The sequence below is a fragment of the Lontra canadensis genome, unplaced genomic scaffold, assembly GCF_010015895.1.
Source record: "Lontra canadensis isolate GAN:19392208 unplaced genomic scaffold, GSC_riverotter_1.0 scaffold132, whole genome shotgun sequence".
Taxonomy (NCBI): Eukaryota; Metazoa; Chordata; class Mammalia; order Carnivora; family Mustelidae; genus Lontra; species Lontra canadensis.
This window is the reverse complement of record NW_022631126.1, coordinates 1,269,302-1,337,857: the sequence shown is the minus strand read 5'-3', so window position 1 is coordinate 1,337,857 and position 68,556 is coordinate 1,269,302. Positions and strand designations below refer to the sequence as shown.

General features: G+C 50.3%; 4 protein-coding genes across 7 annotated transcripts; 1 reads left to right on the top strand and 3 right to left on the bottom strand.

Annotated features, from left to right (window-relative positions):
* Nucleotides 1–2,327: 2,327 nt before the first annotated feature.
* ZG16 (zymogen granule protein 16) lies at nt 2,328–4,974 on the bottom strand. Its single transcript, XM_032842669.1, has 4 exons — nt 4,967–4,974; nt 3,690–3,751; nt 3,366–3,498; nt 2,328–2,643 (listed from the first exon to the last, which is right to left on the bottom strand). Exons 2-4 carry the CDS (start codon nt 3,742–3,744, stop codon nt 2,328–2,330), a joined length of 504 nt encoding a protein of 167 aa, XP_032698560.1. The 5' UTR covers nt 3,745–3,751; nt 4,967–4,974.
* An 18,528-nt stretch (nt 4,975–23,502) lies between these two features.
* On the top strand, nt 23,503–25,608 carry CUNH16orf54 (chromosome unknown C16orf54 homolog). Of its 2 annotated transcripts, XM_032842652.1 has the most exons (3): nt 23,503–23,628; nt 24,124–24,407; nt 25,021–25,608. In XM_032842652.1, exons 2-3 carry the CDS (start codon nt 24,124–24,126, stop codon nt 25,436–25,438), a joined length of 702 nt encoding a protein of 233 aa, XP_032698543.1. In that variant the 5' UTR covers nt 23,503–23,628; the 3' UTR covers nt 25,439–25,608. The 2 variants fall into 2 exon arrangements, with proteins under 2 accessions (XP_032698543.1, XP_032698544.1); XM_032842653.1 differs by lacking the exon at nt 25,021–25,608 and having other exon boundaries at nt 23,524–23,629; nt 24,124–25,007.
* A 10,933-nt stretch (nt 25,609–36,541) lies between these two features.
* QPRT (quinolinate phosphoribosyltransferase) lies at nt 36,542–51,743 on the bottom strand. Of its 3 annotated transcripts, none has more exons than XM_032842650.1 (4): nt 51,575–51,743; nt 37,678–38,213; nt 36,891–37,022; nt 36,542–36,815 (listed from the first exon to the last, which is right to left on the bottom strand). In XM_032842650.1, the coding sequence occupies exons 1-4, from the start codon at nt 51,585–51,587 to the stop codon at nt 36,600–36,602; spliced, it is 897 nt and encodes a 298-aa protein (XP_032698541.1). In that variant the 5' UTR covers nt 51,588–51,743; the 3' UTR covers nt 36,542–36,599. The 3 variants fall into 3 exon arrangements, with proteins under 3 accessions (XP_032698541.1, XP_032698539.1, XP_032698540.1); XM_032842648.1 differs by lacking the exon at nt 51,575–51,743 and adding an exon at nt 45,429–45,501; XM_032842649.1 differs by lacking the exon at nt 51,575–51,743 and adding an exon at nt 45,429–45,501 and having other exon boundaries at nt 36,542–36,812.
* A 6,158-nt stretch (nt 51,744–57,901) lies between these two features.
* SPN (sialophorin) lies at nt 57,902–60,587 on the bottom strand. Its single transcript, XM_032842666.1, has 4 exons — nt 60,499–60,587; nt 59,493–60,129; nt 59,367–59,438; nt 57,902–59,312 (listed from the first exon to the last, which is right to left on the bottom strand). The coding sequence occupies exons 1-4, from the start codon at nt 60,517–60,519 to the stop codon at nt 58,735–58,737; spliced, it is 1,308 nt and encodes a 435-aa protein (XP_032698557.1). The 5' UTR covers nt 60,520–60,587; the 3' UTR covers nt 57,902–58,734.
* Nucleotides 60,588–68,556: the final 7,969 nt, after the last annotated feature.

The window sequence follows — 68,556 nt, the reverse complement described above, 5'->3', positions numbered from 1 at the left end:
ACTTGTACCAGAAAAAAAATGACTTTCTTATAAATCTTATCAATCCCTTGGGCGAAATTTTGGCTAAATGGCTTCCTGAAGCCCATGAAATAAACAATAGTTTTAGCGTGACGTTCATGGCTCCAGCCTCTCCATGACATTTCATCTTTACCCAGTTGTACTTTGCATTTTAGCTGTGCTAAACCACTTTTCATTTTTGTATGTTCATATTTCTGCATAACCTGGAGCCTGCGCCCAGGACTGGGCCCCTGTACACATGTGCACACACGTACACACACACACAGACACACACACACCCTCCCATCACCAAGTCTTCCCCTCAACTAGAGGAAGAGAACCCAACTTTCAGTGGTCTTTGTATTCCAAAGCACCGAGCAGAGAATATTTGATAAATGATTAGCTCAGTTCAGCAATTTTCAGACTTTATAAGAAAAATTTTCTTGAAATCAAATCTGGTACAAAAGCCTAATATAACTAGGCAAAAGCCAAGAATCCCACTACTCCATCCCCTTCTGCTGTTTCTGCCTCTTAGATGAGAGTGTGGTCCAACCCCCCCACCCCCCCAATCCACCCCCACCCGCCTCGGGTGAAAGGGCTGGTTTAAAGCCCATCCTGAAATTGACCAGATAGCTGCTGTCAGACTTGGCCACACACAGGAACAAAGTACTGACATGCTAGGACTTGGATGAACCTTGCAGATATACCCAGTGGGAGAAGCCAGACACAGAAGGCCACGGTATTGTATGATTCCTTCTACTCGAAATGTCGGGAATAGGCAAATCCATAGAGACAGAAAGTAGATGAGTGGTTCCAAGGGGCTGGGACAGAGGAATGGGGAGTGACTGCTTAACAGGGATGAGGTTTCTTTCTGAGCTGATGACAGTATCCTGGAATTCGAGATGATGGTTGTACCATCTGAATGTACTAAAAACCACTGAAATGACACACTTTAAAAGGGTGGATCTTAGGTGCTTTATATCTCAGAAAAAAAAATTACAGTGACATAATTATTCTATTCTGTGGAATTGTTTGAGAGAAAGAAAGAAATTGTTATAAAAACAAGCTAGATATGAGTTTGCTTCTGTAATGTTAACATTTCTTTTCTTTTCTTTTTTTTTTAAATAACATTTTTTTCGAAAATTACATGTAGGGATGTCTGGGTGACTCAGGCAGTGAAGCCGCTGCCTTCAGCTCAGGTCATGATCCCAGGGTCCTGGGATCGAGTCTCACATCAGCCTCCTTGCTCCACGGGGAGCCTGCTTTTCCCTCTGCCTGCCGTTCCTCCTGCTTGTCCTCTCTCTCTTTCTCTCTTTCTCTCCGACAAATAAATAAACAAAATCTTTAAAAAAATAAAACTAAAATTACGTGGACATACTTGTTATCTTTGTCTGACTGGAAAGAAATGATCCCCCTGAGGTCAATCAATCTTTTGGGAGCACTGAGTGACTTCCCCCACCCCCAACCACCACCACTGAAAGACAAAACAAAAAACTGTTCACAATCTTAGGACTGGCAACTAGAGTCCGAAGAATTCTCTTCAAAGTAACAAATATCCTCTCTGTATCTATGTAGCCAACAGCAACCCTCCTGTCCCTGGAAAGCCACGATGGAAATCCACCCCTCTGGTCATGCCCTTTCTTGAGGATAGTATTGGCTGAATACAAGGCGTCGGGGAGGTGATGGCTTCTTAGGGAAGGAAGCCCAATTCTTCACGAGCTAAGCTAAGCAAGGACACCGGTGCTGCTGGGCACAGGTGAGAGGCAGCTAAGCAGGAGTAACGTAGGCCAAGCTTCAGGACTCACGTGGATTCTGGGAAAGAACAAAGGAAAATGGCCCAGGCCACAGACAGCAAGTGAGTCAAGGTCAAGGGCCTTTTGGTGGAAAGGCATTATCTCAAGGGGAGAGGAGGGCTAGAGAGTGGAACATCTGGGACTTGGGCGATAAGCCACAGCTAGTCCTTACCCTCAGCCACAGAACCCCAGTTTGGGTAAACAGTCCCAGAAGCTATCCTTGAAAAAAAAGAGTTGGTACAAGCCCGAGTCTTATCTCCTCTTGATAACTTACGAAGAAAAGCCCAAGACTCTTAAACCTCTCTCTCTCTCTCTCCCTCCCACTCTTCCCCAGAGTGACATCCCACAGACAGCCAGAAACAAGACCCGCACCTCCAGAGCCCAAGCCAGGAGGCTGATCCCGGCTGCACACACCCACAGACACAAGCGGTAGCTATGTCCTTTTATTTTTTTTTTATGGAACCATGTGGATGAGGTTAATGGTAAAGACGTTCTCCCACCCCCACTGCAGTGCCCGGCCTGGGACGAGCCCGGGGTTCAGCAACTGCTACAGTCACTGGGGTAGGCGTCCCAGTGCAAGCCAATGGCATTGATGAGGGAACCCGAGCGGCCACTGATAAACCGGAGTACAGTGTTGGGGTACAGGGGGACGGCATTGAAACTCGTGCCTGTGTCCTTCCCAAAAGGCAGGTAACGGCCCTTGTCAGTCACGAAGACCAGCTTCCTCAGGTAGTACTTGTACTTGCCAGACACCTGGATCACTGACTCCCCAGGGTGCAGGAAGATCTCCTCCATGTCTCCCTGGGTGCCCCCCACGTAGTCGCTCCACACCTTGCCGTAGCGGACCTGGAGACTAGGGGCCGGGCGGGGAGGGAAGGAAGACAGACACTGAGCGGGGTGACCAGGATTCAGGACCTCTTGGCGTACGCTCCAAGACCCGCAAACCGGGGACAGGGGTGACAAGTCTCCTCCCAGTCCCACAGCATGTGAGGGATGAGGGAGCCCTTGAGATCATACGGGGAACTTCAACTCATTTTGCCAAAACACACACAGGCTCAGAAAGGAAAAGTAACTTAGCCAGGGTCAGCCAGACCAGACCAGTGCTGGAGCTTGATTTTGGGAACTCTAGATTCCCGCTGTGCCAACCACCACACCCCCACACCCCCCTGCCACCCCATGCAAAAGGAGAAGGAATATTCTGGAAGCCTCTCATGAGGGCAGAGACTTTGTTGTCCCAGGATGTAGTCCAGGCTCAGAAGATACACCTTTTGGGGGAGAAGCATCAGCAAAGAGGGAGGATGCCTGAGGGGACTTACGCCTCCGGCGGGGGTTGGGGGGCGCCAAACCAGCCAGCTTCTAGGCCCCCCGAGCAGCCATGCTAGATGGTTTGCCCAAGGTCACGTGTGCTGGGGGCTGGAGGGCTGGTTGTGGCAGCGCTGGCCTCAGATCTCTTTCACATACCATATTATCCCTGGGACTTTTTGACTGGAACAGACGTGACCCCAAGTGACTGAGAACTTTCCAGTTCAGCAAGATCAAAGGATCCTCAAACCAGAGAAACGCAAAGAATCTTACCCTACGATGTAGTATCTGTTGACCCGGACACGGATGGCAGTGATGGGGCCTTCCAGCTGGTAGCCAGAATGAGAGAATCGCTCTCCTCCACCGCCTCCATACTCTCCATTGTAGGAGGAGGCCCTAGCCTGAACTAGAGGGGACAGTAGGAGTCGGAGGAAGAAACCGCAGGAGCTGAGTTTCTCCCCACCACCCCAGTACCTCCCACAACTCAGTGCCCACCACCCCAAGCCAGCCTCTGAATTTCAGCCTTGGCCACCAGCATTGCAGAAGACTGCCTTCCCATGACGCTAGTGCTGGGCTCCTGGCTTCTTTCTCACTTACTGGCATTGGCCGAGGCTGATGCACAGAGAAGGGCCAGAAGAGTGATGGCCAACATTCTGGGGCTGAAGTGGAAAGAAAGCAGAAAGTCAAGTCTTAGCCTTTTTCCTTTGGACATCATCTAGCCCAGCATCCCTGACCTCCAGCTGAGACTCAACCTTCTTTATCCTTCAACTCAGACCTAACTGACCTAGTCTTGGGCTTGGAAAGTATTGTCCCTAATCTCCAGTCCTGCTTCTGGAAGACTATCTACTGTGTCCTTAACCCCTCGGTCCTCCCTGGTCTGGAGGTAACCAATTCCCTTCTTCTATCCCAGATCAGAAGATCAATCCTAACCCTCTATCTGGGCCAAGCTGTGTTAAGTCCTGTTCCCTCCCAGCACGAAGCAGGAAGAGAGTTTGCAAAGAAGTGGAGACCGTCTCCAGATCATAGGGATGGTTGAGTTTTCCAACCAAGAGTCTGAGCATGACCAACTGAAATCTGCCTGTGATGGACTGGCCTGGCTCGGGGGACATCCAGGGCAGAGGTAAAATTCTTAGCTTCGCGCTGGTCTCAGATCAGAAGGAAAGGAGCATTTTAGAGCTGTGTCTGTGTCACCTGGGGAGCAGAGGTGATGAGAGACAAGACTGTGCCACCATGAGCATCAGAGTAGTTCAGGCAGAGGTGGACACACTGAGAGATTGCAGGGGGAGTTTGGACCGGCTCAAGATGATAGATTTCAGGGGCACCTGGCTGGCTCAGTGGGTTAAGCCTCTGCCTTTGGCTCAGGTCATGATCCCAGGGTCCTGGGATCGAGCCCCACTTCGGGCTCTCTGCTCAGCAGGGAGCCTGCTTCCCTCTCTCTCTCTCCCTGCCTCTCTGCCTACTTGTGATCTATGTCTGTCAAATAAATAAAATCTTAAAAAAGAAAAAAAAGATAATAGATTTCAGATGCCTGCTCCATGTATTATCATTCTTTCCCCACTAACACAAATCTGGCCACATCAATGCTCCCGAGCACCCCAGGCATCCCCAGTCCTTCCACAGAGACCCAGATATCTTAGCATCCCATTCAGCCGCAGACGTCCCAGACTAGTTGACAACACAGGTGTCCGGGCAGGTTCCTGCCCAGCTCAGCTTGAATTCCCCCAAACTCAACCCAGCCTTCCCTGTCACCCCTTAGCTCAGGCCTCTGTCACCCCTCACCTGGCTGTTTCAAGTGCAAAGTAACCCCCTGACACTTTCAAATCTTTTATACCAGGTCCAAGCCCTCCCCCTGCTGTTTACCATGTGAACCTCACCTCCTGAGCAAATATGGTCAATCTGTTAGGGTTGAGTTGTCAGGCAGAGTCCTGAATTTCTTATCCAGTCTCTCCCCAGCATGGGTTATAGGTCACAGGGTGGTTCCTTCCGGGCCAAGGCCCAGATCTCAGGACTCGAAGAATGAACTTGAGAAAACTTCACCAACCGAAGGGGTGGCAGCTTTGGGTGGAAGAAGTTACTGATCACTCCTGGGTGTGGTCTGAGTCTCTCCCTCCCCTCTTTGGGTGTCTGCAGGTGCGCTCACCTGCAAGCTGTCATCTTTCAGGATAAACACTGTCCTCTCAGGGCATTTGAAACATAGATCCTCCTGGAAAGGGATTATAGTCCCAATGTCCTGTACTTAGGAGTGCCTACTATCTTCCAGACAACTTTTTCTCTGTCTTCCCTGTTACTTCATATATATATATATATCCCCAAACATAAAGAAAAATGAAAAGAATTACACAGTGAACACCCGTATACCCCCATGTCAATTCTGCCATAGTTAATATTTTGCTGTACTTGCTCCCCACCCCCCCACCCCCGCCCATCTATCTATCCTCAACCTGCCAGATGGTTACAAACCTTTTCTGAGAAGGTAACATGGTGTTGCAGGTGAACACTGAACACCTGTAGATCCCCCTCCTGGGGACAGACAGTCCGGCCAGAGGGCCAAGTGGGAAGCTAAGGAAGTAGACGGGTCCTCCTTTGGGGGCAGTTCTGGGCTCAGGACCTTAGGACTTCCAGGAGCCACAGCTGAATCTTTTGCAGGTTACAGCCCACACAGGACAGTCCTCTCCGGTCCTGTCCCCAGTGCCCCACGTGCCAGCCCCAAGGTCTGAAACCTCCCCGGGGCTGATGTCATAGATGTCTTCTCTTCGGACGCCCTTCCGTTCCCTCTAAGACCCTAGGATGGACTCCTGGGTCCTACTTGGACTCGTCTAGGGCTGGCTCTTTGACCCTCTGAGTCAGCCGATCCTCCCGAGCAGATGGAAGGATGGAGCCCAGGGAGGGGCTGGAGTCATTAGCCTCAGTTATTAATGACTAGGAGCCGGACACACAGCACCCACCCATCTAGGAGTGTGGACTCCTCCCAAGAAAGCAAGGCAGCCCCACCTGAAGGAGCCGGAGATAGGACAGGGCTCCTCCCCCGGAGGTTCCGGAATAAGGAGGGCAGCCAAGGACGTGTCGTCTGACCTCTTTTCTCCAAGGTCAAAACAAGCCTGTCCTGCTGACCTAACTTCTCCTTCATTCCAGATATTTTGTTCTGTCTCTCATCCTCTCTGGTTTTCCTTTCTTTCCTGGTTCTCTCCTTGTCCTGATCTTTTTTTTTTTTTTTTTTTAAGATTTTATGTATTTATTTGACAGACAGAGATCACAAGTAGGCAGAGAGGCAGGCAGAGAGAGAGGGGGGAGGCAGGCTCTCCGCTGAGCAGAGAGCCCGATGCGGGGCTCGATGCAGGGCTCGATGTGGGGCTCGATGTGGGGCTCGATGCGGGGTTCGATGCCAGGACACTGGGATCATGACCTGAGCCGAAGGCAGAGGCTTTAACCCACTGAGCCACCCAGGCGCCCCATCCTTGTCTTGATCTTAACCTCCTCTCATCTCCCAGCTCTGAGGATTTTTCTTTAAAGTCCCTCTCTCGGAGCCTTTTTCCTGCTTCTTCTTTTCTTTGTCTCCTCACCACCACCCCAGTCTCTCTCTCTATTTCCTCTGTCTCTTCTCTCATTATTGTTTGTCTCTCTCCTCTTCCTTCTTAGGAGCATATCCCACAGGATGGAACCAAACACTGAATAGTAAAGATGGCAGCTCAGAGAGGTCTGAGGCCTTGGGAGAATGCCCTTGTCTTTCCATGCATGACACATCTGGGACCCCCAGGACAGAGGCTCCCATGCTTGTCATAGCTTCACTCTGTTGTACGGGCCCCGCCTATGAGGAGAGCCAGAGTCTCTCCCATGCCTGCAGTCTGGTCCCTAGGTTCCCCACAGCAGGCCCTCCAGCCTCTCTCCAGAGGGCAAGAGAGGCCTTTCTTCCCGTGGAAGGGGTCTCCAGGATCATCCTCTGTCGGTCCCAGAGACCAGATAGGTCCTTGTGCCCCTAGTGCGGGGACGTTCAGCAAATACTCTGATTCTGTGCCTGAAGAGCCCGGAGGAAGATGGCGGAGGCAGTGGGACACCAGGCCCCACCTCCGCTTCCACTTCATTAGCTCCTGTTTGAACTTTCCACATTGTACCTATGTGTCTGCTGGGGGCCTACCTTAGTCCTACAGGCAGTGCGGGTCACCCCGCCCCAGTCCTAGAGGGAGCGGGAGTCACCGGATGCCCATCCTACATTCCCCCCTCCACAGGCTGTAAAAGTCCAAAGCTTTCTGCTGTTGGGGCAGCTTGAATTCTCTCGCTCTGTCTTCCCTGCCCTCTTGGCAAAGCAACTGACTGAATACATTGAAGGAGCATCTGCGTGTTGGAGGCGCCCTTCCAGATGCTGGAGAGACAGCCGCTGGGGGAGTCCCCGAACCCACAGAAGCTTTCACCCCAGGGAGCATCAGACAACCAGCGCACTGATAGCACAGGACAGACAGTGAGAAAATACAGCAGGCTGCCTGGGTGGCTAGTGGGCTGAGCCTCTACCTTCCGCTCAGGTCATGATCTCAGGGTCCTGGGATCGAGCCTGGCATCGGCCTCTCCGCTCAGCAGGAGCCTGCTTCCCCCCTCTCTCTCTGCCTACCTCTCTACTTGTGATCTTTCTCTCTGTCAAATAAGTAAATAAAATCTTAAAAAAGAAAAAGAAAGAAAGAAATAAAAGAAAAGAGTGAGTGAGCCAGGAGCAGGGCTGCAGAAGCTGTTCCCTCTGCCCGGGAGGCCACCCTCCTCGGGTAATATTCCTAAAGACCTGACTGAAGCGATGGACAGAGGACAGATGTTCGGACAGAGGACAGATGTTCAGGTGAAGACTGGGCCTGGAGAAGGCACAGCTACCAATTCCCTGAGCACGGAGGTTGCGGGCTGTGTGCAGGTGGAGTAGAAAAGGCAGGGGTTGGTGGCAAAGGGAGGTTCTGGGAAGCCCCTGTGGTCAGGAGTTTGGATTCCTCCTGATGGTAAGGGGAGCTGTTGAGGGGTTTTGCCTTTATTCTTGTATTTTTAAAGATTTACTTATTTGTTTATTTGACAGAGAGAGACACACACATTAAGAGAGGGAACACAAGCAGGGGGAGTGGGAGAGGGAGAAGGAGGCTCCCTTGGAACAGGGAGCCCGATGCAGGGCTTGATCCCAGAACGATGGGATCAGGACCCCAGCCGAAGGTAGACGCTAAGACTGAGCCACCCAGGTGCCCCGGGTTTTGCCTTTTAAAAGTGGCGAGTGGAGGGGCACCTGGGTGGCTCAGTGGGTTAAAGCCTCTGCTTTCCGCTCTGGTCATGATCTCAGGGTCCTGGGATTGAGCCCCACATTGGGCTCTCTTCTCAGCAGGGAGCCTGCTTCTCCCTCTCTCTCTGCCAGCCTCTCTGTCTACTTGTGATCTCTCTCTCTCTGTCAAATAAATAAATAAATAAAATCTTTAAAAAATAAAATAAAATAAGAGTGGCGAGTAGAAGGGCGTCTGGGTGGTTCAGTCCGTTGAGCTGGGACTCTTGGTTTCGCTCACGTAGTGATCTCCCGCCGCGGGATGAGCCCACCTCAAGCTCCTCCCCCCCCCCCCCCCCCCGCATCTTCTTGTCCCTCTCCTTTCCCCTCAGTCCTACCCTGGCTGGGTCTTTCAAGAAAATAAACTATATATGTATGTATGTATATATATAAGGTTTAATGCTTTTATTTATTTATTTTAGAGGGAAAGCACAAGCAGGGGGGAGCAACAGCGGGAGAGGGAGAAGAGGACTCCCCGCTGAGCAGGGAGCCCCATGCTGGGATCGATCCCAGGGTGCTGGGATCATGACCTGAGCCGAAGGCAGACGCTTAACGGACTGAGCTACTAGCCAGGAGTCCCGATTTAAAAAAAAAAAAAAAGAAAGAAAGAAAGAAAGATTTTTTTTTTTTTCAATAAACATGTAAAAGTGGAGAATGGAGCTCGGTAGGGGTGGTGGGTGGTAAGAGTGCAGGTGGCGCCCACAGCAGTAGCAGCGGGTGCTCTCACAACCCCCCTCAACCCCAGCAAACCCCCCTCCCCGCCCCGCCCCCTCCTGCTTAGCGCCCTGAGAACTACTTCCTCTCCCAGACAAAGCGGCTTAAGTGCTGGTGCAAATTCAGACCCTGGGGCAGGAGATGGAGGGATGGAGGGGGGGGGGGGTGGCGGGGGGTGAGAATCCGCCCCCTCACTCAGATCACGGATTTTCCAAAATGTATTTCCAAGGAATGGCAAATCTGTTTCCCGTTGGGAAGACAAATTCTTTATCTCCTCCTGTAAGCCTTGGGTCTCCCAGCTGGCTTCATCTGAACAAAGGGTTTTACTACAAAAGCAAAACTAACTTTTCTTTCTCTGTTCATCCTTCACGGTCCCAGTGAGGAAACTAAAGTCTCGCGAGAGAAATGACCCCACTAAGTCGCAGAGGAGAGTTCCTCCGTTCCCCACCCTCCTGTCCCCAGTGCTCCACGTGCGACAGTGGCCCGCAGTCCTAGGAGAGCCACTGCTCTCCTAGCATCTTCTACCCTCAAGACGTTCAACCGTACCACCAACCCCCTCCGCCTGCACCCACCATCCCCCTGCACCCCTCACTAAGCTTTCAGTCACAGGTGTCCCCTCCCCAGCTCCTCCACTTCAAACAATTCCTTTCTTCGGCCTCCAGCTGTGCTTCCTGCAGCCCCAGCCCGGCTCTGATTACCCTGCGCTGTAATCTATCTGTTTACACGGAAGCCTCCGCCCGTAAACCTGGCGCCCATTCCCAGGTGGGGACCGTGTCTTCTCCACCTCTGAATTCCCCGCTCCTACTCCCCACCTGGCACAGCGCAGCGCCCCAGTAATGATGGTCAGATGCCGTGGCTGCTGGTGAGAATTCTATTAAATGCCCCTCCTTTGTCTTTTCATGTCTGTCTCTCTTTCTGGCAGAGTCGTATTTGGGTTTCTTATGTCTGAATCCTACGGTGAAATTCTGTATTTGGCAGAATACTGGACATAAAGATAGAATTTCAGGTTGAGGTCCTCCATCCAACACTCATTAGCTGGGTGAATGTAAAGCAGTCACTTTGTTGGGTGCCTGGGTAGCTCAGCTGGTTAAGTGTCTGCCTTCGCTCAGGTCATGATCCTGGAAGCCTGGAATCCTGGGATGGAGTCTGGCATTGGGCTCCCACATCCACGGGGAGTCTGCTTCTCCCTCTGACCTCCCCTCTCACGCTCTCCCTCACTGTCTCTCTCTGTCAAATAAATAAATAAAATCTTTTTTTTTTTAAGATTTTATTTATTTATTTGACAGAGAGAGATCACAAGTAGGCAGAGAGGCAGGCAGAGAGAGAGAGAGGAGGAAGCAGGCTCCCTGCCGAGCAGAGAGCCTGATGTGGGGCTCGATCCCAGGACCCTGGGATCATGACCTGAGCCGAAGGCAGAGACTTTAACCGGCTGAGCCACCCAGGTGCCCCAAATAAAATCTTTTTAAAAAAATTATTTATTTGACAGAGAGAGATAGCCAGAGAGGGAACACAAGCAGGGAAGTGAGAGAGGGAGAAGCAGGCACCCCACTGAGCAAGAAGCCCGACGCAGGGACTCCCGGACCATGACCTGAGCCCAAGGCAGGCGCTGAACCAGCTGAGCTACCCAGGTGTCCCGTGGCCTTTATTTTTATATCTCTTTCAGATAAAGTTGATGAGGGCAGCAGCCCTTGTCTTTCTTATCTGTAGTTAGCTTTATTTTATCGTTTAGCTTAGTCAGATCCTGGAGATTTTAATCAAGTGCATCATAAGACTTGAAGAAAGACATTTTTTTAAGTTTATTTTTTTAGTCATCACTACATCCTATACGGGGCTTGAACTCATGATCCTGAAATTAAGAATCAAATGCTCTTCCAACTGAGACAGGCAGGTGCACCTCAAAGAATTTTCTGTAAGTTGATTTGTACAACTCCAGTTAAAGTCACTTGGGGATCTGGTTTTAATTTCCTTTTACTGAGCTATGATTACATGGTAATTCTTTTTTTAATCTGTGTGTATGCATTTTGTTTTTTGTTTTTAAGATATTTTTAGGGGCTCCTGGGTGGCTCAGTGGGTTAACGTTTGCTTTCGCTCAGGTCATGATCTCAGATCTTAGGGTCCTGGGATGGAGCCCTGCATCCAGCTCTCTGCTCAGCAGGGAGCCTGCTTTCCCCCTCTCTGCCTACTGCTCTGCCTACTTGTGATCTCTCTCTATGTCAAACAAATAAATAACATGTTAAAAAAATTTTTTTTTTTAATTTTTAAGGGGTCTCTGGGTGTCTCAGTTAGTTGAATGCCCTACTCGGTTTCAGCTCAGGTAATGATCTCACGGTTATGGATTGAGCCCTAAGTCGGGCTCCACGCCAGGCATGGAGCCTGCTTGGTTTCCCTCTGTCCCTTTCCCTCTGCCCCTCCCATGTTCTCCCTCTCTCTTTTAAAAAAGAAAAAAAATAATAATTAAAAAAATCCAATGAATATTTTTTAAAAATTTTATCTTTAAGTACTGTCTACATCCAATGTGGGTTCGAACTTACAACCCTGAGATCAAGTCAAGCCAGCCAAGAGCTCTGAACCTCTGTGTTTTTGCCTTCAGCCTCCGTTCCTCTTACTGAATGGCTTGATCAATTGCCAACTCCTTGTGTTTCCTTTGTTTCCTATATTTGTTTAACTCCTCACCAAGAATAATCACCCTCCAGAACATGTAACAATATAACAATATCAAATATTTTTTTTAAAGATTTTATTTATTTATTTGACAGAGAGAGATCACAAGTAGACAGAGAGGCAGGCAGAGAGAGAGAGAAGCAGGCTCCCCGCTGAGCAGAGAGCCCGATGCGGGACTCGATCCCAGGACCCTGAGATCATGACCTGAGCCGAAGGCAGCGGCCCAACCCACTGAGCCACCCAGGCGCCCTAACAATATCAAATATTGATAGAACTGGAGCGCCTGGGTGGCTCAGTGGGTTGGGGCCTCTGCCGTCGGCTCGGGTCATGATCCCAGGGTCCTGGGATCGAGCCCCGCGTTGGGCTCTCTGCTCAGCGGGGAGCCTGCTTCACTTCCTCTCTCTGCCTGCCTCTCTGCCTGCTTGTGATCTCGTCTGTCAAGTAAATAAATAAAATCTTTAAAAAAAATATTGATACAACGATATCAGTGGGAATGAGGTGAGGTCATTCCACCAGGATGTGGTCATTCTTGCTGTGTCAGGAAGAATTCATCTGACAATATGAGTGGTTTTCATTTCCCTCATATATCACATGAGGCTCGGTCTTCTGCTCTAGCCCTTGATGTGTTCTGCAAACGCATGAAATTGGGCAGTACGGTGTGCCCCGGACAGGCTGGGACAGGCTCGACCACTCCGAAGCCTGGTGCCTAGGGCGAGTTATTTTACTTCTCTCTGCTTCTGTTTTCTCATCTGAAAAAACAAACACAGACAAAAAAAGACCGATGATAATCTTGCAGGGTTGCTGTGGTTCTGAAATGGTTCATGTAGGTAAAGTTCCAGAACACTGCCTGGTGCAAGCAGAATGCCAAGGAAGAGTGCTTCTGTTTCTCTCTCTGTCCTGTGCAAATAAGAAAATTGTAAAATTCTTAATTATTCTGCACGCGTGTCTGTCTGCCTGCCTGCCTTTCTTCTTTCTTTCTTCCTTCCTTTTTCTTTTCTTTCTCTTTATTTTTACCGCTCGTGATTTAGTTATAAACCTAAACCGTGTATTGCTAGCTTTCCATTCATACGCTTTAATCTTGTTCTTTTCTTTCGCTGATTCAATATTTCAATACACTGCAGGCAGACTAGAGCCCCAAAGCCCCCTGCTAGTCTGCCTGAGCCCAGACTCACTGATCTTACTGCATCCCAACTCGGGTCCTTTCCCATCAAGGTTATGAGAAGTCAAGTGTCTCCTCTACCATGATCGCATTTTCCTGTCCACTCAGCTGATAAAAGAATAAAGGCAGGGACACATGGGTGGCTCAGTTGGTTGAGTGTCTGCCTTCAGCTCAGGTCATGATCTCAGGGTCCTGGGATCGAGCCCCGAATCAGGCTCCCACTCAGTGGGGAGTCTGTTTCTCCCCCTCCTTCCTGCTCTTGCTCACGTGCTCACGCTCTCTCTTTCTCACTCTCTCTCTCTCAAAAAGAAGAAGAAGAAGAAGAAGAAGAAGGAGGAGGAGGAGGAGGAGGAGGAGGAGGAGGAGGAGGAGAAGAAAAAGAAGGGCAAAATGGTCAAGGCCAAGATAGCTTGAACTGAACATGATCGAAAGCATTTACTAAGGTGCTGGGGAAATGGAAATGAAGGGTCCTGCCCTGGAAGGTCTCCCTCCCTAGTGAGGGCCAAACCCAATCAAACCCAATCAAACCCGTCTTTGGAATGCCATGAATCACCACAGCCTGACATATAAGGATTCGTTCAGGCGCAGTGGAGGGGACAAGGATCCTGGTCTGCCGGAATGGCAGAGTGAAAGGAGAGAAGCAGGCTGAGGTCTGGTTCTACTCCTTTCCTTGGGCAAATTACTTAAAAGTCTCTGAATCTCAGTGTCTTTGTTAGAGAAGGAAGGATAAGAACCACTGCCGGGGTTATTTGAGAGGATGAAATGAGACATACAGGGGTGCCTGGCTGGTATCTCGGGGCTGTGACTTTGAGCCTCACACTGCGTGCAGAGATTACTTGAAAAGAAATGTTCTTAGTAAATTACTAGGCATGTAGAAGGTGCACAGGCCAGGAGCAGGGACATTGGAGGAGTGGAGACACTGAAACAAAGTAGGAGAAGGAGGGCAGGGGACAAAGTGGGACACAGCATCCTTCACCGTGGGAAGGAAGCATCTGGGCAGACCCGGCTCACAGGGACAGGAGGAAGCCAGTAAGAATCCCCAGGCAAGCCATGAACAGAGCCAAGAACGAGCATGGTGTTCATGATTGCTAATCCATCATTTTTGGGGGGGAGGATAAGGAGCCAAAGGGGCCAGCCGCAGTCTCAGAGGCTGAAAGTGAACCAGGAAGAGAGCTGGGGCTCCCTCCTGAAGGTGTCACCTTTCTGCACAAGAGAGAGAAAGCGGTTCTGCTGATGGCGAGAGAGTTGAGGCTTTGCCCCTAAGGCAAAGCTCCTTAGGGAAGCTGTGAGAGGTCTGGAAGAGCTCCTGGAGGTAAGGGAAAGAAAAAGCATCGCCCAGATCCACGTGACATCGTGGCTGAGGGGACCAGGTGGAGTTAGGGGTACGTTGAGGTGAGTTGTGTGATTGTGTCCCATGGGGCTCACCAGCCCTATAACAGGACCAAAGGAAAGTGGTTGTATGGGTCCAAGGCAGAAGATTTATGAAGAAGGTGGGGTGGAGGACAAGGCTGGCAAGTGCCAGAGACAGGGTGGTTGGAGCAATACACCAGAGTCAACGTTACAGGGGAAGTGGACTGAGATAAGGGAGGGACTCCAGGATGTGCGCTCCGAGAATGGAGTATCAGTAAGATGGACCAGCGGTGGAGTGGGGGAAAGCGGAGACTCAGAGCCTGGGGAATCTGATGGTCCCTGTAGAGCAACCCTGAGTGGTAACGAGATTTAAGGTGGGTCTCTGATGAGAAGGGACAGATCCTTCATGGTCTTTCAGAGATGAGAAGTGGTGCTGGATCGAGATGGAAAGGCACAGAACCGCCGAACGCCTGCTTTACAAGGTGCCTTATATAAACTACCTGCAATTACCCCCTAATAGCCTCTCAGGTTGGGAATTTTTGAAAAATGGAAACCAAATAGATGGTCTCATAGCTGTTGAGCCAGGAATCTCAGATTTAATCCCGGGGCTGACTGGTTCCAAGACCCAGATTTCCCCAGATCTCCCCAAAGAGGTGGCATTTGAGACCTTTGTAAATCATTTTTATCATTTTCTAAAATATTTTATTTATTTATTTGAGAGAGAGAAGGAGAGAGAGAGCATGAACAGGGGGAGGAGCAGAGGGAGAGGGAGAAGCAGGCTGGCTCCCCGCTCAGCGGGGAGCCCAATACGGGGCTCGATCCCAGGACCCAGAGATCATGAGCTGAGCCGAAGGCAGAGGCTTAATGGACTGAGCCACCCAGGTGTCCTCTCAAAAATTTTGAAGCAGGAAGGTGATAAGTTCAGAAATGTCTTTTTAAAAATGACCCTGGAGGGGGGTGCCTGGGTGGCTCAGTGGGTTAAGCCTCTGCCTTCGGTTCAGGTCATGATCCCAGGGTCCTGGGATCCAGCCCCGAATCTGGCTCTCTGCTCAGCAGGGAGCCTGCTTCCCCACCCCTCTCTCTCTGTTTCTCTGCCTACTTGTGATCTCTGTCAAGTAAATAAATAAAATCTTAAAAAAAAAAAAAAATAAAAGATGACCCTGGAAAAGATTAGGTTGGGGGAGAAACTGAGTAAGGGAAACCGCATCAGAAGGCTGTTGAGACAGATAGGACACGGACACTAAGGGGTGGCTGTGGGGGTGGAGAGGAGTGTCACATTTGCAGGTTATCTTACGTATAAAATCGCCCGGACCAGTTGACTGTTGAAGGGGGTGAGGAAGAGGAAAGATTTCAGGATAATGCAAACATTATCACAGGGCCGACCCTGATCACTCAGACAGCCATAAAGGAGACTAAACTCAGAGGGAGGAGATGGTAGATTTTTAAAAGCTTTATATTATGAAATATTACACAACCATAGAAAGGTAAAAAAAAAAAAAAGAGGAAATGTGCTGTATAATAATTATGAAGGCATTTTTTACTTATTACCTTTGAGTTACCTGTGGAATCTAGCTGGAAGATCTGTTCTAGAACAGAGTTCACAAGTGTAAGATTATGTAAATGAGCACTTTTTGGTCTCAAGTCACAGAAACACCACCCATACAAAGGGAAATGTATAATAAGGACCCAAGAACCCAAGGACAGGAGTGAAGCTGGGCGTTGGGAAAGAACTAGAACCAGGGACTCATAGCATCAGAAATGGTCTCTCCAATGCTCCCGTCTTCGGGCTGGTTCTTCCACTTCTCTGGTCCATGTGATGGGAGTGGGATCACAGAGAGTTCCTCACGTTTACATTTGATAGATGTAGTCACCCAGGCAGTCATTCCCTCTCGGCTCCGAAGTTCCAAGGAAGAGAACTGCCTTGTCCAGCGAGCGGGAAGTGTTGGCCCAGTAACTCATGGCTAGGCGCCAGGTGACATGGTATAACCACTCAGAAAAGGTGCTTCCTCTAATGGTCCCGCTCGTCGGAGAACCCAGCAAATGCCCACGACACGGCAGAAGTGGTTGGACGCCCCGCAAGGACAGAGAGGAGAGCAGTGGTTGTGAACCTGGGCTGCACGTTGGAATCACCTGGAAGGCCCTAAGAAGACTGCCTGGGCCCCGCCTCCTGGGAGGCTCTGATGGTCTCCGTCTGGGGTGTGGCTACACCGTCAAGCTTTTATTCTCCTCTCTCTCTCTTTTTCTTAAAAGATATTATTCATTTTTGTGAGAGAGAGTGAGAGTGCACAAGCAGTGGAAAGGGACAAGCAGACTCCCCGATGAGCAGGGCGCAGGATCCCAGGACCCTGGGATCATGACCCCTTCCGAAGGCAGGTGCTTAGCTGGCTGAGCCACCCAGAGCCCCTACAGCGTTGAGCTTAAAAAAAAAAAAGACCTTCCCAGGTGCTTCTGCTGTGCCCCCAAGCTTGTGAGGTTCTGCCTGCGCTGCTCCCCCCAGATCACCTGGAGCCTTCATTGGCCAGGTCCGGGCGGAGCCCTAGATCCCCAAGCCAAGGCACTCACTCCCAGGAGATGCTGCCCTCCCCCGCCCTCGGGTGGCTCTGGGCAGCGAGGTTCAAGTGCAGCGCGGCCCAACAGAGCTCTGTGTGGTGGCAGAACATTCCTCAGCCGCGCTGCCGGCTCCGGGGCCACCACTGGCTGCACACGCGCACTGAGTACCTGAAATGTACCTAGTGAGACTGAAGGACTGGAGTCCTTTATTTGAATTAAATTGAATTGCAAGAACCGCACTTGGCTGATGACTACTGTATAGGACAGAACAGGTGTCCTGGGTCTCAGCTGCAGGGGGAGGGCACATCCGAATGGCTTGTGACCTTTCCTCACCAACCTCAGTGCCACTGCGGCTGCGGCTGTTCTCACCCTCCCCAGCTCAGGCCCTAAAATGGTGGAAGAGTTCCGCGGTGGGGTGGGGGTGGGGACAGAGGGATGAAGAGTGTGTGCCGGAGAAGGAGAAGGCCCCGGGCGATTCTGGAGCAAGTCCTTACTCATCCCCCGAGAGCCATGCCAGAGAGCAGAGGCAGTGATACTGATTTTTCTTTTTTTTTCTTCTTTTTTTTTTTTTTAAGATTTTATTTATTTGACAGACAGAGATCACAAGTAGGCAGAGAGGCAGGCAGAGGGAGAATGGGGAGCAGGCTCCCCGCTGAGCAGAGAGCCCCACGCGGGGCTCCATCCCAGGCCCTGGGGATCACGACCTGAGCTGAAGGCAGAGGCTTTAACCCACTGAGCCATCCAGGCACCCCAATACTGATTTTTCTTATAAAGCTGTTTTTTTTTTTCTTTTTAAGATTTTATTTACTTATTTGAGAGAGTGATCGAGAGAGAGAGCATGAGCAAAGGGAGCAGCAGGCAGAGGGAGAGGGAGAAGCAGGCTCCCCGCAGGGCAAGAAACCTGATGCAGGGCTTGATCCCAGGACCCTGAGATCATGACCTGAGTTGAAGGCAGACGCTTAACCCACCAAGCCACCGAGGTACCCCAATAAATCTGTTTTAAAGAGGGCTCAGTGGGGAAAGCTTGTCTCTGTTGCACACTTGACCTGGTGTGAAAGTTGGGGGAGAGTCATCTGAGGAGTGGCTCACTTACAGGTGGGTGGCTGATGTTGGCTGTCATTTGGGACTGTAGCTGGGACTTGGAACAGGACACCTACATGTATCTTGCTTGGGCTTCCTCACACATGGCGATTGAGATAGCTAGATGATAGATGACAAATGATTGATCGATAGACAGATAGCAAGTCCAAGCCATGTGGGAGCTCTGTCCCTTTTTAAAATTATTTTTATTTTTATTTTTTTAAGTATATATATTTTAAAGATTTTATTTATTTATTTGACAGAGAGAGATCACAAGTAGGCAGAGAGGCAGGCAGAGAGCGGGGGAAGCAGCCTCCCCACCGAGTGGAGAGCCCGATTGTGAGGCTCGACCTTGGGACTCTGAGACCATGGCCCGAGCCGAAGACAGAGGCTGAACCCACTGAGCCACCTAGGTGCCCCTAAAATTATTTTTATTTTTTAATATTTTTTTCAAGTAATCTCCACACCCAACATATGGCTTGAATTCACAACTCTGAGATCAAGAGTCATATGTTCCACAAACTGAGCCAGCCAGGCACTGCCCCTCACCTTTTAAAACAATTTATTTATTTAATTTTTTAAAGTTTGTTTGTTTAAATAACCTCCACACCCATTGTGGGACTTGAACCCACAGCCCTGAGATAAAGGGTCACATGCTCCACAGACGGAACCAGCCAGGCACCCCTGTCTCTCTCTCTTTCTCTCTATTTTTAAAGATTTATTTATTCATTTTAGGCAGGGGGAGGGCAGAGAGAAAATCTTTTAAGCAGACTCCCTGCTGAGTGTGGAGCCAGAAGCGGAGACTGATCCCACAACCCACAAGATCACAACCTGAGCCAAAACCAAGACTCCAACGCTCAACCAACTAAGCCACTCACAGACCCCCTGTCCCTTTGTTTTTCAACCTAGGCTTGGGATGTGCTGTCAGTTCTACTCTCTTCCATTCATTAGAAGTCAGCCACTAAGGTCAGCCTCTGTTCAAGAGACCTGGAGTGGGGAGGGCACGGGGGAGGGTGGGGGGGGGTGGTGGAGGATATGACAAGGCCCCACCCTATGATAAAAGGAATGTCAAGGAATTTGCGGACATGTTTAAAACCACCACATGGGGCACCTTGGTGGCTTAGTAGGTTAAAGCCTCTGCCTTTGGCTCAGTTCGTGGTCTCAGGGTCCCACATTGGGCTCTCTGCTCAGCAGGGAGCCTGCTTCCTCCTCTCTCTCTGCCTGCCTCTCTGCCTACTTGGGATCTCTGTCTGTCAAATAGATAAATAGAATCTTAAAAAAAAAAAAAAAAAGTTTGAGGGGCGCCTGGGTGGCTCAGGGGGTTTAGCCTCTGCCTTTGGCTCAGGTTATGATCTCAGGGTCCCGGGATTGAGCCCAGAGTCATCGGGCTCTCTGCTCAGCGGGGAGCCTGCTTCCTCCTCTCTCTGCCTGCCTCTCTGCCTACTTGGGATCTCTCTGTGTCAAAAAAAAAAAAAAAAAAAAAGTTTTAAAACCACCACAACACTTAAGAGGGAAGAGCCCCTTGGACAGAATTCTGCACACGGCAGCCCACAAGCCCACCACCTAGTCTAGGAGAATTTAGTTTTCTCTCGCTGGTTCCAGGTACTATGAGGTTCCCCCCTGAACATCTACCCCCAGGAGCACCCCATCATCAACCCCAAAGATACCCCCCACCAAGGCTTGTTTCGTAGACTTCTGACCCAGAGACTTCTCTATTGCCCACACTCCTTGAGTAACTTCCTGATTTCTGGTTTCAGAAACTCTTGAGCAGTGGAATGGGAGGAACCTGAGGGTCAGGACATCTGGTGTTCTGATCCCCGCCATGCAGAAGGTTGTAAAAAAAAAAAATTGCAGGCTGGGGAACCTGGCTGGCTTAGTCAATGGAGCATGTGACTCTTGAACTCAGGGTTGTGAGTTTGAGCCCCATGTTGGGTGTAGAGATTACTTAAAAATAAAAAATCTTTTTTTTTTTAAATAAAATCTTAAAAAAAAAGAATGCAGGCTTATTCGGGAATGAGGCAATCACAAGCAATAATTTCCTTCTCTATGTTTCAATTTTCTATATTATTTTTATTACTTAGCGTTTTTATTTTAGTAAAATACATACAACATAAATTTTACCATTTTAATGATTTTTTTAAAAGATTTTATTTGTTTATTTGACACAGAGAGAGATCACAAGTAGGCAGAGAGAGAGGGAGAAGCAGGCTCCCCACAAAGCTTAGAGCCTGATGCGGGGCCTGATCCCAGGACCCTGAAATCATGATCTGAGCCGAAGGCCCAGGCTTAACCCACTGAGCCACCCAGGTACCTCCATTTTAACGATTTTTTTTTTAAGATTTTATTTATTTATTTATTTATTTATTTATTTATTTATTTATTTGACAGACAGAGATCACAAGTAGGCAGAGAGGCAGGCAGAGAGAGAGAGGAGGAAGCAGGCTCCCTGCCGAGCAGAGATCCCGATGTGGGGCTCGATCCCAGGGCCCTGAGACCATGACCTGAGCCAGAAGCAGAGGCTTTAACCCACTGAGCCACCCAAGCGCCCCCATTTTAATGATTTTTAAGTGTACAGGTTAGTACACGGCTGTGCAACCATCACCACCATCTATCTTGAGAATGTTTTCATCTTGTCAAACTGAGATTCTGTACCCACTAAACAACAGCTCCCCATTCCCCTTTTCACCCAGCCCCCGTTCCCCTTTCCCCCCAGCCCCCGACAACCGCCATTCTACTTTCTTTGTCCTCGTGACTTTGCTTGCTCTGCAGAACTCTGTACTAGTGGAATTCTATAGTACTTGTCCTTCTGTGACGGGCTTATTTCACTTAGCACACGGTTTTCTTTTCTTTTCTTTCTTCTTCTTCTTCTTTTTTTTTTTTTTTTTAAGATTTTATTTGTTAGAGAGAGTGAGTGAGCACGAGCAGGGGGAAAGGCAGGTGAAGGGAGAATCAGGCTCCCCGCCGAGCAAGGAGCCCAATGCGGGACTCGATCCCAGCCCTCTGGGATCACGAACTGAGCTGAAGGCAGACGCTTAACCAACTGAGCCACCCAGGTGCCCCCAGCATATGGTTTTCAAGGTTCACCCATGTTGTAGCAGGTGTCAGACTGTCCTTCCTTTTTAGGGCTGAATAATAGTCCACTGTGTCTATGCATACATAGGTATGCATATGGCATTCTGTTTATCCATTCCTCCGTTGATGGACATTTGAGATTTTCCCATCTGTTGGCTTCTGTGAATAACACTGCTAATCAACACTGGTGTGCAAATGCCTATTTGACTCTGTGCTTTCAGTTCTTCTGGATATACATAGAAGTGTAATTGCTGGATCACCGGGTAATTCTATTTTTAATTTTTTAAGGAACTAGTTAAAAAATATTAAGCTTTTTTTTTTTTTTTTTTTTTTTAAGTGATAGGAGAATTAAAACATACAGGGGCATCTGGATGACTCAGTCAGTTAAGCATCTGACTCTTGATCTCAGCTCAGGTCATGATCAGGGTCATGAGATCAAACCCCAAGTCAGCCTGCATGATGAGCATGGAGCCTGCTTGGGATTTCCTCTCTCTTTCTCTGCACCCGCCCCACCCCCGCCCCCACCTGCCCCTCCTGTGCGGAAGCATGCTCTCTCTCTCTCAAAAAAAAAAAAAAAAAATCCAATTTTGATTCCAGATCGTGTCCGATCTTCCTGGTTTTAATAATGTTATTCTTCTAGAGTCTTGTTTTTTTAGGAAAGACTAAAACAGAACATACATAATTTTCAGATTTTATATATGTATTTATTATTTAGATTTTTTTTAAACTTTTTTATTGTAAATACATGTAACAAAACTCATTATCTTACACTATTCTTTTAAAAGATTTTATTTATTTATTTATTTGACAGAGAGAGCACAAGCAGGGGGAGAGGCAAAGAGAGGGAGAGGGAGACTCCCCACAGAGAGCAAAGCTCGATGCGGGTCTCAATCCTAGGACCCTGGGATCATGACCCTGAGCTGAAGGCAGAGGCTTTACCGACTGAGCCACTCAGGATCCCCCTAATCTGTTTTTTTTTTTTTCTTTAAAGTTTATTTATGGGGCGCCTGGGTGGCTCAGTGGGTTAAAGCCTCTGCCTTCGGCTCAGGTCATGATCCCAGGGTCCTGGGATCGAGCCCCACGTCGGGCTCTCTGCTCAGCAGGGAGCCTGCTTCCTCCTCTCTCTTTGCCTGCCTCTCTGCCTACTTGTGATCTCTGTCTGTCAAATAAATAAATAAAACCTTTAAAAAAAAAATAAAGTTTATTTATATTTTTTAGTAATCTCCACACCCAAAGTACCAGGTGAACTCATGACCCTGAGATCAAGTCACATACCCTTCCAACAGAGCCAACCAGGCACCCTAATTTTCACCATTTTTAAGTGTCCAGTTCAGTGATATCAAGTTCAGGTTTATTTTAAGGCTTATGATCTCATCAAATTATAATCACATCAGATCAGGTTTCCCCATGTGTCTGGGGCCAGGAGCCTCTAGACTCTACTCCCACCTACTCCGTCCCACGCCACACTTTGTGCTCCTTCCCATCCTTTCCTCCAAGCCTCCAGGACTCAGCAAGGGGAGTCAGGGTGCCCTTGTGACCATCTGGTAAGACGCTTACGTTTCAGTGTACATTCATATTACATATTTTTTAGCCTTTCTCATTAGATGGCTGTCATTTTGCAAAAGAAAATATGAACTCTGAGTAAGAGTTGTGTTGTGTTCAGTTGCTTGCTGGACTGGGAATTTATAGCTGTGTTTCTCTGGTCCCTAACACATACATGGGTTGTGCGACTTTGGGCATGACACAGCCCTTATGTGGGGCCTGCTTGTCATCTGTCCGCCATCGAGTCAAACTAGACCATCTCTGAAGGGACCCAAGTGGCTGATGACACTCCCTCATGCCCCTCCCCCAGGCTCCCTGACCCCAGGAGAAAGGACCAGGGTGACAAATGTCCAGAGCCTTGGAGATAGGCCTCAGCCCGACTGTGGATTCTTCCCAGAGGCCTTACTCTGCTCATACCCACACCTCACCTCACAGATGTCTTCCAGCCAAAACTGAACCACATGGCCTGAAGACAAAGAGATGTATGTTCATGAGAAGGATGGGGAAGGCTGGAGGGGGGTGTGGGTTGGGTGGCGGGAGCAGGTTTTGTGGGGTCCTATGGGCAGGCAGGGGACAGGGCAACCCCATACGGGGGGAAGCCAGGAGCCTCGGGGCTCTGCAAACCGACCTCTTTCTCGGTCTCCGGGTGAATGTTCTGGGGCCTGGGGCCTGACTGTGGGGTGAGCCGGAGTTCAGTGCAACCAACCACTGCCCGTTCGGGCCCCACCTCTCTGCAGGAAGCGCCTCTCCACCACACTGACCACATCCCCCCATGTCGCCTAGGAAACCCCACTGGGCCTAGAGGAGTTGGGGCACTGTCGCCCAGCAACAGGTGGTGCCCTCCCTTCCGCCCTCATCTGAGGCCGCTGCGGCACCCTCCTCCACAGGGAGGAGAACTCTGAACAGAGAGACAGGAGCCCTGGGGCTGCCCCGGGGTGAGGCCCCTGTAGGTGTGGGGCCCGGCGGGCGAAGACAAGCAAGGGAGACAGAGTCGGTGGTGGCGACAACAGGTACAGTAGGGACGCCTGACGCCTAGCACAACAGCAAGCAAAGTGGAGCCTGGAGAGAGCAAGACCTGCTTCACGGGGAGAGTCGTGAGACTGCAGGAACATCCAAGGTGCCAGCCTACGGCGGGTGGTGCACACACACAGGATGGGAGCCGGCAGGGAGTGGCTGGGAGACTCTTAGCAGGGAGTTGGGGGGAGACTCTTATTTCCTTACCCACGACTTCCTCTGAGGCTCCAGCAAGACCTAGGGTGCAGGGGTGTGTGGGGGTGCTAGGTAGGAGGAAAAAACCCTTGGGGGCCCTTAGGTTTTTGTCTGAGGCACCCCTGGGTCAAAGAGGGAACCAGGGCTTCTGGAAGCGAGCTGGGTGGAGAGCCTGAGCAGGAGTGCTGGGCTCCCAGACACAGAGGGGCCCTGGCTCTCCAGCCTTCTGTCTCTCTCTTGCCCTTTTGGGTCCCCTTGGCTCCTCTATCTGCCTGGGTCTGTTTTCCAGGCCAGATACCGAGCCCCTTGGGACTCTGCCTCTGTCCTCACTGTGGTATGGACACTCACTGCCTCTCTCGCCCTCTAGGCTGTGCCCACCCGGTCTCATTGCCTTCCTCTCCCCACCCTTGTCTCTCCAGATGCCTTCCACTCCAGAGCAGCCCTTTGGGCACACGGGGGGCCTCCCTGTGCCAGAGATGGGTTCGTGGCCCCCACTGCTGTGCGGACCCTGCATCCCCATCATGCTGGCCCTGGCCTCCCTCGCCGCTCTCTTCCTCCTGACCACAGCCGTGTTGGCAGAACGCCTGTTCCGCCGCTCTCAGCACGCAGACCCCAGCAACCACGCGCCCACCCTGGTCTGGCGCCCCGGAGGAGAACTGTGGATCGAGCCCAGGGGCACCCCCCGAGAGCGTTCGGAGGACTGGTACGGCTCTGCGGTCCCCCTGCTGATGGACCGGGCCCCAGACCCTCCCACCCTGGGGGGCACCTTGGAGGCCCGGGCAACAGCCCCGCCTGCCCCTTTTGCCCTCCCCACCCCTTTAGCCCCCCTCTCCCCTCCCAGCTCCTTGGGACCCCACACCCCACCCAGCGCCCCAGCCCGCAGCACCTTCTGGGGACCCCAGGCCTTGGACGAGAGGCCCTGCGCCCCAGGCTTGGTGAGCTGGGCTGAGCCGGAACACAGGCCAGAGGCCACCGTGCACTTGGGGAGCCCCCAGGCCCAGAGGCAGCAACTAGGAAGCCCTGATCCTGAGTGGGGCCCCCAGCCTCGGGTCACCCTGGAGCAGATCTCCGCTTTCTGGAGGCGCGAAAGTCGGACCAGTGTGGGGTTCTGAATCCCCATGTCCTGGGGGTTGGCCTCCCAAAGACCCCTGAGGAAGGCCCTATCTCAGAGTCTCTCTGAGGCCTTAAGGACCTGAAGCTCTAGCTCAGGAACCCAAGCTGATACCCGGGGCCCCAGGAAGAATGCCCCCCAACGTGCTGCCGGCCTTTTACATCTGGATTTCAATTCCCTGGATCTGGGCCCCCACCCTGGACAGGCTCCGTGTGGACAGAACTGATGCTCCAGGGGAAGCTCAGAAGTGCTCCTTCTGGCTGCCTGGGGTTGCAGCCTGCTGCAAGCAGCGTGGAGAACTGGGGGTGGGGCAGACTCTGGGCCAGAAGCCACCAAAATCACGTTGCAGATTCAGATCTCAAGGTACCAAAGAGGCAGAAAATAGCATCATCACGAGGCTTCCACCTTCCTTCCTTGTGTACCTAAGATGCCGGGACCGGAGTGCAGGAGTCCCATGGATGCCAAAGAACAGGCTGAGTGTGGGTGATGAGGGTCTGTCCCGCCAGCAGGAGAGGACAGGAAGCCAGCCTCCTGGAGCCACAGATCACACCTCCCAGAAACACACACACAGAGGTCAAGACCAGGCAAAGGAACGTCTTATTACAGCTCAACTGTGGCTTTGACTCCCATCTTGCAACAGGGACTTGGTTAGCCAAACTGGAGAGGCCCTTCCTTCCTACAGCTGGGACTTTGCATCAGTGGCAATCAGCAGGCAGCCCTCCGACTCTGACCCCTCCAGGGTGAGGGAGGCCAGCGGAAAGGAACCCTGCCCGAGGACAGAGCAGCTCCTAGCTACCCTCCCTCCCAGCTGTGGCTACCCTCCCTCCCAGCTGTGGCTACCCTCCCTCCCAGCTCGCTGAATCAGTCCAGAGAGACAGATCTGCCCCAAGGCAGGCTTATTTAAAAGGCTCCACCCTGGAGAAATGGAGCCCAGAGATGTCCTTGGCCCTAAAGTCATCTCTCTGAGCTGACCTCCTCTCTGGGATCGGAGCCAGGAGCTGGAGAGAGGGGAAGGAGTTTCCATTCCCAAGGGGTCCGATTTCCCCAGCTTCAGTCATGGATGGTTGGGATTTTTGTCCAATCGCTTTACCACCTGTCCTATTATTTACTTTATGTTTTTCTTTAAGATGACTTACTATTTGCTTAATAAATTTATTTTGAAAGGAACCTTTTTGGTATCACTTCTGCAAATGGAAAACCAGTATCACTTGACATAAATAGAAGGTACAACATGAGAAGAAATAACAAGGTAAACCAAGATATTACAAGGTAAACAAAGATACTACTTAGACCTTGTTCCCTCCCTGCTGGAAGCATTCATTGACTCAAAGACCCGTACTTTGTTAAAAGGGAACCAAAGGATCAACAAGGGTTAGGAAAGTGTTAGACATTCTGTACCACCCTGCAACCTCCCCCACTCCCCACCCCCGCCCCCAAGTACTGAAACAAACTGAGAGTCCTACAAAGGAAGGAGCCATCCTGTGCTACTTAATGGCCAGGAAACAGCCCCCCCACCCCACACCCCACCCCCGCTCCCGGTTCACACCCAGGAAATGCTGCTGGACAGGGGCCAAGAGTCAGCTCTTCCTGCCTGCTCAGGAGAGGCTCAGAGCACTTGGGCTGGACCTCCCCTCGGTCCCCCTGGATGCTTAAAGGAAGGAAGTCGAAGTAACGGCAGGGCACTCTGAGCCAGGCCCTGGGGGCGGAGGAATCAGACCTAGCCCCTGCTCTCGAAGAGTTCAGTCCCTCCAGTGGCAGGGGTGGGGTTGAACGGGGGTGGCGTAAGACACGGACACAGAACTGATCCAAGCTAGGGATCAGGGCTCCCGCCCCATCTCCGTCCCTCAGGAGCTGGATAACGGTGTCACTTCTCACGGTCACCGTCAGCTGACAGGACCGGTTTGCAGGGACTCTGCCCACGGGGACCAAAGAGTCCAGCAGGGAAACACACAGACATGCAGTGTTGGCCCCGCTCTCCATCTGGCTTTGCCACCCATGCGCTCGGAGACTTCAGGAAAGTGGTTGTTCTGTTACTGGGACTCACGCTCTTTTTCTGCTCAAGAAAGTTGAAAGTTGAGCGAAATGCCCTATGCAGACTTTTCTAGCTTGACCTTTAAGGACGCAGTGACATGAAGGACAGGTGTGCGCATGCGTGGATGAGCGTGAGTTTCCCGCCACCGCCGCGCCCCGTCTGCTGTTCCCAGAGTCACCTTTATGTTCCCAGACCCAGACCAGGGGCCACACGTTCCAGGAGCCCAAGGAAAGGGGAATGGACTGCCAGGCTGGTGGATTCACAGGGTGTTAGTTTTACCCTTTATCCTTCCTCTTTGTCTTAAACCTCTGCCTCTTGTTTTTAACCCCCTCTTGTTACTTGCTCACGTTGAGTCCTTTTTATAAAATTCTTCCTATAACTCTGTTGTCTGGAGTCCTAGAGTGCTTACTTTCAATCATGACAGATGGTTTCCTCTTAAGTTTCTAATTTGGGGCTGTGAACTCAGAGTCCGCAGGGCCTTATCAGTGGGAAGCCACGTGACTAGGTTTGAGGGTGTCTTTCTAGAAAGGTTCCGGGTTTGCTCCCCTCAAGGATGCTTCAAGGGTATACCCAACCCTGGACCGTGTTATTTGTTCACTCTATCTGGCTTTCCATGACCCTGCAGATGGTGTCAACTCGAACCCCAAATCTGAGCCAGGGCAAGCCTTGGGCTTGCCGGGAAAGATTTTCTATTGCCATCAGATCTCAGGGTGAAGACGGCAAGGTTCTTCTGTGCCCTCTGAGCTGATGGAAAGATTTTTTATTTAATTTAATTAATTAATTTATTTGACAGAGAGAGAGACACACACAGCGAGAGAGGGAACACAAGCAAGGGGAGTGGGAGAGGGAGAAGTAGGCTTCCCGCAGAGCAGGGAACCGAACACGGGGCTCTATCCTAGGACCCTGGGATCATGACCTGAGCCGAAGGCAGACACTTAAGACTGAGCCACCCAGATTCCCTGATAGAAAGCTTTTTTTCCCAGTTTACTCTTTCACTGAGGGTGTCCCCCTCTAAGGAGGGAGGAATTTCATATTAGGGTCCCTGTTTTCAATGGCTCAGGAGAGACCTCATCTCCAATCTCTAGGTGAGGGTAGAACCCAAGCCCCTGTGTTGCCAAGATCTATAGCCTCAAAGCTCTGGTTTTTTAATTTCCTCTTTGTGTGTGTGTGGGGGGAATCCCCTTCCTTTCCCAAAACCCAGTTGTGCGTTCTGAAGGATGTTTACTTGATTTTAAGCCGAATTTCTACATGTTTCCTGGTGGGGATGAACTCGTCAGGTTATACCGTTCACAACATCACAAGACCCAGACTACTCCCTCTATAAACAAGTTCAAATCTCTTCCACCTTAAAACAACCAGCCAACCAACAACCAATTCTCCACAGTTCACCCCATGTGACCTTGCACTGCCTTCACGGCCAAACTTCTGGAAAGAGCTGTCTGTCCTAACAGCCTACATTTTCTCCTCTCCCCTTATGCTCTCACCATAATAATGAAAGATTTTATTTATTTATTTGTTTGTTTGTTTATTTATTTAACAGAGAGAGAACGAGAGAGAGAAACACAAGCAGGGGGAGCAGCAGAGGGAGAAGCAGGCTCCCCGCTCAGCAAGGAACTTGATGTAGGGCTCAACCCAGGACTCTGGGATCACAACCTGAGCCGAAGGCAGAGGCCCAGTTGACTGAGGCACCCAGGCATCCCTGACCTGCATAGTTTAATTAAAGAACACTGTATAGCCTCCTGTGGGCAGCATTAGACATTTTGGTCCTTTCCTTTTCTTTTATTGAAGATTTTATTTATTTATTTGACAGAGAGAGAGAGAGAGAGAGAGATCACAAGTAGGCAGAGAGGCAGGCAGAGGAAGAAGGGGAAGCAGGCTCCCCGCTGAGCAGAGAGCCCGATATGGGGCTTGATCCCAGGACCCTGAGACTATGACTTGAGCCAAAGGCAGAGGCTTAACCCACTGAGCCACCCAGGCGCCCCGTTTGGTTCTTTTCTTGACCCATTCTCTTCATTTGACTTCTATGACTCCACACATACCTGATTTCCCTTCCCACCCGCTGACCATCCTCTCTGACTTGTTTGCTCTCTGCCTTCTTCAGTGGTCCATCCTGGATGGCTTTCGCTCTCTGCTGCCACACTTCTCCTGAGCAATCTCACTGAGACCTGTTGTCTTAGACCTGACAATCCCTAAGTCTCCACCACTAACGGCCGGCAGATATGGTCCTCCTATGCATATGCTCTGCTCTGCCATTATTCCAAAGGAGTAGTAAGAATGGGAGAGAAGGGCGCCTGGGTGGCTCAGCTGGTTAAGCAATTGCCTTCAGCTCAGGTCATGATCCCAGAGTCCCGGGATGGAGTCCCAGGATGGAGTCCCACAACAGGCTCCCAGCTCCATGGGGAGTCTGCTTCTCCCTCTGACCTTCTCCTCTCTCATGCTCTCTCTCACTGTCTCTCTCTCAAATAAATAAATAAACTATTTAAAAAAAAAAGAATGGGGGGACGCCTGGGTGGCTCAGTGGGTTAAAGCCTCTGCCTTCAGCTCAGGTCATAATCTCAGGGTCCTGGGATCAAGTCCCGCGTCGGGCTCTCTGCTCAGTGGGGAGCCTGCTTCCTTCCTCTCTCTCTGCCTACTTGTGATCTCTCTGTCAAATAAATAAAATCTTTTTTTTTTTTAAAGATTTTATTTATTTATTTGACAGAGAGAGATCACAAGCAGGCAGAGAGGCAGGCAGAGAGAGAGGAGGAAGCAGGCTCCCCACTGAGCAGAGAGCCCGATGCGGGGCTCGATCCCAGGACCCTGAGATCATGACCTGAGCCGAAGGCAGAGGCTTTACCCACTGAGCCACCCAGGCACCCCAAATAAATAAAATCTTTAAAAAAAAAAAAAAAAAAGAACTGTGCCCCCACCACAGGTAAAAAAAAAAAAAAAAAAGAATGGGAGAGAAACAGGATGACTATTAGAAGATTATCTCAGAACCGTTCCACAGCTATCCCTGGGGACAGAGTCAGCATTCGTCCCCAGGATAAAACCAGAAAAAAAGAAAAGACAAGGGTCATGAATTCACCAGGGTAAAGAGGCCAAGCAGGAGACAGGTGGCCAAGGGGACCAGGGGACAGAATTGGGAAGGACCACATGCCTGTCTCTAGGGACAGCAGCCACACAGCTCTACGAATAATGTTTGTCCCGATTTTCCAACAGAAGCTGGAAATCTGGGTTTTTAGGTAAAATCAACCAAAACGTTGGCTGCTTTATATATATGTGTGTGTATTCTAATAAAAGCCAAATGAAGAAAGTCTGTGGGTCATGTGTGGTTCATGAACTGTCAGTTGAAGGTCTTTTTTTTTTTTTTTTTACATAGGCTCCATGCATGGAGCCCAGCACGGGGTTTGACCTCATGACCCAAAGATCAAGACCTGAGCTGAGATCAAGAGTTGGATGTCCAGGACTCTTGGGAGGCTCGGTCGTTAAGCGTCTGCCTTTGGTTCAGGTCATGATCTCAGGGTCCTGGGATCGAGCCCCGAATCTGGCTCCCTGCTCAGCAGGAAGCCTGCTTCTCCCTTTCCCTCTGATGCTCCCCCTTCTTGTGCTCTCTCTCTGGCAAATAAATAAATAAAATCTTCAGAAAAATATTTTTGAAAATTATATAGTGGTGACATTTCACCACTCTATAAAAATACTAAAAACCACCTCAAAAGGGTGAATTTTATGGTATCAAATTACATCTCAATTTTCTGTGACTACATCGAGAAGAGGGGATTAGATATATTATTTAAAGTTATAATGATAATCAATAGAAAGACTACCAATAAAAGAAAACTGAACACAGGCGCCCGGCTGGCTCAGTCAGTAGAGCATCGGACCCTGGCTCTCAGGGTCATGAGTTCAAGCCCCACACTGGGCGCAGAGATTAGTGACCCAAATATAGGGATAAAATTAAAATTTAGAAAACAATAAAACTAATACAAATAAAGAAAAGAAAAAATGGGCATAAGCTAAATTCTCTGTCCTTCATGTACAGAGTCGATAGAGCTCTCAAAGCTATAAATCATCATCTTTACAATTCAAGAGAGCCCCCCGAAGAATTCAAAACAACTCCTTAAGAGTGGGTCTCTCCAGGGAATAGCAGTGAAAAGAGATTTTTACTTCTTCATTTTATAACCTGATAACTAAATTAATTAACATATGAAAAATAAAGGCGAAGATAAATTAACTGTCAGAAAAGATGTATGACGCTTTTTTTGGTTCTATCTTAATTATTTTATGCAGAGTGTTGCTGAATTGTTGCCACGGAACAGGTCACGGAAACAGCTCTCCTGCACCTTCTCCAGCTTCCCCGGTGTACTTTTCATCCATTAGAATTAATTAGATTGGACTTTAAAAAATGCAAGGCTTGGGGTGGTTGGGTGGCTCAGTGGGTTAAAGCCTCTGCCTTCGGCTCAGGTCATGATCCCAGGGTCCTGGGATGGAGCCCCACATTGGGCTCTCTGCTCAGCCGGGAGCCTGCTTCCCCCTCCCTCTCTCTGCTCGCCTCTTTGCCTACTTGTGATCTCTGTCTGTCAAATAAATAAGTAAAACCTTAAAAAAAAAAGATTTTATTTACTTATTTGACAGAGAGAGAGAAAGAGAGATCACAAGTAGGCAGAGAGGCAGGCAGAGAGAGAGGGGGATACAGGCTCCCCACCGGGCAGAGAGCTCCACAAGGAGGACTAGATGAGGGGCTCGACCAGGTGTTCAAATGAGAGGTTCAACGAGGGGCTCAATCCCAGGACCCTAAGATCATGACCTGAGCCGAAGACAGAGGCTTAAACCTCTGAGCCACCCAGAAGCCCCTAATTTACCAAAAATATAAAACTGTGTATGTACAATCCTTTATGTAAAATGCTGTGAAACTTCAGTGAGATCCCCTTCTGGCTCATAACATTCCAAGAAAACGAAACAAATCATGGAAAAAGAAAAGATGAACTATGCTTGGTTTTTTTTTTATTTTTTTTTTAAAGATTTTATTTATTTATTTATTTGACGAGAGAGATAGAGAGAGAGAGAGAGAGAGAGAGATCACAAGCAGGCAGAGAGGCAAAGCAGAGAGAGAGGGAGAAACAGGCTCCCTGCTGAGCAGAGAGCCCGATGCGGGACTCGATCCCAGGACCCTGAGACCATGACCCGAGCTGAAGGCAGAGGCTTAACCCACTGAGCCACCCAGGCGCCCCTATGCTTGGTTCTTGGTGAGATTACAGCGAAGGGGCTATTATTGTTGTTTTGTAATGCGGGAAGAATGATTTTTTTATCCAGCCTCTAATAAATCAGCATTGTCCTTCACATATTGATATATTAGCCCCATAGAAATGCTTTCCTTTGCCTAAAGAACAACCAAATATCAAGAAACAAGGGGCTTGGGGCGCCTGCATGGCTCAGTCGGTTTAGCATCTGCTTTCAGCTCAGGTCATGATCTCAGGGTCCAGGGATGGAGCCCTGCGTTGGGTTCTCTGTTCAGTGGGGAATCCACCTCTCTCTCCCACCTACTATGCTCTCTCTGCCTCAAACAAATAAATAAAACTTAAAAAAAAAAAAAAAAAGGCAAGGGGATCGTGGGATCGCTTTTCATTGGTACTGTCTCAGGCTTTGGAGTCTCTGTGCTGAATTGCTGGGAGAGAGAAAAGAGGTTCCCCAGCAACCCACCAACCCAGATCTGTCTCCCCCTGATCAATTTCCAGGAGGGCTGTACTAAGATTCCAGGGATCTGAAGAACCCTCCATACCCGAAATGCAGAAAGCCCTCATCCCCCTGCTTCAGTCCCATTAATACAAGTGAGCAGTTGGAGACCTTATTCACAGCCTCATGGTGACATTTCCTTTGGTACTTTGTAGTTTGGTTTTACAAGCTGCAGCACTTAGGGCCGCAGCAAGCAGGTCTTAAAATGTTACTGAGTAACTGCCAAAAAGATCTATTACTCAGGAAGCGATTGGAACAAAGTACAGAGGTACTGAAATATTTATGGAATTTTACCTACCATATTGTCTTGAAGGGCTAGCAATAAATTAATACATGTGTCCACACCACATAATACCACAGTGGGTTTTGTTTTTTTTTTTTTTTTAAGATCCAAAGCTGAATTGTTTTCAGATACCAAGAATGCCTTGCCATTTTTAAATGCTTTCCATTTTTAACTCGGATTGGCACGCTCCAACTCAATGCCCACTGAGTTCACGGACTCTGTCAAGCTGGTTTGACCTCTTGCCTTCCCGACCCTCTGGATCGGGTGCCCCAGTCGGTGGGTGGCAGGAGGGCTGGGAAGAGGGACGAATAGACGGCAGGGGGTGGGCAGGTGGGTACATGGAGGTCCCGGCGGCGTGAATATGAGCCTGGGGATCTCTGGAGCACGTGGGGCCTTAAAAAGTCAGAGAGACCTGGAGCAGTTGGATGGGGACCTGGTGAGGGGATTAAGCTGGAAAAGTGGGTGGGAGAAGGAACCGCCGCACAGCTCTCCTCAGCTCTCATTCCTGAGCAGATGCACTGGGTACATTCGTGGCCTCCCTGGCTGCTGTCTTTGGAACCCAGAAAGGAAGACGGAAGCCGAAGAAAGGCGGTAGGATCGCAGTGCCCTCTAGTGGCCACGAGGGGACTTGACATTTGGTTAGTCTTAGGTACGATTTTTTTTTTTTTAAGATTTTATTTATTTATTTGACAGAGATCACAAGTAGGCAGAGAGGCAGGCAGAGAGAGAGAGAGGAAGGGAAGCAGGCTCCCCGCTGAGCAGAGAGCCCGATGCGGGGCTCGATCCCAGGAGCTGGGATCATGACCTGAGCCGAAGGCAGCGGCTTTAACCCGCTGAGCCACCCAGGTGCCCCAGGTACAATTATTTTTATTGTCTATTTCTCCCAACCCTGCACCCCCACTAGACTATAAAGTCCACGAGGACAGTGACTTGTGTCTGTTTACTCATTGTTGGTTATCCAGTGTCTAGAATAGTGCCTGGTACATAATAGGTGTTCAATGCGTATTTATTGAACGAGTGGCTGATAGATTTCCAACCCTGCTCCACCACTTTATGGATGTACGAAGCTGAGCAGTTCTCTTAACTTCCTAAGTCCTCAGTTTCCTCATGGGGAGGATGGAGACACTCACCCCCACCCCTCATGAGCATGGAGGGAAAGAGACCTACCTGGACTGAGCAAGGGTGCTCAGTCAATGGGCGTTCCCTTCTCACCCACCAGCCAGCACTGGTAAAGAATTATATGCTGACTGCGGCACCCAATTTGATGGGCACATTTGCCATAATGAGCATGCGCCTCCGCTGGGCACGGGGCAGCTTGGGGAAATCACCCAAACCTAACCCCGGGCTGGCCAGGGAAGAAGGAAGTGTAGCCGGCTAGAGTGATATCAGGTAAGGTATGAGATTCCTCCTCTTCCTATCCCACTCTCAACCTCTGGCCCCCACCCGCACATCCACACCCAACTCTTCCAACTGCCCTGAACCCATGGGGCTCCATCTGCCCTCTGGGCCTTTGCACACACTGCTTCCCCTGCCTGCATTCCCTCATCTCCAGCCCCATTGCCACAACCCACATTCGAGGCTCTGAGGGGCAGCATCACCCTCATCCTGGGCTCCCTGAAGCCGCCGTGGCCCCCTCACATGCATCCTTGTGCAGTGGACTCGGTCTACACTGCAAATATGCTTATCTCACTTTCCAGCTTTAGTCTGATTGTTCTCGGAATAGAGTCCAAGTCCTCCGACCTACCATCTTGTGGTCTGGACCCAGCCCAGCTCCTAGCCATCTCGTCTCTCTTGATCCCATCTTCAAATCTTCCACCAAACAATCCAAGCCATTTCCTACCTCTGAGCCTTGCAGTCCCCTCTGCCTGGAAATCCACTCCCTTGCAAGGAAGGCATGTGTTACTTTTGCCTGCCCAGGATCCCTTTCCTTTTCCTCTGATAATGGGAACCCCTAGCAGCTCTTGGATCTGGAGCTGCCCATAGGGCTGACCCATTTCTGCCTTTGAGGGTGAGCTTGATCCCCAGCCTTCTAGAGTCCTTTTTCTTTTCTTTTTTAAAGATTTATTTATTTATTTGACAGAGAGGCAGGGAGGGAGAAAACACAAGTTGGGGGAGCAGCAGAAGGAGAGAGAGAAGCAGGCTCCTTGCTGAGCAGGGATCCGGATGCGGAGCTGGATCCCAGAACCCCAAGATCATGACCTTGAGCAGAAGGCAGTCGCTTAACGGGCTGAGCCACCCAGGCACCTCTAGAGTTCTTTTTCCTTTCTTAATTGGGATGCTGTGGGTGCAGTACACATTCTCCAGTTGGCCGCAGCCCACTTCTCTTCATCTTATTCCAGCTTCTCCCATTTATTTTATCTGCTTAGGTCCTGGAGGCATCTGGATTTGAGATTCCTGGTACACTTCTCCCTTCTGCCTCTGTCAGGCTCTGATTCCCTCCTAGATCCCAAGTGTTTTGCCTTCCCATTCCTACTGTGTCTGTGAATCCTGATTTGCTTATCTTGATGCCCAGAAGTGCCCCTCGTTCTGTGGGCATTCAGTTATGCCCCTTGGGGGCTGAGGAGCTGAGGCTCAGAGATCTAACTAAGTTCCATGGAGCCAGGAAGTCTGTCTCACTGAGCATGACTCTTTTCCCTGGAGAAAGGACAGGAGGCCCCAGTGCGTATTAAAAGAGCACAGGTGCAGCCCCAGGGGGTGTCTCTGGGCTGTGTCCTGGGAGAATGGTCCCTTCAGGTCAGGGCATCCCCAAAGGCAGTGGCTTACCACTTCTACCCAGTATCTTTGCTAGATTCATCCCCACTGTGTGCTCTAAGCCTGCCCACAGCCGTGGCTCTCACGTAATTGCTGTGAGGGATGGTCTTGGCTTGTCTGCACCTTTCAAATCTGAGATGAGCTCATTGCTTTCTTGATCTGCCCCATTCCTGGCAAGGGTCTGTAGGATTGAGGAAGGGGCCAAGGGATAGGTTACGTCCATTAAGGCAGACTGGGACCCGCAGCCTCCCCCTAGGAAAGGAGGTGTGTGGATGAGCTGTTTTCCTCTCCTGCTGGCAAAGGGCAGAGAAGACCGTGGGTTCTGGGAGGGGAGTACCTCTCCAGACTGGAGCCTTTCCGGGAAGTCACCTCAGTGACCATTTGTCCTGGGGAGCTCTCCTGTCACGTTTCCTCCCGGAGACAGCCTAGAAGGGTAGGGAGGCCAGACAAAGGAGCAAGTGAGCACTCGGGTGTGTAGGAGGGGGGGAGGCTGGATCTAGAGCCTCCGTTTAGACCCTTGAGTCCTGACTTAGCAGGAAAGGAAGTCTGACATCTGAATGGGGACCTCCACCTGCCCTATCCCTTACTCCCTCAACTGGCCTTTGCTCTGGCCCCCGCTACCCTGTGCCCACCTTCTTCTCCCAACTAATAATAGCACTATGGAACCAGAACCAAAAGAGCACCAAATGGACGGTGCATGGTGGAGTCTGTTGGGGACCCCAGAAGTGAATGGGCAGCTTCTCACCTCCTGCCAGAGATGAGAGGCAAAACACTTAATAAGTACAACATGGGCACCAACCACGTAGAATGTTCCAGCTGAATCTCAGATCTGATGCCACGAATGCTCAAATATAAGATGTCATTGACCATAAAATGTATTTACTATCACTGGAAAAACTTGTCAGTGGAATTATGACTAATGCCTGCTTTCTTTCTTTCTCAAAGATTTTATTTAAGAGAGAGCATACCCATGGGTGGGGCAGGATTAGAGGGAGAAGTCGATGAGCTACGGTAAGGCAGGGTACACTGGAGCGGTCCCTTCAGCAAACAGCTTGAGGGAGAAATCCAGGGCGGGGGCAGCCTGGGTCAGCATCCCCAGAGAGATGACGTCGATGTGGGGCCCGCAGAACCGAGGGAGGTTGACCAGCGTGATGCCCCCGCTGGCCTCCACGCCCACACCCGGGAAGCGGGCCTTCAGCGCCGCGGCGGTGGGGTGCAGCTCCTGCGGGGACACAAGCCAAGGGGAAGTGAGGGTTCCCCCACGCGGCCGCTTTCTGGGAAGCAGAGCCCGCCTCACCTCGGGCTTGAAGTTGTCCAGCAGAATGAGGTCCGCTCCCGCCTCGGCTGCCTCCACAGCCTCCTGCAGACTGCCGCACTCCACCTCCACCTTCAGGGCGAAGTCGGCCACCTGCCGCGCCCCCCGAACCGCCTGCGGGGCAGGTAGGGGAAGGGGACAGTGAGGACAGCGGCCCTGGGGTGGATAGTGAGAAGACCAGGCAGCCCGGTGGCTTCTCTCACAGGAGGTGAAACCACATGAAATGACCGCTTGGGTGGATCAGAAAAATGGCCAAACACCCTCGGTATTCGGCAACTGTACGGGAGTTCGGTTTGACTCGAGAATATGGAAACTGGAAGGGGGCTCTTTCTGCCCAGGGGTCCTGTCCTCCTGCTATAATAAAAACGCCTTCTTGCACCGAGAAAAAGATAAAAATAAATAAATAAAACTGGAAGGCGTCTTTGAGAACATTTTTACCTAGGAAACCAGTCCAGGGAGCTAGGGTGACCTGCCAAAGGTGCCAGCGCCACCAACACCAGGTTCCCTGGAAGCATGCCCTTTGCTTTTGAACATCAGAGCAGGACCCCAAGCACCAGTAGAGAAGAGACGGCCACTCGCCCATTTGGCGGATAGAGCTCCCGGATAAGAGGGATCAAGGGGCTCCAGCAGCCCTGACTCCCAGGCCATTACTGTTCCCCAGGGCGTGGTTGGGGGGGCGGGTCCCCAGTAGAGAAGGGCTGCGGAGGGGAGATCGGAGCGGGGCTGGGGCAAGAGCGGGGCTGGGGCAAGAGCGCGGCTGGGCACATACCTTTGCCACGCCTCCGGCTGCCACCACGTGGTTGTCCTTCACCATCACTAGACCCCCTAGGTCGTAGCGGTGGGCCTTGGCCCCGCCCACCAGGAGCCCGTACTTCTCCACCAGCCGGAAGCCAGGCGTGGTCTTCCTCGTGCCCGCCACGTGCCCGGCCCAGCCCGCCTCCCTGGCTGCCTCCACTGCGGCAGCGGCAGTGCTGGCCACCCCACTGCAGCGGGCCAGCGTGTTCAAGGCCACCCGCTCCCCCAGCAGCAGGCAGTGGGCGGGGCCCCGGACCTCGGCCACCCTGGCCACAGGAACCAGCTTTGAGCCCTCTGGGAGGAACCAAGAGACCTGGCAGTTGACTCGGTCAAAGATGGCATCAAAGAAGGGCCTTCCAGCCAGTACCCCGGGGGACTTGGCCCACAGGACCGCCTGCGAGGGGGCCGTCCCCGTGACCAGAGCTGCGTGGTTGGGACCCGGGCAGTCCTCTCGGAGCCAGCTGTCTGCCAGGGCGGCCAGAGTGGTGGGGGGCAGCAGCAGCGCCAGGCCTGGGAGGGAAAGACGGAGACGGGGGTTACATTTTGGCTGCCGCTCTGGGAGTTGGGGGTGGTTGTCGAAACATTTAAGGACCAGCGAAACTGGGGGCTAGCCCATCAGGGTCAAGATCTGGGGGTCCCAGGAGAGGACTTTGTGGACTGGACGAGGTTGTCAGATTAAGTAAATAAAAACACGGGACCAAGGTAGATTTAAATTTCTGGCGAACATCAAAGGTTTTTATGTTTTTGTTTTTAAGTGTAAATGATACTTACAACATACTTACACTTAAAAATTATCTGTTGAGTATCTGAAATTCAGATTTAACTGAGTGGCCTATAGTCTGTGGTAAACCTGTACAGATAGTGACCGACTTAAGGAGAAGACCCCTGAGTCACCTGCTGCCTTTGCCGCTGGCCAGGCAGGGCGCCAGTGTGTCTGCTCCATAGCTGTGGAGACTGAGTAAAGGCAAGTAGGCTGAGGTCACACAGCAAATGGGTGGCAGAATCCGACCCTCCAGGCTGCATGGCCGTGGCCGTTGGTTCTTCTGCCTTTGCACCTCTTGCGTGGAGCACCCCACCCCCCACACCTGATGTCTCAACGAACTGTCCTCTCTCTAGAGATGGGGTCTGTACAAGGAACGTGCAGGGGGAAACTGGGCTTGAGCCGTTGCTCTGTGAGGCACAGCTTCAGGAGTGTGGGCGAGTCCTTTCTGGGTAAGAAAAAGAGTAGTGCTGGGGTGCCTGAGTGGCTCAGTGGGTTAAGCCTCTGCCTTCGGCTCAGGTAATGATCTCAGAGTCCTGGGATCGAGCCCCGCGTCTGGCTCTCTGCTTCCCCTCTTCTCTCTCTGCCTGCTGCTCCGCCTACTTGTGATCTCTCTCTTTCTGTCAGAAAAAAAAAAAAAAAGAGTAGTGCCCACGGTGGTCTTTTCCGCGGGCATATAGCGGTCAACCCGCTATTAGGTCTGTTGAACGGTGGGTGAGCTCAGACACAGTGCAACATCGCCATCTATCGGCCAGGAGAAGACCTGCAGCCCCATGTGCTCGAGCCCTGGATGGACGAGGCGCCTCTGTGGAGGAGGGGGAGATCATTGGATGGCATGTTGGGGGATTTCAACTGGTTACTATGTTAGGCGGTTTTGTTTCGCTTCCTCACTTTTGCTCCAAGCTGAAGTTAAGACCAGGCGTTCTGGCTTGTTCTACTCTCAGAATAGGGCACTTCTTGCCCAACCTTTCTCCCCCAAAGCCAAGCACCCAATTTTCACCGCCCCCCCACCACCGGGGATTGTACCTGGGCCTCCTTTCCCACATTCTGCTCCAAGTGGCTTCCATTCCTGGCCCAGAGCCAGCTGTGCCCTGCCTGGCTGCTGGGAACAGTCAGTAAAAGTGACAAAGTCGTAGTTCCTATTTCCACTGTTCACCAGCCAGCCAAGGAAAAGGCCCCGGACAACAGCAGAGATGCAGAAGCTCCCACTCCATCCACACCAGGTCCAGTGATGTTTGCTTTTTTTTTTTTTTTTTTTTTTAAGATTTTATTTATTTATTTGGCATAGAATGAGAGAGCAGTGAGCAGGAGAGGGAGAAGCAGGCTCCCCGCTGAGCAGGGAGCCTGATGTGGGGCTCCATCCCAGGACCCTGGGATCATAACTTGAGCTGAAGGCAGACTTCAGCTGCTGAAGTCGCAGACTTCAGACTGAGCTGAAGGCTTAACCCACTGAGCCACCCAGGCGTCCCTGATGTTTGTTTTTTAAAGTGAACGTGAATCCTTCAACTGGTGAGACCATGAGAAACAAACCGTGGGCCACCTCTACAACGAAATTCTACTCAGCAATAAAGGAACCAACTACAGACATACACAATAGGGACGCGTTTCGAATGTATTATTCTAAATAAAGAAGCCTGATTTTAAAGGCTATGTGCTATTTGAGTTCGTCATCCATATGACATTCTGGAAAAGGCAAAACCACAGCAAGAGATGAGACTAGTGGTTTCCTAAGAGTGGGGGAGGGGCTGGCCACAAGGAACGGCACCAGGGAGTCTGAGGTTGGGGCCAGACTATTCTGTATTTTGTCTCTAATAGTGGCTACACCATTGATGTGTTTGTGAAGACCCACAGAACTATACACAGAAAAGGGTGAATTTTATTCCTTGTAATTATACCTCATTAAACCTGACCTTAAAATAAGACGATAAAAACTAAATCACTCTCCCGCCTAAAACCCCACGTTCATCCTGTTAGCTCCAGCTGATCCTTCTCTCCATTTTTCATTGATTCTTTTGACAAATCATTCTTTTTTATTTAAGATTATTTATTTATTGTGACCGATTTTTTAAGATTATTTATTTATTGTGACCGAGATCACAAGTAGGCAGAGACAGGCAGACAGAGAGGAGGAAGCAGGCTCCCCGCCGAGCAGAGAGCCGGATGTGGGGCTCGATCCTAGGACCCCAAGACCATGGCCTGAGCCGAAAGCAGAGGCTCCAACCCACAGGGCCCCTTGACAAATCCCTCTTGAACACCTGCCCTGTGTCAGCTACTAATTGCTGGGGGACAGAGTGGGCAGCTCTCCCTCTCAGCTTTCAGGCCTTAGCCTATACTGTTCCAAGGCTATGCCTCTGCCCGGAAGTCCCTTCCCTTCCCCTCACCCCAGACGCCCCCATTCACCTCCACTCCTCTTTCAGGTCTTCTCTCAGATATCACTTCCTTGGCAGGGGGCTCTCGGAGACCCCCTATCAGGCCACGTGCTCAGTCAGCTCCTTGTTCTTCACTTATGCTCTATGCTAGGGGCCAAAATGAGTCATCCCAAGAGAGTTTTCTGCTCCATCCTGAGCGCTAACACACAGAACCACATAAATGTGCTCCTTTGATAGGTCAAGAATGGCCAAATATTGGTGATTTTGTATTGTTTTGCTTAATACTTGGTGTTCAGAAATACTTATCCAGGCAGAGAGACTGCACAATGGAATGAATCAGAACCCAGACTCCGGGGACCTATGGTCTGGGCTCGGCCACCTTCAGCTAAGTGATCTTGGGCAAGGGACTGAAAGTCTCCGGGGCTTCGAAGGTGCCTCCTTTGTGACAGGGATAAGGAAAATAATTACTTCACAGGGTTTTATTAAAATTAAATGAGTTACCATCAGCAAAGCTCTCGGGAACACCAGCGCTCGGTAGATGTGTTTGCTAAAGGATGACAGAGCCTTTACCAAGGGTCGAGGGAGCACAGAGGAAGAAATGACTAAGTGTCTGTGAGGAAGGAGGAGGTAGTTTTTGTGGCCTTGAAGGATGAGTAATCTTTGCCAGGCAGAGTTATGAGGTGATGGTGTGTGTGTGTGTGGGGGGGTGGCATTTTGGGCTGAGAGCAGGTGTTTGAGACAAAAAAGCAAGAACATAGAGAAATGCTGTAGGGCGGGCTTCTGGAGAACAATGGGATGGCCAGAGCGAGAAAAGCCTAAATTATTTAGCTGAGCAATTTGGACAGATCTTAGGGGCCATCGCAGAATTTTAACCACATGGGAATTTTTTTTTTTTAAGATTTTATTTTTAAGTAATCTCTACACCCAGAGTGGGGCTTGAACTTACCACCCTGAGATCAAGAGTCCCAAACTCTACTGACTGACCGTCTGAGCCAGCCATGCACCCCAAGCAAGGGAATTACAGAATGATGATTTTGTTCTGGAAGGGTCACTTTAGCCACCCACTGGAGATAGGTTGGGAGGCGAAAGGAGGCTGAGGCAATCGGCCAGACAGAGACGAAGCCCTGAACTTGGGCAGGAACCGTGGGAATAGCAAGCAGGGGCAAAAGTGAGAGCTGTTTCTAAGGCAAGGTCTGCCGGAATGAGCATCTTATGGGATGTGGAAGCCTTGGGTCTCTGCCATGGGTTTAGCTGCAAACCGCCACAAGGCAACAGTCAGGGCAGAGGATGGGGGCAGCCGGAGGCAGCAACCTGTACGCTTCTGGGGTGCCAGCCGTGGGCTCCGTGGTTCTCTCTGGTTTTCTCATCTGAAACTCACCACAGGGGATTTCTCCCATTTACAAGCACAGTAAGTGAATGTCAAAGAGGCTCTTGCACCAGGATGCAGCTGGGAAGCAGCAGAGTACGGGGGTGGGAGAGTGGGGAGGGGTGGGGAGAGACTTTGGCTCTGAAGATGTTAGGGCTGAAATGCCAGCAGGAAAATGTGCACTGGCCATGCCCTGAAGGTGAGTGCTGGCGTCCGGACAGACAGTGGATGAGGAATGGGGATTTTGGAGCCACTGGCAGACACGGGTGATGACTAAGCCCAGCAGCGGGTAAGATCAGCAGGTCAGGTAAGAAGAGGAGGGTTCGGGGAAGCACCAGTATTTAAAAAGAGAAGCAGCACCAGGACAGAGTGGGTGTCTGGAGCCTAGGGCTTCAAGAAGTAGGATGGGAACAGACGCAAGTAGAAGGAAGGCTGCGAGCGGGCATAAGCTTTAGCAGTGGGGAAGCTATTGCTGGAGCAGTCTTAGTGCTGTGCGGTGCAGGCAGAAGCCACAGTGTCATGGTCAAGGACTAGTACATGGGAGGAGAGGAAGTGGAGGTGGTGGGGGTGATGGCTCTTCTTGGCAGAACCGAGAAAGTAGGGATCCACCTGAGATTTTCAGACTCTCTGCTGCTCAGCCCCAGCCCAGAGCCACTGAATCAGAATCTTTCAGGGGGTGGTTCCCAGGCATCCAAGGTTTGGGACAGTCCTCCTACCCCCGTGATTCAGATGCCCATGAAGGTTAAGAACCAATGCTCCCGGGTGCCTGGCAGGCTCAGTTGGTACAGCGTGCAACTGGTGATTTTGGGGTGGTGAGCTCGAGCCCCACATTGGGTGTAAAGATTACTTTAAAAAAAAAAAAAAAAAAAAAGAACCAGTGCTCACATGAGAAACACATATTGTGCCTTCGTTTACGTGAAATGTCCAGAAAAGGCAAATCAAGGAGGCAGATGTCAGAACAGTGTTTGCCCAGGGATGGAAATTAACCTTAAATGGCATGTTGTTGTACTGGAGTGATGGAAATAATCTGTGGAGATGGGCGTGCAACTTAGCAAATTTACCAAAAATCATTAAACTGTTCACTTAGACAAAGGAAGCAAGAACCGATGAGCGGCCAGAGGCAGGAGCCATCTTGGAACACCAGTGAACCAATCAATCCAGACACTGAACAACAAAACTCAACGTCAATAAGAAAGACAAGCAGATACTGGGTGCTCCACCAACACCCAGCAATGCTCTTGCCCAAACAGCTAAGGCAGAGTTAGATGAGACATCCAGATGCAACGGCCAATTTGTAAGAAAACCAGAGGATGGAGGAACATGTTAAACTCTATCATGGGAACATAGCCAGCGAAGTTCACACCACAGGAAACTAACAGAGGACAACCTCATTTTTCCAACGAACACATTGCAGGGAAAACAAAAGATTAAAAGAATCTCAAAACAGGGGTGCCTGGCTGGCTCAGTCAGTAGAGCATGAGACTCTGGATCTAGGAGTCGTGAGTTCGAGCCCCATGCTGGGTGCAGAGATGACTTGAACATAAAATCTTTAGGGGCACCTGGGTGGCTCTGTTGGTTAAACGTCTGACTTCCTTTGGTTCAGGTCATGATCTTAGGGTCCTGGGAGGGAGCCCTGCTTTGGGTACCCTGCTCAGCACGGAGTCTCCTTCCTCTGCCCAACCTCTCTGCTTGTGCACATTCTCTCTCAAATAGATAAAAATCTTTGTAAAAAATAAGTAAAAATTAAAAGGAATCTTTTTTAAAAAGAGTTATTCATTTATCTGAGAGCAAGTATGCTCAAGAACACATAGGGGAGGGGCAGAGGGAGAGGGGGAGAGTCTCAACCAGACACGGGGCTCGATCTCACAATCCTGAGGTCACTACCTGAGCCAAAACCAAGAGTCAGAAGCTTAACCGACTGAACCACCCGGGTGTCACCCACCATCCCTCCACCCCCCGCCTAAAGAATCTTAAGACACATGCTAACCAATCACAACATAGGGATCCCATCTGGATCCTAATTCAAACAAATTGAAACCAAACTAGAGCATTTATGAGACAACTGGAAATCTGGACACTGATTGGATGTTTAATAACATCAAGGAAATTTTTTAAAAAATTTGGATGTAGGGGCGCCTGGGTGGCTCACTCCTTAGGTGTCCGCCTTCAACTCAGGTCATGATCGCAGGGTCCTGGAATGGAGCCCCGCACTGGGCTTTCTGTTCGTTGGGAAGCCTGCTTCTTCCTCTCCCACTCCCCCTGCTTGTGTTCACTCTCTCGTTGTGTCTCTCTGTGTCAAATAAATAAATAAATATAGTTTTTAAAAATTTAGGTGTAAGAAAAATTTAGCTGTGATCATTGTATTGTAGTTGTAACAAAAAGAAAAGTCCTAAGGGTGTCTGGGTGGCTCAGTCGGTTAAGCTGTCTGCCTTCAGCTCAGGTCCTGATACCAGGGTCCTGGGATTGAGTGCCTGGTCAGTCTCTCTGCTCAGTGGGAAGCCTGCTTCTCCCTCTACCCTTCTCCCCTAGTTACGATCTCTCTCTTTCTTAAATAAATAAAATCTGGGGCGCCTGAGTGGTTCAGTGGGTTAAACCTCTGCCTTCGGTTCAGGTCATGATCTCAGGGTCCTGGGATCGAGCCCCGCATCCTCTCTGCTCAGCGGGGAGCCTGCTTCCTCCTCTCTCTCTGCCTGCTTCTCTGCCTACTTGTGATCTCGGTCTGTCAAATAAATAAATAAAATCTTTAAAAAAAATAAATAAAATCTTAAAAAGAAAGGAGGGAGGAAGGAAGGCAGGCAGGAAGGAAGGAAAGAAGGAAGGAAGGAAGGGGGAGGGGGGAGGTTGAGAGGGAGGGAGGGAAGAAAGAGAGAAGGAAGGAAAAGAGAGTGAGGACCCTCATTTGACAGAGGGTCAAGGAGAATTTTCCTTAAGATGAGCAAGGCAGCGATTCTCAACCTTGGCTGCACAATGGAATTCTCTAGGGGGCTCAGCAAAATTCTGATGCGGGGCCCCAATCCCAGAGATTCCAACGTAACTGGTCTGCACTGTGGTCCCTAGTAGCAGAGCCGAGAGCTTCGGGGATCGTCACTGCCATCCACAGGTGCCTACCATATGCCAGGCCCTTGCCACATGGCCTCAGACCTGGCATTTCATCACAAATCCTACCCCCTGTTCAACCCGTGCAGACCCATGTCATCCTGTCCACACCCCCCACGCCCCACCCTGCCAACCTGCCAAGTGGCTCCACCAGCTGGGGTTAATCTCTTGGAGCTTCGAGACCCACTGCATGGCTTCTCTGTTGTGGAGTCAGAATGTTACCCGCTCCCTGTTCCATTTGTGAAAAATAAATTCGTCCGGTTGGCTTCAGGCCCCCACTCTCCTGCATTTCCAACAAAAGGGGAGCTTTGAAAATACATCTCTTCTAACTAGCAGCTGCTACTGACAGGAACTCCCAAGAAGGGAGCGCTGTTTTTGCAGAAACCTGAGGAGACCTCGTACTGAAACTGTCATCTGGAGGGGACAGCTGTCACGCCCTGTCCTGCTCCCACCCTTGTCGTTGTTATATGCAAAAGTTCTCTCAAGGTGCCTACACTTCACAGATTAACGTTTTACCCTGTGGGATGTACCCTTGATCTCTTAGTTGGCTGTCCAGAGCTTACTGAAATTGGCATCTCTGGGGGAAACCCTCTTACCCTGTTGCTGAGAAGGCAAGCTGGTGCAGCCACTTGGGAAAACAATAAGGAGGTTCCTCAGAAAGTTAAAAATAGAGCTACCCTATGACCCAGCAATCACAGTACTAGGTATTTGCCCCAAAGATACAGATGTAGTGCCCTGAAGGGGCACCTGCACCCCAATGTTTAGAGCAGCGATGTCCCTAATAGCTGAACTCTGAGAAGAGCCCAGATGTCCATCGACAGAAGAATGGATAAAGAAAATGTACACACACACACACACACACACACACTGGAGTATTTTTTTTTTTTTTAAGATTTCACTTATTTATTTGACACAGAGAGAGAGATCACTAGCAGGCAGAGCAGCAGGCAGAGAGGGCAGGGGAAGCAGGCTCCCTGCTGAGCAGAGGACCCTGGGATCAGGACCTGGGCCAAAGGCAGAGGCTTTAACCCACTAAGAGACCCTGGAGCCCCCCCACACTGGAATATTACTCAGCCATCAAGAAGAATGAAATCTTACCATTTGCAACTATGTGGGTAGAAAAAGGATATTATGCTAAGTGAAATAAGTCAGTCAGAGAAAGACAAATACCATATGATTTCACTCATATGTGGCATTTAAGATGCAAAACAGATGAACATAGGGGAAGGGAAGGAAAAATAAGATGGGAGGCAAGCCATAAAAGACTCTTTTTTTTTTTTAAGATTTTATTTATTTATTCATGAGAGGCATGGGGAGAGAGAGAGAGAGAGGCAGAGGCAGAGACAGAGGGAGAAGCAGGCTCCCCACAGAGCTGGGACCCCAATGTGGGGCTCCATCTCAGGACTCTGGGATCACGACCTGAGCTGAAGGCAGACACCCAAACCAACTGAGCCACCCAGGTGCCCCTCTTTTTTTTTTTTTTTTTTTAAGATTTTATTTATTTGACAGACACAGCACAAGCAGAGGGAGTGGCAGGTAGAGGAAGAGGGAAAACCAGGCTCCCGGCTGAGCAGAGAGTCTGATGTGGGGCTCGATCCCATGACCTGAGCTGAAGGAAGACACTTCATTGACTGGGCCACCCAGGCGCCTCATAAGAGACTCTTAACTACAGAAAATAAACTGGAGGGGAGGTGGGTGGGGGTTGGGGTAATTCGATGACGGGCATAAAGGAGGGCACTTGATGTAATGAGCACTGGGTATTATATGCAACTGATGAATCACTGAATTCTACCCCTGAAACTCATAATAGCCTATACGTTAATTATATGTTAATAATCATCACGTTAATTTTATGTTAATTGGCTATGTTAATCAACTTGGATTTAAATAAAAATTTAAAAATTGGCATCGCAGTTTCTGAGGGGATGCAAAGGATCTTGGGATCTTTCTCACACTTCTTTCTTTCTTTTAAAGTTTTATTTATCTAAGTAATCTCAGGAGGCTTGGGTGGCTCAGTCAGTTGAGCGTCTGCCTTCCACTCAGGTTGTGGTCCCAGGGTCCTGGGATGGAGTCCCGCATCAGGCTCCCTGCTCAGCGGGGAAGCTGCTTCTCCCTCTGCCACTCCCCCTGCTTGTGCTTGCTCTCTTTCTTTCTGTCAGATAAATAAATAAAATCTTCATCTAAGTAATCTCTACCCGCAACATGGGGCTCGAACTCATGACTCTGAGATCAAGATTCACATTCTCTTCCAGCTGAGCCAGCCAGGCACCCCTCCTGCCCTTCTTTCTTTTCTTTTCTTTTCTTTTTTTAAAGATTTTATTTATTTATTTGACAGACAGAGATTACATATAGGCAGAGAGACAGGCAGAGAGAGAGGAGGAAGCAGGCTCCGCCAAGCGGGGAGCCCGATGCGGGGCTCAATCCCAGGACCCTGGAATCATGACCCGAGCTGAAAGCAGAGGCTTTAACCCACTGAGCCACCCAGGTGCCCCATACCCTTCTTTCTTTACAAATAATGTAAAAAACAGATAAAGTGATGATTCTGGCAGAATATAGGAAAATTTCCCCTCATGTCCACATTTGCTGTTCTGTCTGGATGGCTGACTGATGTTTACTGTGTTTCCATGTGGCCCTCCCTGGATGGTGGCTCGGGGCCATGAGGGACTGGGCCAGAATCAAAATCCCCACACCTTCCTCTTTACATCAGTCACTTATCTCGTTCCTGTCTGGGATGGAGGGGCAGACGCGGAAGCTCTGTGAACGCCCCCAAGATGAGTATAGCAAGTGTTTGCTCTTACTTCTGTGTGTGATGACGTGGCCTGTGCGCGTGGCTATGGGGCTGGTATGTTTTCCAACTAAAACCGAGTCAGCAAGGGGGTGCCTGGAGGGCTCAGTCGGTGCAGCATGCAACTCTCGATCTCGGGGTCGTGAATTTGAGCCCCATGGTGGGTGTAGAGATTACTAAAAATAAATACATAAACTTAAAAAAAAAAAAAGATGGTTCTTCCCAATTTACATGAAAAAAAATCAACTCAGAAGTTGTCCATTTTAAAGGTTTCACATTCCTAAAATTTTCTTAAAACAGGTGTCTGCTACCATTCGTCTAGGATAGAATCTGGAAGGACATAATGTCTAATAATAATTATGGCTAACACAGGGATGCCTGGTGGACTCAGTCAAAGTGTGCGACTCTGGATCTTGGGGTTGTGAGTTTGAGCCTCACACTGGGGGCGGAGGCCAGACAGATAGATAGAAAGCAGCTGACACTTTCGCGGTCCTTCTGAAATCCTGTGCCAAGCATCTTACATATATTGGCACACCCGATCCTCACAACAACCTTAAGAGGTGGGTCCCATTGCTTTCCTCATTTTACAGATGAGGAAGCTGAGACACGGAGAGGCCACATAACATACCTGAAGTTCACAAAGTTCACACAGCTGGTAAGTGGGGGGTCAGGTCATGAACTCAGGCAGGATGGCCCCAAAGTCCCCTCACTGACCCCACCCCTCCCACCGCCATCATCTAGCACTAAGTGGTTTTTTAAAACTGCTATGTGCTTATCATGTCAACATTCGCAGAGTTCTGTGAGCCACACCCATGGTTCCAGGGCTCTTGCCTGGTTTATGGGAACATCGGGGTCGGGAGTCAGAAACACCTGGGTTGGGAGACAACCTGGCTGGCTCAATCAGCAGAGCATACGACTCTTGATCTCTGGGTTGCGAGTTCAAGCCCCATGATGGGTGTAGAGATTACTTTAAACAAAAGAAAAAAGAAAAAAAGTCTTAAGAACAATGTTTGGGGGCGCCTGGGTGGCTCAGGTGGTTAAGCATCTGCCTTCCGCTCAGGTCATGATCACAGGGTCCTGGGATCGAGCCCCGCATTGATTCCTTGCTCAACGGGGAGCCTGCTTTTCTCTCTGTCCCTCTGCCTTCCACTCTCGCTCTCTCTCTCTCTCTCTCTCTCTCTCACTTTCAAATAATAAATACATAAATAATTTTTCAAAGAAAAGGAAAGGAAAGCAGGGCCACAATGAGGAGGGAAAGAGGTGACTTGCCCATGCCTAGACAGATGTCTCTAAACCCCAGTGTGTGACCCTGGCCGCCTTGTTGTTCCTGCTACTTATTTGTTGATCCATTGGGCTGACACCAGATGGAGACAGAGGCTGGTAAGCCCCACAGCTTCCAGCTAGAGTTCTTTTCTTACCTACCCTTCTCTCCCCAGACAGGAGAAATGACCTCCAAATAGGGCCCAGTGGGACTGCCCATCACGCCAGTGGTAAACCGATCTACCGAATTTCAAAGCGGATTGCTTCATTAGAGTAGCCAGAGAGAGGGCTGAGCCACAGGGTGAGACCAGATGGAGTGGGCCCTGAATGACAGGATCAAGTGAGGGTTTTGTTCAACAGGCAATGGGAAAATCACGAAAACTTTTGGTCAGAAGTCACTTGGAAGTTTAGATATTTAAACTGTGACTAATGTTCTTGAAAGATACAAGATGGGAGGCTGTTGCCATAGCCCGGGCAAGGAGCAGTGGGCCTGGGGAAGGGTGGTGAGGGCCTCGCTCCCAATGCTGTAAAAGAAAGAGCACAGTACCGGCGTGCACGCGCGCAAACACACACACACACACACACACACACACACACACTCACGACCAGACTGTCCGGCGCCTGCCCCGCCCCACTCACACTTTGGCCAATTCTGACCTCCCTGTCTTTGCCCACCTGCCTGCCATCTGCTTCTGCCCCAACTCTGCCCTCTCCCCTCCCTTGGCCCCATGTCCCCAGCTTTCACTTCATCCCTTTGACTTGTCTACTCTTACCCAGGCTTAGTTCCTGTGGGGTCACCGACCCAGTGCCTGCATGGAGTTACGCACACATCCCCAATGAAGCAAAGGAAGCCTCCACCAGGCTGGTCCCCCAGAGGGAGGAGGGAACAGAAAAGGAAGAGGTTTTGGTGGCACTCAGGTGACGGGAAGTGCAGACGACAGGGCCACCGTTTGGATATTGGGGTATGAGGGAGAATGGGCCGTCAAAGATGACCCTGCGGTTTCCTGTCCAAGTAGGAGGATGGTGAGGCAGGAACAGAAACAGAGCGGGTACGGAGGCTGGTCTTCGAGTCTGACACCCCAGGGAGATGTCCCAGTGGAGACGGACTTTCAAGGCTTCCAAAGATGAAAGTGGGATCTGGGCAGAGCTCGTCGCTGGAGAGCCGGATGCAGGGAATCGGTATCAGGAGAACGACGACACCAAGGGATTTCTGTGCAGCAGGCTCTTTAGGTGTATTATCTCACTTAACCCTCCCCACAACCCAAGGGGAGGCAATGTTTTCACTTCGTCCCTGAGGGAACCAACGCACAGCGCATGGGGAGGAGAAGCATTTTGTCCCAGGTCACATGGCAGCAGGTGGCAGGGATTGGACTTGAGCCCAGGCTCTGACTCTGAGGTCATTTCTATACCAAGAGCTCCTTTGAACCCCGCTGAAAGCTGGTTCCACAGGCCAGCCCGACGTTCCAGATGTGTGGGGCCAGCAGAAGCCCCAAGCAGGGGAGGCAGGTCAGAGCTGGGGAAGCAGCAGCCCAGGGAGGGGAAAGGGAAAATACAGAGAGCTTAAGAAAGGGCTTCCTGTCCTCAGGCACTGGCGAGATAGTCTGTCGTTTGTCCTCCCCACAGCCCTGAGAGCTGGGAACTAAAACTGTCATTTTAGAGATGCACGGAGAGGAGGCTCTAAGAAGTCAGGTGACTTGCCTGAGGTCACACAGCAGGTTCATGGTGGAGCCCGGATTCAAACACGAGCCTTTTGACTCCAGACCCTGGCCCCTATCATCACACATAGGACCTCCTTAGTGACATCGCTCCCACCCCAGACAGTGTCCCTGGGCTCAAGCCCCCTCCCCCACCGGGCTGCAGGAGGGACAGGACTTTGCCTCCCCTCCTCCCCGCCTGCTAGCAAGGGGCAAAGTCCAGAGCTGCTCCCCAGACAGGGCCTCCTCTAGACCACCCGGACCTTTCTTTTCCTGGGATTCAGGCCCCTTTCTCCCCAGAACTCATTGGGGACTATAGAAATAGAAGAAGCTTTCTGAAGACAGATGAGGTGCTTGGGGTTCAGAGAGGTTGGAGGGTGACAGAGGGGCAGAGAGTAAATGGGAAGGAGGAGAATGGGTTTTCTGATAATGGGGGAGAGGGGTAAGGGACCCTGATTACTGGGGATTGGGAGGGAGGCAGGATAGGGGAGATGGTGATACAGGCAGGGACAGAGAAGAGAGGCCTGGGAAGTTCTTTTACCTTCAGGGTCCATGACGGCTTGGCGGAGCAGGGCTGGTGTGTCCACCGCTCAGCTCCTGTGTTCCCAGAGGCCCAGAGTGGGGGTGGGGCTGCCAGAGGAAGGAGGAAGGGGCCGGCCTAGCCCGCCCTTCTCCAGTTCTCTGGAGCTCCCTCCTGCCCACTCCCAGGACCCCTGGTGGCTGGACATGCTGGACATACCTCCTCCTTTCGCTTTCTATACAGCACAGGAGGAACTCGGGCTTGTCTAACTCGAAGTCCCCTCTTCCCTGAGCCAGAAGCCCAGTTCCCTCCACACACCCAGCCTTCCAAAGGCCGTGAGGCTGCTGGTGTCAGCTGGAAAGCTTCTGGGTGCACTAGGAGAATCATGGGCCTTAGCCCTGGGTTCAGACTTTAATTCCATCCTTTTTGATCTTGAATACCTTTTTACCTTTTCTGAGCCTCAGTTTCCTTAGCTGTAAGATGGGATAATTCCTCCTTCATTGGCTCAACAGATAATCAAATGAGAAAATTCTGTGAATGACGGAGTAGAAAATCAACACTTCCTTTCCTTTAACTCCACTTCCCAAGGTCCATCTTGCATCCTGAACTTTGCTTGCCTCAGTCTAGCCTAGGTCTCCAAACTATTTTCTCCTCGATGCCATTTTTACTCTGGTTTCTCTCTCTCTCTCTTCTTTAAGATTTTAAAAATTTATTTGACAGACAGAGATCACAAGCAGGCAGAGGGGCAGGCAGAGAGAGGGAAGGGAGAGAAGCAGTCCCTGCGGGGCTTCATCCCAGGACCCCGGGATCACCACCCGAGCAGAAGGCAGAGGCTTTAACCCACTGAGCCACTCAGGCACCCTTACTCTGGTTTCTCTCTTAAAGGCTCTTTGCTGACTCTTGCAAATCCTTCTTCCTACATCCAACCTCGCATTTCAGTGTCCCCTGGGTGAAGTGCGTCGTTTCTCTTTTCTGCCTCTGCACACAGATAAACTACATTTCCCAGCCTCCTTTGCACTGAGGCCACCACGTGACTGAATTCTGTCCAGTGGAATGTGAGCAAAAGTGATACCACCATTTCCAGACCAGGCTCTTGAAAGCCTTCCCAAGATGCTGCCCTCTCTCCCCACTGGAAACCGCAGAGCTTCAAAGTAGAAGGAGCCTGGGTCCCTGATTGACCTTATGGAAGGCTTGCTTCCAATACCAGCACTGGACTGTCACATAAGCAAGGAAAAAAACTTCTCCTGAGTTATACCCCTGAGACTGGGGGCTGTTGGTTACAATAGCTCACCTGCTCCAGCTCCTAAGATTCTTGTCACGGCGCCCTTCCCATGCTGCACAGTGCAGGATATAATTTATGCATCAATACTATTATTTAAATTGCTATCTAAAATCAGATGACTCTCAAATCTCTCTCTAGCTCCGCCTTCCCTCCCAAGTTCTAAAAATGAACTCATTATGTTCTCCCCCCAAACTGCTCATCTCTCTGCATTTCTATGTAATGTCATCCATATCTCCTCCACCTCCCAAGAAAGAAATCTTAAAGTCTGACCTCATTCTTCCCTCCGGCACCCAATAGCCAGTTAGTCTAAAATCTGGTTTTCTGAATAAGTGTATTTCAAACTTGACCTTCTTTTTCCCCTTAGGTCTGACCCCCCGCTATATCCAAATTATACTGGAATAATATTCTCCCCTTGGGTTGTATTACCTTTAGGGCATTCTTCTAGATGCTAGGTTCACTCAAAAGACAGATCCAAGGGGCTCCTGCGTGGCTCAATTGAGAGTCAGACTTTTGGTTTCAGCTCAGGTTGTGATCTCTGGATTGTGGGACTGGGCCCTGCATTGGGCTCCATGCTGGGCCTGGAGCCTGCCTGGGATTCTATCTCTCCCTCTGCCCCTCCCAGCCTGAGTGCATGTGCATTCTCTCTCTCTCTTTCTCTAAATAAAGGAATAAAATCTTTAAAAACAAAAACAAACCAATACAGATCTAAGCTTGCCATAAGTTTACTTAAAACCATCATTCGTTCTTTCATTAATTCCTTTATCCTTCCATTCAGGAAACACATATTAGTGGCTACTGTGTGTGAGGCCCTGGACCCTGGAATCACAAAGATGGGTTGTGGATTTGGAGGGGCTCCACTCTAATGAGTGAGGGACACTGTGCCATAATTACAGCCCAGTGTTGTGTGGTCACACGACGCCCTGTGGAAGAAATGCTGAGTCTAGGGATGCTTGGATGGCTCAGTCAGTTAAGCCTCTGCCCTCAGCTCAGGTCATGATCTCAGGGTCCTGGAATCCAGTCCCCCGTTGGGATCCCTGCTCAGCAGGGAGTCTGCTTCTCCCTCTTCCACTCCCCCTGCTCGTGTTCCCTCTCTTGCTGTGTCTCTGTCAAATAAATAAATAAAATCTTTAAAAAAGGAAGTGTCTGCCGGGGTGGAAGCAGCAAGGGCAGCTTCACAAAGGCTGTGACATTTGAGCTGAATCTTGACGGTTGAGGAGTCTGGCGAGGAGTCAAGATATGTGTCCAGGGCACGTGGGGGGGTGGGCTGGCTTCAGGCAGAGGCCTACAATGTGAGACTGAGGAAGTGCCTCTCTTCGTGGCCGACCTCTTGGGATGGATCGGTCCATAGTCCAGCTGGGCCATCCACAAAGTCGGCAGGCAGGTACTGAGCACCCGAGGAAACTGAGGCACACAGACGCCCACTTGCAGCACGCTGTCTGGAGCAAATAGATTGTCTTCAAAGTACCCTGGGCTGCTTCTGTCTAATGATTCTACCCCAGGTCCCCCCCAGAACTAGACAGCCGCCCACCGCATAGCATCCTCAAGCAATACCCTGTTAGGGTTTGAAAGTTTTCTCTTGGGTGCCTGAGTGGCTCAGTGGGTTAAGCCTCTACCTTTGGTTCAGGTTGTGATCCCGGGGTCCTGGGATGGAGCCTCGCATTGGGCTCTCTGCTCCATGGGGAGCCTGCTTCCCTTCCTCTCTCTCTGCCTGCCTCTCTGCCTACTTGTGATCTTTCTCTGTCAAATAAATAAATAAAACTTTTTTAAAAATTAAAAAAAAAGAAAGTTTTCTCTCTACTTTTGTCTGGGTCTGCTCTTGCTACTACTTTGGGAATCTTAGACTCTTCTGATTAAATTCCTTTCTTCTTTTGTTGACAGTTCCAGCTTAATCTGCCTCCAGGTACGGCCCCTGAGTTTTGGGGCTCAAAGATGGGGTCTATTTCACACTCCCTCAGCAGAAGGGCTTGGAAGACTCAGAACTGACTGGCATCCTCTCTTGCCTGCAGCCCACACTTCACAGGGTCTGCCTGCCAAACAGAACATGGTCCGGGGTCAGAAATAGGGATGCAGAGGACACTTAGGTGTAAATATCCATTTTCAGAAATGAAGTGTCCTTAGATTCATGCATGGAGGCCCTTTCCCTGTCTGTAAAAATGAGTTGTACTAATAGATTTCTCATGACCTTCTCTATCTAAATCCTTTTACCCTCTGGAATGTTCATTTTGTAGGACAAAGCTTGATTTGGAACCATAATCATAATGTGTACTTTTTTATTGTCTGGACAGAATGAATTTTTTAAAAAAGATTTTATTTATTTATTTGACAGAGAGAGAGAGACAGCAAGAGAGGGAACAGAAGCAGGGGGAGTGGGAGAGGGAGAAGCAGGCTTCCCGCAGAGGAGGGACCCCTATGCGGGGCTCGATCCCAGGACTCTGGGATCATGACCTGAGCCGAAGGCAGACGCTTAATGACTGAGCCACCCAGGCACCCCTGGACAGAATAAATATTTTTAACATTTTAAACTATATACACTCCCTGGGGCACCTGGGGCACACTCTCCCCCCCCACCCCATCCCCCACACCAAGAAAATAACATGGCATATTCAGGGAGTTACCAGGACTTTGATGAGCCTGGAGGGCACAGTGTTTGCACTGAGGACTGACCAGGCAGGGTCCAGATCCTGAAGGGGTCTTACCCTGTAAGGTCCATCTTGACTGCCGTAAGAGGTGCAGGGATAATTGGGATAGAGTGGCCTTTTAGAAGGATCACTGGGACCATCATAGGCAGAGGATGGAAGTGACTGGGAGTCAAGAAACCCAAAGAGAAGACTGGGCAGGATCCAGGCAAGATGTGTTAGGGCCTGGGAGAAGGAATGGCTCCAAAGGATTATGGAAGAAGGGTCAGAGAACTCAGCACCCAAGAAGAAACGACAAGAAGGAGTGGGGGTTCGTGATGGTTCTGAAAAGCCCTGGAAAAGTCTAGAACAGACTTAGGTTTGGTGACCTCCCCACTTCTTTCAGAACTGAACTCAAATTCCCTCACCCTTCAGAGACGGGCTTCAACCTGCCCTTCCAGCCTCCTCTCTTGAACCAGACTCCATCCCCTCAGTGAACACCTTCTTATTAATCTTTTTTCTAATTGTAAAAGTGACAGGCATTTATTATATAAAACTTGGAAATACAGAAAGGTATAAACAAAAAAAATTCGTTCATAAATCTATCACCTGATAGATATGCACAGTAACCATCTGGGATATTCCCTTCGAATTGTTTATCTATAAATGTCTTGTTTTTGCATTTTATTTCCTTTTTTTTTTAAGATTTATTTGTTTATTTGAGAGAGTGAGAGCTCGAACATACGAGGGCAGAGAGGGGCAGAGGGAGAGTGAGAATCTCAAGCAGACTTCTCACTGACTGTGGAGCCTGACACGGGGCTTGATCTCATGACCCTGAGATCAGGACCTGAGCTGAAATCGAGAGTTGGACCAACTGACTGAGCCACACAGGCATCCCTATGTTTTTGCATTTTCATTACAAAATTAGATTCATACTTATTTACAGATTAGTAACTAGCTTTCGTTCCCAGGTAATGTTATATTGTAGACATTTTTCAAAGTCATTGCATAGGTTTTTGAGAACATGGTTTTTAGCACCATTCATTCATTCAAATGAATATTTACTGAGGCCCCACCACTTGCTGGCCCCATGGCCACTGGGAGGATAGCGGTGCCTCAAAGTCCTTGAACAAGACTCTCAACTAAGTCAGCTCTTGGCTTTTGGAGGTTTCTACCCTTCCCCCAGGAGCAGTGTCTCACTCCCTTTTTTGGGTGCACTCACAAAATTTTTGTCTGTACCTCTATTTGAACACTTTTCACATATCGTGTTATTTTCCGGGCTGTCAGAGCCCTTTTGGGAGCCGTACCTATCCTCCCCCGCATCATTTCCTTCAGGATCTGCCCAGGACCCAGAAACCGGTAATAGTTCAGAAAAGTGATTGCAGGGATGCCTGGGTGGCTCAGTTGTTAAGCGTCTGCCTTCAGCTCAGGTCATGATCCTACGGTCCTTGGATGGAGTCCCACATGGGGCTCCATCCTTGTAGGGAAGTCTGCATCTCCTTCTCCCACTCTCCCTGTTTGTATTCCCTTTCTTGCTGCGTCTCTCTCTCTGTCAAATACATAAATAAAATCTTGGGGGAAAAAAGTGATTGCATGTGTCCATTAAGAGGAGGTGGAGCTGATGGCTTTGGAGTTCGTGACAGTATTTTCTAAACCTGAAATCGGGGCGCTTGGTTTGGCAAATCAGAAACAACAGTTGCGGTGTGTCTAAGGGACTCTGGGAACTCGCCCCTGTTGCTGGGGCTAAGGCCCGTCCAAACAGCTCCCAGCGAACAGCTGCGAAAAGGCACTCAGCCCCGTGTTCCCCAGCTTGGCTCATGAGGGCTGCACTTTCGTCCCAGCTCAGCCTGTCCGCAGACCAACCACAGGTGGCACAAACCATGGTGGCTGCGTGGACCCATGGCCACCATTCTGTCCCTTCATCCCCCTCCCCTCCACTCCCATTTGGGAACAGACGCACCCAGGCTGTTTCCAGATCCCCGCCCCTCAGGACCGGCATGGGGTAGTCACACTCTCCCCCTCCCCAAGGACCTCTCTTATTGTAGGTCAACCTATCCCTCAGCCACTGAGCCCCTCTGAGTCAACAACTTCCTCTGTGTGAATTTCCTCATGTCCTGGGGAAGTACCAACTGCCTCTGGCGCATGTGGGCCCCCAGGCTCTGGCCAGGGGTGGGGTCTTGTCCCTCTGCCCCCCCCCCCCGTTGCATTCCACCCCAGAGCCATACAGGGAGCTCCTGGTTCTGGGGGCCTGCCAGTCTCACTGATTGCCCTTGAAGAAGGGAAGGAGCTCGCCCTCTCCCTGGGGAAGATGACATACAAACACGGTACCTGGGTAACAGTAAACTCCCCGTCTTCAGCCTCTCCCCCTTCCTGGAGAGCAAGCAGGCAGGGGCTGGGGAGGCTGAGCAGGACAGACCTGAGCCGAAGAACCACACTTGGGTCACACATGTGGACTTTCTCTCAGGCCCCACCGTCTTTATTGGGCTGCAGACAAGTAAATCTGCTACCTCCACCCCACCTGAGCAAAGACGAGGCCCGATGTTCTTAGCAGTTCCTCAGGGTGGCCCCTCGGACAGCCCGTCCTGCGCTCCTCCCCACCCCTCCTCACGCCGCTGTACTCATCCCCACAACTTCACACATAGAGCCAAGGCCCGGCCTCTTGCACACCAACTGCACCCATGCCTGGACCCACGCAGGCGCCGGGGTTTCTGAGAACTTGACCGGCCGGAAACCCTTCTCACCCTTGCCCTTGGGAGGAGTAGCAGCAGCCACCTCTGGCCGCCTCCGTCCTCGGGTGGAGGGAGGGTGGCATCGTGAGCCAAGGGCACACCTGGGAGCACAGCTGGGTGACTCCAGGGGGCCCCCCCACAGAGCACGCAGTTAAAGGAGGGTCCTGGCCTGATCCAGCAGGACTGTCCTAATCTATGGGGCCGAAAAGTACTTTTCAGAGTGATCTGAGGTGGGAGTTTGCTTCCACCCTCCTCCCTACACTCTGGGGTCCCTGGGGAGTCCTCCGAGAAATCATCATTCTCAGAAGTTCATTACTGTGGAGACTCAGCAGGACTAAACATGGGGAGGGCGGTGGGGAGAAGTCAGAGTGGATGAGGAAGGGTGATGGATTCAGTCTGGAAGCGTCCCGTGGGTATAGGGCCCTGGGCACCCGAGGTGGGCGCTGGCGGGAAGACCCCCGCGGTTCAGAAGCTGGATGGGGTTCAGATGAACATGCTGGCGACAAGACGACTGGAAGAAGATGGAAGGTGGGAACTGGCCTCCGCTCTCGGTCCTCACAAGCACTGAGGGGCCTCGGTCTCCCCGGCTCCCTGGCACTCTGCAGCCTCATCATCCTTGCTGCCCACCAGCGGCTCCTCCTCCCCCTGCAGGCCCGGGGCTGAGCCGGCCTTCAGCTCCCCCAGCTCCAGGCAGCCCTGCTGAGACTTGCGCCTGTCGAAGAACGTGGTGAGGGTGGGCTGCCTGCCAGCCCCGTCCCCCACAGATGCCCCAGGGCCCTTCTCGCCCCCAGAGCCTCCTGAGGGGCTCACCATCAGGGCCTCCTCGTCGGGCACCGGGGCCGGCCCAGCCCAGGCATCCACCACCCCGTTGCGCTTGCCACCCCCACTTAGCATCAGGGCTCCCGTCCTCCTCTTCTGCCGCTGGCGCCACAGCAGGAGTAGGGCCATGAGGACAAGGACCATCCCCAGGGCCACAAGCACAGCCACCAGCAGGGTGCCCTTTGTCCCCTGATCTGAAAGTTGGGTACTGCTTGTGTCTTTGAGGGACGCTGACGTAGTCACAATGAGTATTTTTACCGTGGAAATGGGGGAGCTATGGGTCCCCTTGGGGATCCGCGGAGAGCCGGTTGCCACAGTGCCAGGGAGTCCACTGGCTCCGTCAGAGGGCTCCAGAGAGCTGGTTGCCATGGTGACAGGGGGTCCACTGGTTACATCAAAGGTCTCCAAAGTGCCAGTTGCCATGGTGACAGGGGGTCCACTGGCTCCGTCAGGGGTCTCCAGAGAGCCGGTTGCCATGGTGACAGGGGGTCCACCGGTTACATCAAAGGTCTCCAGAGAGCTGGTTGCCATGGTGACAGGGGGTCCACTGGTTACATCAAAGGTCTCCAGAGTGCCGGTTGCCATGGTGACAGGGGGTCCACCGGCTCCGTCAGAGGTCTCCAGAGTGCCAGTTGCCATGGTGACAGGGGGTCCACCAGCTCTGTCAGAGGTCTCCAGAGAGCCAGGTGTCACGGTTCCATCAGTCACAACGTGGAGTGCCAGAGAGTTTCTTGGTGTTTCAGCAGGGTTACCGGTCGCATTAATTTCCAGGCTTGTTGACTCCGAGGTGGGGTCACTGGTGGCAGCAGTGGAAGCCTCAGGAAAGGACATCTCATTGGTTGTACGGAGGTCTGAGGAAGGTGGGGAGACCTGGTGCATGGTGCTGTTGCCCTCCTCAGGGACCTTTGTTGTCACAGGGTTGGGGGTTGCTAAGTCGAGGTTCTCGGCCTCAGAGAAAGTTGAGGCCAGAGAAACAGAGGACCCTCCCGGTACAGGCTTCTCTGAAGTGGCTGTGATGTCCTGAGGATCTGGAATCACCTCTTGAGTCCAGATGCCCCCAAGGAGGAGGAGAAACAGGGTCACCCTCATGGCAGCAGGCATGGGCAGGAGGGGGGACTGACGGTGGGTAAGCTGGAGAAATACACACATAGAAAGAGCTGAGGGGGAGAACCTGGCCAGGCCCTCCCCTTCTGCCCACTTCCCTGCTGACTGCCAGGCCTAACTTGTGGTTTAACGGCTTTTTCCACCCTTGCTTTTACTATTATCAGAAAGAACAAGGGGACAGACGCTGGCAGATCTGCCATCCCCTCAGACCCACAGGCCCCCTCAGGCCTGGGCTGCTTGTGCTCCAGCAATGGCCACCCCTCCCGCCCCTTCCCCGACCCTATTTGGCCCCGATAGCTCCTGGTCCTCTCTTCCCATCATCTACAAGGGTCTTTCCAAGCCGAAGCATATTCCCAGGTCCGCAAAGGCCCCTGGTCCCCAGGTTGTACCCCTTACCAGCTCACTCGGTGAGGGCATAAGGTTGGGGCCAGGCCAGCTCCAACTCCTCCTGAAGCGGGAGCAGGACTGGGCAGATGGGCCCCAGGGGGAAAGGAAGTAGCCCTGGCTCCACCCACCCCACCCCAGCATCCTGCCCCACCCACAGTGCTCCCACAGCTGCCGTGATGATGGCTCCATCACTTGCTCTTTCTAGGTCTGAGACGGTGTGGGGGAAGGGTGCTCTGGGGTCTCAGCCGAGGCAAGAGGGGTTTGTGGCGGGTGGATCTGGAACGGGTACTTGGCCGGGAATTGGGATGGCCAGGAGTGAAGCGGGATAGGGATGAGGGTCAGAGCTGAGGTGATACGGAGGCATGCTTGACAACAACGGGGTGCGGAGGAGGAGATGGGAGGGGAAGGTGGTTTCCTTTGCATCTGTGGTCCCCAAGCTATTAGGCCCAAAGCCAGGGTAGCACCGTTTCCTGCCCCAAGAGTTCCCAGGAAGTACCAGGGCAAAAAGAGGCCCTGACTCTAGCTGGGGGACAGCGAAAGTCTTCGTAGACTGGCAATCCCTGGTGGGCTCAAGAAGCTGGGGGAGCGTTTCACCACCGTGACCCCCAGTCTGTGGGGTGCTTAACTAGACCAAGGTGGTTACTAAGCTCTCATTAGGTTACAATTTTATTTTTACAGAAGACTAATAAAGATATAGGACTCTATATGGAAAACAGTCTGGAAAAATATCTATTGGGGCATTAATCTAGTTTCTTTAGACAAGTGTGAATAGGCTTCTTTATTTTCTTCTTTGGATGGCTGCTGTTTTCTGAATTTGCATTAAGTTTTTTTCTCCTCCTCCTTTTTTTGGGTATGTATGTGTATATATATTTATTTCTTTTTTCTTTCTTTTTATTTTTTAAAAATATTTTATTTATGGGTGGCTGGGTGGCTCAGCTGATTAAGTGTCTGACTTCAGCTCAGGTGATCCCAAGGTTCTGGGATCAAGTCCCACGTTGGGCTCCATGCTCTGCAGGATGTCTGCTTCTCCCTCTGCCCCTCCCCCAACTCGTTTTCTCAATCCCTCTTTCTCTCTCTCGCTCTTTCTCTCAAAGAAATAATTAAAATATTTAAAAAATATACATATCTTATTTATTTATTTGAGAGAGAGAATGTACATGTGCATGTGAGAGGAGGAACAGAGGGTGAGGGAGAGAATCCCAAGCACACTCCATGCTGAGTGCAGAACCCAATGCAGGGCTTGGTCTTACCACCCTGAGATCATGACCTGAGCCAAAGTCAAAAATCTGATGTTCAACCAACTGTGCCACCCAGGCAGCCCTCTTTTTAATTTAATTTAATTTTTTTCTTTTCTCTTCTGATTTTTAAATGATTTTTTTAAAAGATTCTATTTATTTATTTATTTATTTATTTATTTATTTTTTAAAGAGAGAGAGTGAGCATAAGCAGGGGAAGAAACAGAGGGAGAGGGATCTCCCCGCTGAGCAGGGAGCCCGATGCTGGACTCTATTCCAGGACCCTGGGATCTTGACCTGAGCTGAAGGTAGACCTTTAACCAACTGAGCCACCCAGGCACCCCTACTCTCTTCTGGTGTGCAAGATTTGACTTTCTGTGTATGTCTGGTTTTGCTTTGTTTTGCCTTTCTTTTTAAAAAAACAAAACTGATTTTCGTATTCTAAAGGCAATAGTATATGTATGTGATAAGTGATTGAACAGGCTCCTCTCAGGGCCCGGGGTTATACCCTTCTCTCAAGCTAAAGAGTTAGTCTGACGCAGATACATGAGACCCCTGTGTCTGAGACAGAGGAATCTATTACTCACTGCAGAGCAAACAGCAGGAGCAAAATATTTGCATCAGTTCTCCTTTCCCTCAAGTCCCAAGAGGGTGACACAGAGAAGCTTGCCCTGCAGCTGAGGAACACTGAGCTGGGGGCATTTGCCTCTACTTGAGCAGGTGGAAAGCTAGCCTTCATCCCTCAGAGTTACTCACCACAAACACAGCCCTGAGAAATTGCTGGGAGGTAGAATGGCCGGACCTGGTGGTCTAGGTGTGCTCTCAGGAGGGCGCAGGGATGCTCAGGGGGATTTCCTCTCCTGACAGTGGAGGATGGAATAAGAGGAAAACCTCCAAACTCTGCCGCAGGAGGAGCCTTCATTACAAAGTCGTGTTTTGTGTCTGTGTTTACGCAAACATATACTCTTGTCATCTGTCATATTAAATCTTTGGTACATCCTGTTCTGTACTTACTGAACAAAAGAAAGAAGAAAAGAAGAAAGAAAGGGAAAGAGGAAGGAAAGAAACCATTCCATTGTCAGACACTTAGGTTATTTCAGCATCTTGCTGTGGCGAACAGAAAAGTACAAATAATTGGCTGGAAAGTAATTGAAGGTTAGATTTCTTTTTTAAATTCTAAAAAGTCAACAAAAATATTTGTAAGACTACACAAAGATTCCCAATTTCTCAATCTTCGAAAAATTACTAAGGTTGGGGGTGGGGAGCCTGGCTGGTTCACAGAGGGGCATGGGGCTCTTGATCTCGGGGTGGGGGGTTCGAGCTCTGCATTGGGCATAGAGATTAATTAAATAAACAAATAAAATAAAAGAAAAAGAAAAAAAGGAAAAAAAAACCCAAAAAGCTCAGAGGAAAAGACATTTTAAAAAATCATTAAAAAAATAAGAAAATTACTGTAGCAAAAGGCATTTAAAAAAAAATTTTTAGGGGTGCCTGGGTGGCTCAATGGGTTAAAGCCTCTGCATTCGGCTCAGGTCATGATCCCAGGGTCCTGGGATCAAGCCCCGCATTGGGCTCTCTGCTCAGTGGGGAGCCTGCTTCCCCGCTCTCTCTCTGCCTATCTCTCTGCCTACTTGTGATCTCTGTCTGTCAAATAAATAAATAAAAATCTTCTAAAAATTTTTTTTTAAAAGATTTCATTTATTTATTTGAAAGAGTGAGAGAGAGATGAGAGGGGAGGTCAAAGGGAGAAGCAGACTCCCCACAGAGCTGGGAGCCCGATGTGGGACTCGGTCCCAGGATTCCGGGATCACGACCTGAGCCGAAGGCAGTGACACAACCAACTGAGCCACCCAGGCGCCCTAAAGCGAAAGGTATTTTTGACAAAATGTCATTCCAACCAGATTACCGCTGACAAAGTTGTGTGGGGCTCCATGTAGGGCGGCCGTTCTGGGCAGAGCAGAAAGGAGGATGGATCCAGGCTCCAACCTGAACGCTCAAGAAACAGGGCCTATCCCCACAAGCTGTAGACAGTGGGATGGAGGGAGAGACGATGAGAATCCGAACATGGCATGTTCACTGCCCTCAAGACATCCCAGGAGAGCAATACTGAGAAAACTCTGGGAGCAGCTGTTCGCCGGGGACAGAACCAAAGGTCCTCTGGTCAGGGTTCTAGCTGCTCCTCACTGCAAGCCCATTTTACAAATGAGGGGGTCACAGACAGAGAGATTACGTAGCCTGACCCAGAACAGGCCCGACTCAGTGCCAAGCACTTCCCATTGACAGAAACTTCGCTCCTCACAACCTCTCTGTAAGATACATATCATTACCCTCATCTCCCAGGTGAAGAAAGAGAGAAACATAACAGCTCAGAGACTTTTCAAGGCTCAGACTACCAGCAAGTGCTAGAGATGAGCTTCAAAACCAGGTTAGGGCACCTGGGTGGCTCAGCTGGTTAAGTGTCTGCCTTGGCTAAGGTCACGATCCCGGGATCCTGGGATTGAGCCCTGCGCCGGGCTCCTGACTCCTCAAGGAGCCTGCTTCTCCCTCTCCTTCTACTGCTCCCTCTGCTCGTGCTCTCTCTCAAATAAGTGAATAAAATATTAAAAAAACAAAAACAGGTTGGTCTAAGGATTCAAGGCCCAAGATAAAGATGACCCAGGTAGTACCAGGGTCGGGTACTTAATTACTACACTGCATTTAGAGACATGAACTCAATTAATGGAAGGAACATGGACTTTAAAAAGGACTAGGGGCGCCTGGGTGGCTCAGTGGGTTAAAGCCTCTGCCTTTGGCCAGGGTCCTGGGATCAAGTCCCGCATCGCATTGGGCTCTCTGCTCAGCAGGGAGCCTGCTTCCTCCTCTCTCCTTGACTGCATGTCTGCCTACTTTTGATCTGTCAAATAAATAAACAGAAGCTTTAAAAAAAATAAAAAAATAAAAAGGACAAATCTAGAGCCACCACATAATTGACTCAAGTAAGAATGAGTGTTAGAGTTGTTGAGTAAAATTGAGACAGCAGTGCATGTTTATGTTTAAGTAATCTCTACAGCAGGCTTGAACTCACAGCCCTGAGATCGAGAGTTGCACGCTCTACCGACTGAGCCAGCTGGGCGTCCCAAACAAGCAATCAAACTTAACATCACCAGTAGTGGGGCAGGCCAACATCAGGAGACTCTAGACATGAAGCACCCAGAAGGATACAACGTACTCCTGTGATAGCCCCAGGAACAATGCAGATCCAAATTGAGGGTCATTTTACAAAAATAACTGGCCTGGACTCTCCAAAAATGGCAGTGTCAGGAAGGACAAAGAAAGCCCTGGGACATTCTTCCAGATCTTTTTTTAAATTTAATTTTATTACTTTTTATTTTATTGTGTGTTTTTTTTAAGACTTTATTTATTTATTTGACAGAGAGCACGAGCTGGCAGAGCAGCAGGCAGAGAGAGAGGGAGTCCAATGCAGGGCTCCATCCCAGGACCCTGGGATTATGACCTGAGCCAAAGGCAGGCTTTTAATCGACTGAGCCATCCAGGTGCCAGTATGTTCATATATTTTAATATTTTCCTAAGCCATTATTTCCCTCATTTCTTTAGCGCCTGACCTGAAATTTGAGAAGTCCTCAACTCTGGATATAAGAGCAAGAATGAATGTCTTCCAGATCTTAATTCTCTTCTCAGTTGCTCATTAAAAAGAAAGAAAGAAAGAAAGAAAGAAAGAAAGAAAGAAAGAAAGAAAGAAAGAAAGAAAGACAAGAAAAAGGCTTTAATTAGGGGCCTTTAACAAAAATGCTGGGTGGGGTCATCACGGGTGCCTGAATTCAAGAACAAAGAAGACCCAGAAGGGGCTTCTGAGAACCACAAAGTTTTAAAGATGTACCCAAATGCCATACTGAAAATTCCATCATCAAACTGTCATTTGCTTAGGCATACAGCAGGGGACATGTTTAAAAAATAAAATAAAATATAAAATAAACTGGTAGTAAAGCCATGCAGAAGGTAGATGGGTGTTCATTGTTTTATCCTTGCAACCTTTCTGAGTTTGAACATTTTCAAAATAAAACAGCATAGAAAGATCCAGAGTCTGGCTACTCTTGCTCACCTTCACTGCTGCCTCCCTGGGCCAATCTCATAGCTGCTCCAAACCCTAAGACGGCTCCCTCCAGACTCCAGTCCTCAGAATGGTCAACAAGACCACTCCTTCCCTCTCCCTCCAGGATTCCCTCTGCTCCTGCCGCCCATTCTTGCTTCTGAAGAATGTCAGCCTTGGGGTCTTGGGACCGCAGTGGCCCCACTTGGAAGGCTCTTCACCCAGGTAGCTGGACGGCTCCCTTCCTCACAAGTTTTGGCTCAAATGGTACCTTCTCTGGATGGCTTCACCCTGTTTAAAATTCTACACCCCACCAACTCCCCTTCCCTCCACCTCTCCTTTCTCTCTGCCACACTTCACACCCTGTCATTTGCTGTATCTACCTTTTTTTCTTTTTTAAGATTTTATTTATTTATTTGACAGACAGAGAACACCAGTAGGCAGAGAGGCAGGCAGGGGGGGTGAGGCAGGCTACCTGCTGAGCAGAGAGCCCGATGAGGGGCTTGAAACCCATTGAGCCACCCAGGTGCCCCGCTGTTTCTATCTTCTTATCTTGTTTCTGCCTTTCTGCCCCCAGGACGTAAGGTTTGTGGCAGGACAAGCTTGTGCTGTTACCAGCAGCCCCTGGAAAGTGCTTCTACACAGCAGGTGCTGGGGATGGGGGATGGGCAGTTGCCTGGCTGAGAGAAGGAGAGGGCATTCAGCAGGCCAGAGGGAGTGGGGCGAGGAAGGGGTGGAGGGGTGGGAGCCCCGGAACCCAGAGCTGGTGGTGGTGACTGGTTGGGGGGGTGTGGTTTGAAGGCCCTGCCCAGCACCCACCCGGACTTCCTGGAGGCCATCCCGGGTGGTCGAAGGCTTTAGAGCTTTGGAGCACTGCACCACTTGTGTTCTATGAAGATATCTGGCCCCCACCCCACCTCCACCCACGTTCCTCACCAGGGTCTGGACTTGCAGCTCTGGCCTTCAGCAGGTCCTTGAAGAGCCATTTCCTGCCAGACACCGCAGCAGATAGGAGTTGGCGCAGGACAGCCTGTCCCCCCCTGCTCTGAAGTGGGGTGCCAGGAAAGCCACAGGAGAGGGGACCGGGGCACCTGTGTCACCTCCTCTCTGTGTGGCCTAGGCTCAGTCATTTCATCCCTCTGTCTCAGTTTCCTCATCTGTAAAATAGGGATAATAATGTTATTTTTCCAAAATTTGGGGGAGGATTAAATTAAGTTAGTGTGGGGCCCTTGGTGAAAACTTAGTGTCTAATAGCTGATGTAATAAGAACCGAATTGATAAGTCCGATTCTGATCTTCCAGGTGGGTGGGGGGGGGTGGTGTCCAGGGCGCCAGGATGTGGGGCTTGCTTTGGGGCCCTGGGGCCCTTTCTTTGCATCCATAACCCTGTCCAGGGACAGGACAGGCAGGCAGCCCTTGTTCTCCAGGGAATTTCCATCTGGACAGAGATGTCTATGTACTAATTTATTCAATGGACAAAATTGTTTGGTATTTTTAAATCAAAGTAATGATATTATAAATACAGAGGATTTATCACCAATGACCAGTCTCCTCCCCAAGTCACGGTCTGGGAAAAAAAATGTTTTTAACTTATTCTAGTCTCAGTTCTTCCGATGGGTCCATATCCCTAAACAGTCTGCTAATTCAGCTAGTTCTTACCATACCCCCATTCTGCCTGCCATAATCTACTAGCTTCCAGCTCAGTGGCTGAACATTTGACCCACTGGCCCTGTCCCACTTCTCAGGTCAGCTACATCCTTTTTTCAGGCCCTTTGCATCTGTAACTGAAGTTGCGTTATTTTATTTTATTTTATTATTTTTAAATATTTTATTTATTTATTTGACAGAGAGAGGCAGCAAGAGGGAACACAAGCAGGGGGAGTGGGAGAGAGAGAAGGAGGCTTCTCACTAAACAGAGAGCCTGATGCGGGGCTCGATCCCAAGACCCAGGGATCATATCCTGAGACGAAGGCAGACACTTAATGACCGAGCCACCCATAGATAAATCTACTATCTTGAGTTTTAACTGTCAGGAAGAAAAGAGAGTATGGAGGAGACATGCCTTGCCCACCTTCTTAGTTGTGTTATTTCAGATAGTAGTGCTGGCTATGGCCATCTGGTTAAGCTCCACAGTTGTGTTGTGTTATTTCAGATAGTAGTGCTGGCTATGGCCATCTGGTTAAGCTCCACGGTACAGTGGTTAAGGAAGTGGACTCTGGGGCCAGAGTTTCTGAGCCAGACCCAAGCTCAGGCACCAGCTGAGAATGTGTGATCCTGGGCATCAATGTGGCCTTCCTGTGTCTGCCATTGCTCATTCATGAGAAGAGGTTGACCGGGGCAGTATCTGCCAGGCAGCCCTGTCCTGAGGGCTGAATGAGCTAGGATGTGGGTGGTGGTCGGAACAGTGCCAGCACTGTACACGTGGGCTGTAATGAAGCTGCCATTGTCACTTTGCAGCTTCCCTTCCCTTAGCTCTCTTCCATCCAAGATCTGTTATGTGTACGTTTGCTTTTATAGGGCTCTGGGTAGACTGTACTTGCGTTCTCTTCTGTTATTGTCTAGAGCTGTCCTACCTAAAACGGCAGTGACTAGCCACATGGGGTTATTTTAATTTAGATCAGTGAAAATTAAATAACATTTTAAAATTCAGTTCCTCTGTTGCAAGTAACCTGCTACATTTCAAGTACTTGAAAACCGCGTGTGGCCAATGGTTACCTGACTGGATACAACCCAGTAACCTATTTGC

What these genes read in the sequence shown, in the direction of transcription:
- CUNH16orf54 (XM_032842652.1), top strand. Translation starts at nt 24,124, where the DNA reads ATGCCTTCCACTCCAGAGCAGCCCTTTGGGCACACGGGGGGCCTCCCT. An exon ending in CGAGAGCGTTCGGAGGACTG is followed by an intron (nt 24,408 to 25,020) that starts GTACGGCTCTGC and finishes CACCCTGGACAG; the next exon opens with GCTCCGTGTGGACAGAACTG.
- QPRT (XM_032842648.1), bottom strand. Translation starts at nt 45,486, where the DNA reads ATGCAGTGGGTCTCGAAGCTCCAAGAGATTAACCCCAGCTGGTGGAGC. An exon ending in CTGGTGGAGCCACTTGGCAG is followed by an intron (nt 38,214 to 45,428) that starts GTTGGCAGGGTG and finishes TTTCCCTCCCAG; the next exon opens with GCCTGGCGCTGCTGCTGCCC. An exon ending in TGGACAACTTCAAGCCCGAG is followed by an intron (nt 36,816 to 36,890) that starts GTGAGGCGGGCT and finishes GTGTCCCCGCAG; the next exon opens with GAGCTGCACCCCACCGCCGC.
- ZG16 (XM_032842669.1), bottom strand. Translation starts at nt 3,744, where the DNA reads ATGTTGGCCATCACTCTTCTGGCCCTTCTCTGTGCATCAGCCTCGGCC. An exon ending in ATCAGCCTCGGCCAATGCCA is followed by an intron (nt 3,499 to 3,689) that starts GTAAGTGAGAAA and finishes TGTCCCCTCTAG; the next exon opens with TTCAGGCTAGGGCCTCCTCC. An exon ending in AACAGATACTACATCGTAGG is followed by an intron (nt 2,644 to 3,365) that starts GTAAGATTCTTT and finishes CCCGGCCCCTAG; the next exon opens with TCTCCAGGTCCGCTACGGCA.
- SPN (XM_032842666.1), bottom strand. Translation starts at nt 60,519, where the DNA reads ATGCCCTCACCGAGTGAGCTG. An exon ending in GGAGACCTTTGATGTAACCG is followed by an intron (nt 59,439 to 59,492) that starts GTGGACCCCCTG and finishes CTGACGGAGCCA; the next exon opens with GTGGACCCCCTGTCACCATG. An exon ending in CAGTGGACCCCCTGTCACCA is followed by an intron (nt 59,313 to 59,366) that starts TGGCAACCAGCT and finishes TCCCTGGCACTG; the next exon opens with TGGCAACCGGCTCTCCGCGG.